General features: G+C 45.3%; 2 protein-coding genes across 6 annotated transcripts in view; both read right to left on the reverse strand.

Moving 5' to 3' along the window:
• Nucleotides 1-5,202: 5,202 nt before the first annotated feature.
• On the reverse strand, nt 5,203-34,398 carry HDHD5 (haloacid dehalogenase like hydrolase domain containing 5). 3 transcript variants are annotated; one of them, XR_004683393.1, is made up of 8 exons: nt 34,236-34,398; nt 24,700-24,903; nt 23,284-23,396; nt 21,357-21,450; nt 19,786-19,819; nt 17,672-17,846; nt 14,285-15,395; nt 5,203-5,220 (listed from the first exon to the last, which is right to left on the reverse strand). XR_004683393.1 is itself a non-coding variant. In XM_035028547.1 (7 exons), the coding sequence occupies exons 1-7, from the start codon at nt 34,359-34,361 to the stop codon at nt 15,203-15,205; spliced, it is 939 nt and encodes a 312-aa protein (XP_034884438.1). In that variant the 5' UTR covers nt 34,362-34,398; the 3' UTR covers nt 13,936-15,202. The 3 variants fall into 3 exon arrangements, 1 of the variants encoding a protein (XP_034884438.1); XR_004683392.1 differs by lacking the exon at nt 5,203-5,220 and adding an exon at nt 12,004-13,321; XM_035028547.1 differs by lacking the exon at nt 5,203-5,220 and having other exon boundaries at nt 13,936-15,395.
• A 22,955-nt stretch (nt 34,399-57,353) lies between these two features.
• ADA2 (adenosine deaminase 2) overlaps nt 57,354-71,317 on the reverse strand; it is a 27,750-nt gene continuing 13,786 nt past the window's right edge. For 2 of the 3 annotated variants that reach the window (XM_035028549.1, XM_035028550.1), the window contains exons 5-10: nt 66,956-67,083; nt 65,177-65,267; nt 63,930-64,038; nt 60,370-60,527; nt 59,187-59,389; nt 58,852-58,951 (exon numbers count right to left, since the gene is read on the reverse strand). In XM_035028549.1, the coding sequence (XP_034884440.1) occupies nt 58,852-58,951; nt 59,187-59,389; nt 60,370-60,527; nt 63,930-64,038; nt 65,177-65,267; nt 66,956-67,083 (789 nt within the window). Of the gene's footprint in view, nt 58,952-59,186; nt 59,390-60,369; nt 60,528-63,929; nt 64,039-65,176; nt 65,268-66,955; nt 67,084-71,317 lie in introns of all 3 variants that reach the window. The other variant, XM_035028548.1, reaches the window with a different exon arrangement.

Raw genomic sequence — 71,317 nt, forward strand, 5'->3', positions numbered from 1 at the left:
TCCCTGAAAGAAAGAAATGATAAGATAGACTTCATTAAAATTAAAAATTTCTGCTCTGCAAAAGACACTGTTGAGAGAATGAAAAAAACCACAGACTAGAATATTTGCAAAAGACATATTTGATAAAGGAATATTATCCAAAATACACCCAGAACTCTTAAAATTCAACAATAAGGAGACAACCCAATTAAAAAATGGGCCAAAGACCTTAACAGACATCTCACTAAAGAAGATAAACAGAGGGCAAATAAGCACATGGAAAGATCCTAAACATTACATATCAGGGAAATGCAAATTAAAACAACAATGAGGGGGCGCCTGGGTGGCTCAGGCGTTTTAAGCATCTGCCTTCGGCTCAGGTAGTCCTGGGATCAAGCCCGACATCGGGCTCCCTGCTCGGCAGGAAGCCTGCTTCTCCCTCTCCCACTCCCCCTGCTTGTGTTCCCTCTCTCGCTGTCTCTCTCTCTGTCAAATAAGTAAGTAATATCTTTTAAAAAATTAAGAATACAAGAAATGCAAAATGATACAGCCACTTTGGAACACACTTCGGCATTTCTATAAAAATAAACATACTCTTAGCATATGATCCAGCAATTGCACTTCTTGGTATTTATCCAAGGAGTTTAAAACTTATATCCACACAAAAACCTGCACATGGATATTTATAGCAGCTTTATTCCTGATTACCAAAACGTGGAACCAAGATGTCCTTCAATATGTGAATAAACTATACAAACAATGAAATATTATTCAGTGCTAAAAAGAAATGAGCTATCAAGCCATGAAAAGACATGGAAGGGGGCAACTGGGTGGCTCAGGTCATGATTCAGAGATTGAGCCCTGCATGGGGTTGGACACTCAGTGCAGAGACTGCTTAAGACTTTCTCTCCCTCTCCCTTTGCCCCTCCCCCAGCTCAGGTATGCAGGCTCTCTCTCTCTCTCTCAAATAAGTAAAATCTTAAAAAAAAAAAAAAAAAAAGACATGGAGGAATCTCCAATGCATATTACTAAGTTAAAAAAAAAAATAGCCAATCTCAAAAGCCCAAATACTATATGATTCCAACTATATGACATTCTGGAAAGGCAGAACTATGGAGAATATAAAAAGATCAGTGTTTGCCATGCATTAGGAGAAAGGGAGGAATAGGTGAACAAAGGGGGATTTTTAGGGCAGTGAAAATACTCTGCATGATCTTATAATGATGGATACAGGTCATTATACATTTGTCCAAACCTACAGAATATGTATCACAAAGAATGAACCTTAAGGTAAACCGTGGACTTTGGGTGATTATGATGTGTCAATATAGGTTCATCCTATCCTTATGAAAAAGATGTGCCACTCTAGTAAGTGAAGTTGATAATGGGGGGAGGCTATGCATTTGTGGGGACACAGAGTATATGAAATATCTCTGTACTATTCTCTCAATTTTGAGAACCTAAAACTATTAAAATTGTCTTTTTAAAAAATCCAATTGCAGGGGCGCCTGGGTGGCTCAGTTGGTTAAGCGACTGCCTTCGGCTCAGGTCGTGATCCTGGAGACCCAGGATCGAGTCCCGCATCGGGCTCCCCGCTCAGCGGGGAGTCTGCTTCTCCCTCTGACCCTCCCCCCTCTCATGTGCTCTCTCTCTCTCAAATAAATAAATAAAATTAAAAAAAAAAAAAAATCCAATTGCAGGGGCACCTGGCTGGCTCAGTTGGTAGAGCATGTGACTTTTGATCTCATGGTTGTGAGTTCAAGCACCAAGTTGGGCATAGAGATTACTTTAAAACACACACACACATAACTGCATATAATTGTAATTGTATTGTTGGGCCTTTAACACATAGAAATACAATATATTTGACAACAACAACACAAAGGAGGTGGTTGGGAGCAAAGCTGTATTAAAGGATCAAACATAGATGGTAACCTGAATTCTCAGAAATGAAGAGAACCAGAAATGACAAACTTTATAAATATATAGTTTCTCTCCCTTCTACTCTTTCTTTAGAAGACATAAAATTAGGGGTGCCTGGGTGACTCAACTGGTTAAATATCAGACTCTTGATTTCAGCTCAGCTCACGACCCCAAGGTACTGGGATTGAGCCCTGGGTCAGGTTCCATGCTGAGTGTGGAGCCTGCTTGAGAGTCTCTCCCTCTCCCCCTTCCCCCCACTCATGCTCGCTCTCAATCAATAAAAAACAAAATTATATAAAGTAATAATTATAACAAAGTATTGTTGGGTTTGTAACATATATAGATAGAGCATGTTTATCAGTAATAGGACTAAAAAGGGAAGGGAATAAAAAGACACAGAAGTATAGTTTCTAGGGTGCCTGGGTGGCTCAGTCGGTTAAGTGTCTGCCTTCAGCTCACCAGGGTCCTGGGATCGAGCCCCATGTCCAGCTCTCTGCTCAGCAGGGAGCCAGTTTCTCCCTCTCCCTCTCTCCCTCCCTGCTGCTTGTGCTCACTCTGTCAAATAAATAAAATCTTAAAAAAAAAAAAAAAGTATAGTTCCTGTATCTCACTGGAATTAAATTAGTATAAATCTGAAGTAGATTCTCATAAGCTAAGATGGTATAAGCTCTAAAGCAACCACTAAGAAAATAACTAAAAATTTAATTTGAAATTAAAGGAGTTAAATGTTATACAAGAAAAAAATCACTTAATACAAAAAATATTTCTTTAAAAATTAGAACATCAGATTTCAAATATATAGTCATTGAAAATAATTTAATAGATGAATTAAGCAGAAAATTACACAACTGAAGAGAGTTAGTAAATTTAATAATGTATCTGAGAATTTCTCTAGAATGCAGAACAGAGAGCTAGAGAGTGGAATATATAAAAGAGAGATCAAAAGACACGGTGGATGAGTTGGGAAGATCCAAAATATGCCTAAAGAAGTTCCAAAATATGCCTAAAGAAGTTCCAGAAGGAGAAAACAGAAACAATGGGAGAAAGACAATAAAGAAATTTTAGCTGAAAATTTTCCAAAATTGGTGAAAGAACTTCTCCAGTCTAGAGATTTAGAAATTGCAATGAGTCCTAAACAGGGTGAATAAAAATAAACATACTCCTAGATGCTTTGAAGTCAAACTACAAAATGTCTAAACAAGGAAAAGATCTTAAGAGAAACCAGACAGTAAAAACAACTTACTTACAAAGAACAAGTTAGATTGACAGCAGACTTTTCATCAGAAATAAGAGAAGCCAAAATGCAACTATGATTTAAAAAAATACAACTAGGGCACCTGGGTGGCTCAGTTGGTTAAGCAACTGCCTTCGGCTCAGGTCATGATCCTAGAGTCCCAGGATCGAGTCCCACATCGGGCTCCCTGCTCAGCAGGGAGTCTGCTTCTCCCCCTGACCCTCCCCACTCTAATGCTCTATCTCATTCTCTCTCTCAAATAAATTAAAAAAAAAAAAATCTTAAAAAAAATACAGCTAGAGGCATCTGGATGGCTCAGTTGGTTGGGTGTCCGACCCTTGGTTTCAGCTCAGGTCATGATTTCTGGGTCATGGAGTCGAACTCTGCAATTGGTGGGAAGTATGCTTGAGATTCTCTCCCACTGCCCCTCCCCCCACTCGTGCTCGCTTGCTGTCTCTAAAATAAATAAATCCTTAAAAAATACAGCCAAATATATCTGTAATCACAATAAATGTCCCACTAAATAACAGATTATCAGATTAGATTTTTTTTTTAACTTCTAGCTATATGCTTTTTATAAGAAATAGCCCTAAAACATAAAGACAAAGATTGAAAGTAAAAGGCTGAAGGGGTGCCTGGATGGCTCAGTTGATTATGTGTCTGCCTTGGGCTCAGATCATGATCTCAGGGTCCTGGGATCAAGCCCCATGTTGGGTTCCCTGCTCAGCAGGCAGTCTGCTTCTCCCTCTCCCTCTGCCCCTCCTCCCCACTCGTTCTCTCTCTCTCAAGTAAATAAAGTCTTTAAAAAAAAAAGGCTGAAATATATATATAATGTACTTATAGTACATTTACATAAATAAACCAGGCAAATATTAACTAAAAAAAAAGCTTTGGCTATATTACTAAAAATAAAATGTATGCCCCTCAATTATTAGGGGTAAAGGATTTCACCATATCATGATTAAAAAAAGACAATATAACACAGTAATTCCGGGCACACTCTAAAGCTAGATTCAAATCCTAATTCCACCACTTAGAATCTGGGTGACCTTTGGCAACTTACTTAATCTCTGTCATCAATTTTCTCATCTGTAAAATGGGGACAATAATAGTACTTACTTCACAGAGTTGTTATGAGGGAGGAAAAATTAATGTATAATTAATATATTGAAAGCACTTACAAAATCCTTGGAACATAGTGCTATATAAGTACTTGCTGGTACAAAAGGACCAAGTTCCAGAAAGACGTAATTCTGAACTTGTATGTACCAAATAACATAGCCTCAAACATATAAAGCAAAAATGGATAATTATGAGACATTGGCAAATATTTTTTTTTTAAGATTTTATTTATTTGACAGAGAGAGATAGTGAAAGCGGGAACATAAGCAAGGGGAGCAGGAGAGGGAGAAGAAGGCCCCACACCGAGCAGGGAGCCCGATGCAGGACTCGATCCCAGGACCCCGGGATCATGACCTGAGCCGAAGGCAGATGCTCAACAACTGAGCCACCCAGGCACCCTGCAAATATTTTATTATAGTGGGGGATATAAATACATCTCTTAGTAATGAATAGATCAAATAGTTGAAACACTGGTAAAGAAATATAGTTTTGGGCGCTTGGGTGGCTCAGTTGGTTAAGCGACTGCCTTCGGCTTAGGTCATCATCCTGGAGTCCTGGGATCGAGTCCTGCATCGGGCTCCCTGCTCAGCAGGGAGTCTGCTTCTCCCTCTGCCCCTCCCCCTTCTCATGTGCTCTCTCTCATTCTCTCTCTCTGAAATAAATAAATAAAATCTTAAAAAAAAAAAAGAAAGAAATATAGTTTTAACTGCATCATTAACAAGCTTGATATAATGGCTGAATATAGAACTGTGTATCCCCCAAATTAGATTACTACACATTGGCTACAAATACATGTGCAAGGGCTCCTGGGTGGCTCAGTCACTGAGCGTCTGCCTTCGGCTCTGGTCATGATCCTAGGGTCCTGGAATCGATCCCCGCAGCGGGCTCCCTGCTCCGTGGGAAGCATGCTTCTCCCTCTCCCACTCTCCCTGCTTGTGTTTCCTCTCTCGCTGTGTCACTCTCTGTCAAATAAATAAATAAAATCTTAAAAAAAAAAAATACATGTGCAACATTACAAAACCTACCGTGTACAGACTATATTCCTTGACCTCAAAGCAATTAGATTAGTAACACAGTAACAGAAAGATAACCAACCACTCCCCATACATTTGGAATATTTTATTATTTTTTTAAACAGGTATTTAGGAGTTTTTGTTTTATTTTGTTTTTAGAGTTAGAGATTTTATTTGAGAGAGAGCAAGAGAGCACAAACGGTGGGGAGAGGCAGAGGGAGAAAAGCAGACTCCCTGCTGAGCAGGGAGCCCAACACGGGGCTTGATCCCAGGACCCTCAGATCATGACTTGAGCCGAAGGCAGACACTTCACTGAGCCACCCAGGTACCCCCATTTGGAATATTTTAAAACATACTTTCCAATAATTCATGTAAAAATTGGAAAATATTTAGAGCTAAATGATTACGAAAATACTGTCAAAATTAATGTGATACAGCCAAAGCAAGATTTAGAGCAAAATTTATAGCCTTAAATGTTTGTTACAAAAGCAGGAAGACTAAAAATTAGTAGGTTAAGCATCCAAATAAGTGGGAGAAAGAACAGAGTAAATGCAATGAAAACATAAAGAAAATATTAAAGAACAGAAATAATTAAAATTGACATTTACATACACAAATATCTGGCATAATTTATTAAGTAAAAAGGGAGAAAGTATAAATAAAACAATATTAGGAATGAAAAAGGACATCTAAGTATAGAAACAATGGAGATTTATAATATTATGAACAATGTTATACCAATGTATTTGAAGATTTAGAGAAAAATGGTAAATGCCCTAGAAAAACTGTCATATATAGCAAAATCTGAATATATATTTAAATCTTAAAGAAATTGAATCAGTAATTAAAAGCATCCCCCACAAAATTTACCAGGTCCAGATAATTATGTGTTCCACCAACATTCAAGAAACTGACAATTCTATTTTATTTATTTTTTTTAAAGAGACAAGTATTTTTCTTTTTTTTAATTTTATTTATTTATTTATTTGAGAGACACAGTGAGAGAGGGAACACAAGCAGGGCGAGTGGGAGAGGGAGAAGCAGGCTTCCCACAGAGCAGGGAGCCCAATGCGGCTCGACCCCAGGGTCCTGGGATCATGACCTGAGCCAAAGGCAGACACTTAATGACTGAGCCACCCGGGTGCCCTGATAATCCTATTTTAAACAAGCTGCTACAGAAAATAGAAAAAGATAAAATGGATCACCATTTCTGAGGCTAATATAATCGATATCAAAACCAGACAAAGACAGCAGAAAATAATTAAAATATATAGGCCAATCTCATGTATGAACATAGACAAAGAGCTCCTAAACAAACGCTAGCTAGTAGCAGCCAGCAATATGCAACATAACCAATTAGGTTTTATCACAAGGATGCAAGGAAGATGAAGAGATGGAAAAAATAATCTATACTGTAACTTATCACATTAACAGATTAAAGGATAAAAGCATTTATAATATATACATATATTCAGTAAGTATAAACAACTTCCAACATTTATTAAACAAAAATTTAGCAAAACAGAATTTCTTTAGCCTAGTAAATAGTAATATGGCAACAAAGACAGGGTAGATGCTGATCATTTCTTTTTTCTAGGCACAAAGGAAGACATTTCCCATCCTCCTTGTAGTTGCATTGGAACCATGTGCCTGGCCAATGTATGTGGACAGAAGTGATGTGTACCACTCCCCGGTCTGGTCATAAATCCCTTCACAGTCATCCATTCTCTCTCCCTCCTCCATAGAGACCTTGGAAATCATGTGTTGAGGATGACAGCATAACAAAAATGGAAGGTGCCAGGATCCCTGAGTCACTATTTGGAGGGGAAAGGCCAAGAATAGCCACCTAGCCCACATCAGACTATGAAATGAGCAATACACAATTTTTTTTTTTTTTAAAGATTTTATTTATTTATTCATGAGAGACAGAGAGAGAGAGAGGCAGAGGGAGAAGCAGGCTCCCAAGGACCAGAGAGCCCGATGTGGGACTTGATCCCAGGACCCTGGGATCATGACCTGAGCCAAAGGCAGACGCTTAACCATCTGAGCCACCCAGGTGCCCCACAATTTTTTTAAGAGTTTATTTTTAAGTAATCTCTACACCCAACATGAGGCTCAAACACAACCCTGAGCTCAAGAGTCACATGCTACCAACTGAGCCAGCCAGGGACCCCAACATTTATTTAGTTAAGCCACATTATCATATATTTTCATATATTTCATATATTTATTTTTTCTTTTTTTTAGAAACCCTAAGTGGAAATCATAAATGATGGATCATTGTAGGCATGGCGTATGCAAGAAAGAAGATCCAAATTCAGAAGACCCATATCAAATATATGGCATTAACTATAAAGATTTGTGAATAAATGTGCATTTATGTGTTCAAGTTAAAATAAAATCTTTTTTTAAAATATTTTATTTATTTATTTGACAGAGAGAGAGACAGCGAGAGAGGGAACACAAGCAGGGGGAGTGGGAGAGGGAGAAGCAGGCTTCCCGCCGAGCAGGGAGCCCGATGCGGGGATTGATTCCAGGACCCTAGGATCATGACCTGAGCCGAAGGCAGACGCTTAACAACTGAGCCACCCAGGCGCCCCTAAAATAAAATCTTTAAGGATATGTGAGTAACACTTTTCACAATTACTGACTTTTTCATTTAATGGACCAACCATAGATTTCAATCTGATTTTACTATGTTCAGAGTTCTAGCTTGACTAAAAATATATCTTTGACCTCTGTAGCTCTTAATATCCAATGCATGCTTCTTGTGTATCTTTACCATGCTGTATTGCAATTGTTAAATTGAATGTTAGTTCCCATATTCTAAGTACCTTGAAAGCCATAGTTCTTTCTGCAACCTTTAATAGAGTTTTCAGGCTAGGGGGAAAAGCAAACATTAAATAAGTAATTTGAATGAGATTATGGAGTTATCTGAGCAAGTAATTTGTGATGCTGTATGATCATACAGCAAGGAAACATAGTACAGTTTTAATTTATCCCACTTCTTAAAAAAATGGAGGTATGGGGTGCCTGGGTGGCTCAGTCGTTAAGCGTCTGCCTTCGGCTCAGGTCATGATCCTAGGGTCCTGGGATCGAGCCTGTCGGGCTCCCTGTTCAGCAGGAAGCCTGCTTCTCCCTCTCCCACTCCCCCTGCTTGTGTTCCCTCTCTCACTGTGCCTCTCTCTGTAAATAAATAAATAAAATCTTTAAAAAAATAAAAATTAATAAAAGTTAAAAATAGAGGTATAATTTATATATAACATTATATATTTTTTAAAATTGAAGTATAACTGGGGCACCTGGCTGGCTCAGTTGGTGGAGCATACTCTTGATCTCAGGGTTGTATGTTCAAGCCCCACATTGAGTATAGAAATTACTTAAAAATAAATCATCTTTTTTTTAAATTGAGGTATAATTTACACATAACATATAGCTTCAGGTGTACAACATAATTATTTGATATTTGTATATATTGCAAAAATGATCAGAACAGCAAGTCTAGCTAATAGTTAACATCTATCTCCAGAGTTAACAAAATTTTTTTTCTTGCAAAGAATTTTTAAGTACTCTTAGCAACTTTCAAATATGTAATACAGTATTATTTATTTATTTATTTATTTTTAAAGATTTATTTATTTGAGAGAGCGAGAATGAGAGAGAGTACATGAGAGGGGGGAGGGTCAGAGGGAGAAGCAGACTCCCTGCCGAGCAGGAAGCCCGATGCGGGACTCGATCCCGGGACTCCAGGATCGTGACCTGAGCCGAAGGCAGTTGCTTAACCAACTGAACCACCCAGGCGCCCTACAGTATTATTTTTTTAAAGATTTATTTATTTTGATAAAGAGAGCATGAGCAGGAGGGAGCGAGCACAGAGCCCAATGTGGGGTTCGATCTCACGACCCTGAGATCATGACCCAAGCCAAAACCAAGAGTTGGCTGCCCAACAGACTGCACCACCTAGGTCCCCGTTTAATACAGTATTATTAAATACAGTCACTATGTTGTACATTATATCCTATGACTTACTAATTTTCTAACTGGAAGCTTGTATCTTTTGGTCCCCTTCACCCATTTTGTCTACTCCCAACCCCCACCTCTGACAACCACCAATCTCTTCTCTAGACTGTGAGCCCTGGGTGTTTGGTTTTTTGGTTTTTTTTTTTTTTTTTTTTGGTTGTTTAGATTCCACATACAAGTGAGATCAGACACTATCTTTCTATAACTTACTTCACTTAGCATAATGCCCTCAAGGCCCATCCATGTTACTGTAAATGCAAGATTTCCTTCTTTTTATAGCTGAATATTCCATTGTATATATGTAAATGTATACATTATGTGTGTGTATAGATACACAATTTATCGATTCATCCATTGATAGACACTTATCACATATGTGTTTCTGCATGCTATTCTGTCCCATTGGTTCATATCCCTCTGCCAACAGAATACTGTCTTAATAAGTTTATAAAAATGTCTGGAATTGGATAGGGGCCAAGTCAAGACAGTGAGCTCTTTCAAGACCAAGGCAGTTTCTCACTTCTTATCCTTGGGCTTAGTAGGTAGGTGCTCAACAATCATTTTTTAAGTAAATAAATGAAGCCAAAAGAGGAAGTGAGAAAGACCAAAGGAGAAAGCAGACAAGGGACATGCCCCTCCCCTCTCCAAAGAGAGGTCCCAGAAATGCTAAGGCTGATCTGGTAGGAGTGTAAGCCAGAATGCTCGAATCAGAGTGGGAGGAGGTGGAGAGAGTTTCAAGCTAGACCCCTCTTCTAAACCTCCCAAAAAATAGAAGATGACAGAAGGCTTTTGGAACCAAGAGCTAGAGGAGCCTGGAAGCAAAAGCTAAAGCTGTCAGCTTCCCAGCAGTTCACACCCTGAGACAATCCTCCCACCTCCAACCCCCGAAGCTGCCAAAAGCCCCAGGCAGAGAAACAGACGTCCCAAGATGGCCCCAGCCTCAGCAGCACCATGCAGCACTGGGGAAGTGACAGTGACTGGGGGGAAAAAACACTATTATAGCTGAGATATTTTAAAATTCCACCCTCAAGGCAGCATCCGGTTGCTATGGCAACCATAGCTCTGCTGGGAGTCCTGATTACCAACTTGGTAGATGCACCTGCCTCTGGCAGCCTAGAGGTGTCCTCAAGAGGCCGGGAGCTGCTGCCACCAAGGGGAACACCAAGGAAATGCCCCTAAGTTCTGGTTCCAAGGTAATGACTGAAGAGACCCAAGGTTCAATGTGAACACCCCATGGTATAGTTTTGTTCCATGTTAATAATTTTATTAAAAATATGGGCCTACTTACTGTTCAGATTGAATTACAAAGTCTTTTTTATTTTGTGTTCACTTGGCTCCATCAAAACACAAAAAGGTAACATTTTCATTTAGCTTGGGACTGAACAAATGAAGCAGTTGGTTGTGAGTTTTGGTTCCACAGTTTAGACCTAGCCCCTAAGGGACAAGATTGGCCCTGGAGCTGAGAGGCTGGCCCTGCCCTCCAATATAGATTTGCATAAGTACCACTGCAGACACTTGCTCTTCAGAACCCAGTCTGGAATGGCTTTTGGTATCTTTAGGAAACCCAAACAAGAGGCCACAGAGCCAGAATGACAGGCAGCCAGTGGGAAGAGCAAGAGGCAGATAGATGCTGCCATTCTGTCATTTCAATGTGGAGCGAAGGAATCTTGACTCTGGCAAGATTCCTCTCCACATAGTCATACTTGGTTTTATTTTCCAAATCATTTCTGCACTCACCTGTCATTCCATTTGGTAAGCTTGACCTATTTGGCCCAAGGAGAGCTCACACGGGCTGTACGCACAATAGCAGCTGCTCCGAGATATAAAGCAATGTTTGGAGGAGAAGGGCAGTGGGCTGACTAAGGGTGGGGAGAGTCTAGTGCATGTCTCAGGGAAAACACTGGGCTCAGTCAGGAGACTGAACTGCAAACCCAGCCCCTCCATTTGCTAACTGACTTTGGACACATCATCAGTGAAAGGTGAACTTCTTGAGGGCAGGTATTGTTGCCAATGACTGGTCATTGCTATGGCACCTAGAATGGTATCTGGCACCAAGCAGATCTTCAATAGATATTTCAGAAATGAAAGGATGAATAGTCTCCGCCGTAGTGCCTTCATTTATAAAACTGAGATAAGAATTCTCTCCCCATTAGGGGCTTTGGGAAGCTCTAACAAAACAGGATGAATGACGTCTAACTTAAAATGCTTCGGAAAAGGTTAAGTGATACACAAATGTAAGCTAGCAAGACTGTTACTCAACGCAACAGCTCAGATGACTATTAGACAAGATGCTTCAGAGGCCAGGGCTTACCCATTTCCTCAGAGCACTTGGAGGAAATACTCACAGTTAAATGCCTTCTGGGTCCCAGGCACTGGTGTTGTACTACTTACTTGCCTACCCATCATCCATTCTACTAGTCTTCCTTAAAAACAGACCCTTATTTTCTCTGAGCAAGAGTGCACCCTGTCCCTGCCTCCTTGTAGCTACCGGTGCCTGTATGATCCACCTGTAGTCAACCAGACAGAACCAAAGTCTGGAAAAGTTCTTTTAAAGGAATCCAGCTCAGGGAGCCTGAGTGGCTCTGTCAGTTAAACGCCTGCCTTAGGCTCAGGTCATGGTCTCAGGATCCTGGGATCAAGCCCGGCATCAGACTCCCTGCTTAGCAGGGAGTCTGCTTCTCCCTCTCCCCTGCACCCCTAAAAGTCTCTGGGCACCCTGCTCGTGCTCTTTTTGTCTCTTAAATAAATAAATCTTTTTTAAAAAATAAATAAAAGTAAATAAATAAGTAAATAAAGGAATCCTGCTCCACTTGCTTTGTCTTCACCTTTTCCTCCTTCCTCCTTGAAATGTGGATGAGAGGCCAAAGGGTAGAATGGTGCCATCTTGCAAGTGGACAAACACACATGCTGAGGATGGTAGGCCAAGCACCTGAGTCCTTGATGACACACCCTTGAGTTGCCTCCCCAGCCTGAAATGCCTACTCTGAATTTCCTATTGCTTAGAAAAATAACCACCTATTTGTTCAAGCCACTGTAGTCAGATTTCTGTAACAAGCAGCTGAACAAAATCCTAAATTATACAGTACTGTACTTAAAATAGTTCATTTATGAAATACGCATTGCCAATGCCAATTTTACAGATGAGAAAATGGAAGCCTGGCGAAGTGAAGGAAATTGCCCAAGGCCATATAGCTAGTGAGTGACAGCTAGGATTTGATTCCAGGTCTGACTGACTCCAAGACCCTCAGTCTTTTCACTTTTGCCATGATGCCCAAGGGAGAAGAAAAGAAAATCATGTTTGTCTCAAAGACACTATAGGAGGACTTCACAGGGTCTGCAAACTTACCAAGTGCCAGGCATATGGGTGTGGGAACACAAGAGTGAATCAATATGGACGAAGTCCACAGAGCTTGTATTTTAGTAGAAGACACAGAATAAAGATGTAAATATAGATCATGGGGTGATAAGGACTATGGAAAAAATTAAGCAGTAAGAGGGATGGAGTACTACTTGTTATAAGAAGTTGAGGGAGTCTCTTTGAGATGACATATCCACCAGCTATTTAAGAAGTGATAAGGGGAAAAAAAAAAAAGGGAAGGAGTGAGCCATGGATAGTGGAGGTAGGATAGAGGGAACTGCAAGTGCAGAGGTCCTGGGACAGGAATGGGTACGGTGGACTGGCAAGGGAGCCAGCGGGGCTGGGACGACATGAAGGGGAAAGTGGGAGAACAGGATGGAAAGGGATCTGTGCTGCAGTAAGGAATGTGGGCTCTTCTTCTGGGTAAGACCAGAAGTCACGGGAGGGTTTTGATCAGAGAACAGGTCAAACTTAGGATGTGGCTTCTGGGGCAGTGAGGGGAGAGCCACAGAGAGGGAGGAGGAGATGTGTCAGGGAGGTCAGACCGGAGGCTGCCACAACAATGCAGGCCAGAGAAGCCAGCAGCCTGGAGCAGGGCAGCACTGAAGCCTGGAAAGTGCTCACACTCGGTATATTCTGAAGGCAAAGCTGCAGGATATGCAGATGGACTGGCTGTAGGAGATTAAAGAGAAGACAAGGATGAGTCCAGTGTCTTCAGTGCTACTGTCTACAGTGGGGGGGGGGGGGGGGGGCAGTGTGTGTATGCAGCAGCAGGACCCAAGCCACCCAGGTGCTAGCAGTAGGGTTGGGCTATGTTTGGCTTTGGACACAGTCAAGCTCTGATAGAGAGTGAGCACAGCTCATCACTCCCTCCTTTGTGAAACATGTTCACTCAGCATACCAGACACCCACCCACTCGTGATTCCCCGCCTATTTCAGTGGCCACTCCTTCCCAATCTCCTATGTTCCCTCCCCTCTGAATGACTACTAGGCATGCATCCAAACAAAGGGGTCAAGAAGTCGGTGAGATAGAGCCAAGTAAAGAGTGTTTTGAGAAGAGGGGAGGGAGTCATCAGCTTGTGTCACATGCAAATGACTGCTAGAGTAACAAAGGGCAAGGACCAGGGGATTTGGCAAACATGGGGTCATGGACGACACAGACCATAGAAATGGGTCGCTCCTAGAGGGAGGAATATAAGAAACACACACTTTCCAGGATCACTATAGGAAAAGTGCCTTCCTTCAGAAGAAACCATAAACACGATCCTTTCTTTTCCACATCAGAGTTGTTGTCAAGTACATGCCAAAGCCTGGGCATAACTAATTCCCAGACAGACTCGGGCTTTGCAGGCCAGGGGTGGGTTGGTGGTGGGAAGGAGAAAAAAGGTAGGAAAGGAGACATCAATACATTATGGGAGCACAATGGCACCAATCTCTTTGCTTCAGGGTCACCCACATTGCTCACCCACTATCCTTCCCCCACAGGACTTTTTAGTACATTCCAGAAGCGCTTCACAATTGACAGCATAATGAATATTTATTACGATTATTTTAATTTAAAAAAATAAGCCTAAAACTCTCTGGGCAATAAGCTAAAATACAACAAAAAGCAGTATCATAGTGTTAGTGACGCACCTTGCTGGCATGCAGTGGTGCCCTCAGTTGCAGGCAAGGCTCTGCATTATTTCACACCACTTCCCCTTTTTCCAGAAGTCCCTACTGAAATGAGAGAAGAAACTGAGGCACAGAGGTAAAGGGACTGGCCCGCGGTCAGACTGCCAGGAGAAGCAGACAGGAACTGAGCCCAGAAAATCCTGATTGTTCTACCCCGGGGACAGTTCTGTGGCTACTGCCCAGCAGGAGAAAAAGCCAGTGTCTTCTTTTAAGTGACCAGTAATATCCACCATGGGGCCACAGAAAGTGTCACAGGAAGTGGCCCTGACTTGATGCCCAGTGATGTGGGCCAGAAGCCAGTCAACAGGACTCCCCGCTAGCTCCAGGGTCCCTCCTTCCCTTGTCTCCAACGAACAGCCCTCACTACAAAGCCCAACCCTCCTTGTGGAAAACCAGCTGTACAGCCTCGTTCACATCATTCACAATGTGGGACGCCTCCATGAGCCCTGGACTGAAGCTGAAGTCCCGGTGCCCATGGAATGGAGCCTCCACTGCATCCTGGGTGGGCCTAGTGGGCTCTGGGCCCTTGGGATTGTACACACCAGTGCACACCAGGATAGAGGCACAGCTCTGGGTTGCTGAGGGCCGCCGCTTCCACAAGCCATCGGCCCCCCGCTCCTCTGCCCCATCATGCTTCGCCATCTGCAGGTACTTGTGGAACAGGTTGGCACCGTAGACATCAGACATAGGGTTATCACTGGCAGGGGCAGCCATACCAGAAAAGGAAAGAACAGAAAACCCCAGTTCAGTGTTACAAAGCAAAGAGAGCAGAGGACAATTGTGGGACTAGTGTGTATTAGATACCGGGAAACAGGTGGGTGAGTAGGTAGGGAGGAAGGGCAGGGGAAGTCTGGAAGTGGTGAGGAGATGGAATAGCACTTACCCGATAGCATAGAGCTTCTGGATGGGGGCCGCCCAGCCCCGCCTCTCCGCCTGCTGCCGGATCAGGTCCTCTGCATACTGGTAAGTGAGGACGCTGGGTTTGCCCATCAAGCCCTCGTATCTCAGCTCTTTGCCTGTCACTTTCCGGTAAATGGTTTCCAGGCACAGCAAAAAGATGCCGTGGCCAAACCTGCCAGAGAAGAGAGCTCAGCAGCTCAGGCCTCCTTTCTCTGGCTCTAAGCAGGACCCTATACACCAACCTTTCCCTCCAACACCCTGTCAGTGACAGATAAAGTGAAATTACTTCTAGTAAGAATTACATCTATTACCTATCTTTATGACCTGCTGTTATCGACTAACATTTGTTGAACACTAGAGTGGCATATCACATTTAACTCTCAGAATAACCCCATGAGAGCTGTCATCATTTTCATTTACAAGTGAGGAAACTGAGGCATACAGAGATTAAGTAACTTGCCCAAGGTGGTAGAGCTAGGATTACAACCCAGGCAGTCAGACTCCACAAACCTAAGTTTAAATTTGGCTTTAAATCTGTGGCAGATTACCGGTTGCCCTTCTCCCCTTTTCTCAGTGCCAGTTTTCAGCTCACCATACTGCAACTGGGTGTACAAAAGTATTCCCTTCCCTTGTGCAGCCATGCGAGTAAGCTACAGCCAAAGAGTCCATGAGATCAGAAGTGCTGGGCTAAACCTCTAGGAAGTGTATAACTGGGGAGCAGGTACTCTTTTCGACCTTCCCCCACTCTTTGCTGCTATCTGGCGGCTGGAGCTTAGGCAGACATTTGGGACCATGCTGTGAAGGGCTAAGGATCACACAGCAGGAAGACAGGAGGAGCCTATGTCCCAGACAGGTGTGACATTCACACAAGCCCTGGACTGCCTACCTCATTCTTCTCTTACATGAGAAAGGAACTTCTATCTTGTTTAAGACACTTTCAGGGGCTGGGATGCCTGGGTGGCAGTCGGTTAAGCGTCTACCTTTGGCTCGGGTCATGATCCCAGGGTCCTGGGATCGAGTCCCGAATCAGGCTCCTTGCTCTGCAGGGAGCCTGCTTCTCCCTCTGCTGCTCCCCCTGCTTGTGCTCTCTCTCTGACAAATAAATAAATGAAGTCTTGAAGGAAAAAAAAAAGACACTTTCATTTTGGGTTTTCATCCCTGGCTGCTAAACCAAATCTTAACTGATACTGTCCAACATATTAAGGCTGTATTTCAGTGTCACTTATTTGTATGATGAATTCTATTTTCAATTTTTAAATTAGTAAATGAAAATTAATCTTAAATCTGATTTATAAATTGAAATTTGCACCTTGCTATTCCATTCCAGCCTACATAGCCAAACTCCCCTCCCCTAGTGTCGGCACACCCTAACTGTAGGAAGAATACTTCAGAGAAAATCTCTAACCTCAGGCTGCAGAAATATACGTTGTAAAGTAACAAGAGAACACCGTAACACCCATCTCTTTGGCGTTACTGAGTCTTGTGACCTGAGGCAGTGTTGGGCCTGCTGCCCTCTGTTGACGGATCACTCACACAGCCCACTGGGAATTAGTAGCGGGGAGAGAAAACTCTGGACCTTGGCCCTGCAGATAAGAGCAGCCAAACAGTACAGTAGCCACAGCTGCCCTTCCAGGAAGGCCCTCCACGGCTAGAGAGCCTACCTAACCATCAGAAAAACTATTGCTCCCCTGCCCCTACATCTTAAGGGCAGGAGGAGACAAAGAGGGAAGGAACCAGTGCCACAGGGAGGAGGCAAGAAGGAGCAGCTGTACTGCTAGGCCTCCGAAGTCATCCATTGTTTGGGCTCTATACACAAAAAATAACATATTCTGGGGGCACCCAGCAGGCTGAATGTGTGGAGCACGCAATGCCTGATCTCAGGGTTGTGAGTTTGAGCCCCATGTTGGGGGCAGAGATTACTTAAAAAAATTTTTTAAATCTTTAAAAAAATAAAATAAAATAACATGTTCTGTTAAGATTCTGGAGAGCAGGGGCACCTGGGCTCAGTTGGTTGAGCATCCAACTCTTGGTTTCAGCTCAGGTCATGATCTTGGGGTCACGGGATTGAACCCCAAGTCGGGTCAGCGCGGAGTCTGCTTGAGATTCTCTCCCTCTCCTTCTGCCTCTCTGCCCCTCCCACTCATGCTCTCTCTTTCTCTCTAAATAAATAAATAAAATCTTAAAAAAGATTCTGGAGGGCAAAGGTCCTATGTTAAAGATCATCTCAACATATTTTCAGTGATCAGTCAGCTATACTTTTCATTTACTAATTAGTATGCAAAATAATCCCTTGAAAATCCTCCCAGAAGGCCAAGTTTCTGTGGCAAATACGGGGCCCCTGTAACTGCCCAGAGTTCCAGAATGATGGGAAGAAACTGTCAGCAGGACTGCCCAGGCAGCAGCTGGCAGTGGCCATGACGGTCAAGGCCAGGGACTCTGTGTCCTTACCTGGGCATCTTGGCTTCAGCCATCCAAAGGAGATCCATGTTGCTGGCCAGGACAGGGAGATGGGGATAAGGGGCCGTCGCCAGACCAGTCCCAGGGTTCCCATTGCTGAGAAGGACATCCATGATCAGCTGCAGGTTTGTCTCCCAGCGGACTGGCTCCCCAAGGAGAAGCACTCCTTTAAAGAGCAAAGGCATGGAGGTGAGGTTACCGGGCACTCTGCCTGGCCTCTGTGGCAGAAAGGAGGAAGGTCCTCAGGAGGCCAGCTGATGCCAGCTGGTGCCACCCAACCACAGGCTCTTTCCCCACAGTACACACCCCTGGCAAGGGCACAGTTCCCAGAACCAGCCTTCAAAGATCCATTCACCCATTCACCCAGGGTAAACAAAGCCCAGGATGTGGGAAGGCACTTCCTAAAGGTTCCCATTTTCACTTGTATTCACCAGTAATTCACAGAAGAGGTTAAAACAAAGAAAACCAGCAGCCAAGTCTCAGGCCTGCTTCCTCCTGCCGACTAATGCTCTCCCAACCACCTCACCCACAAGTACCTGGCAAAGGGCTCGCCTTCCTCAGCCACTGCTCTCTCAGCCCCAGGGGCCAGTAAACCTAACAGCTAGGAGAGGAGGATCTAGAGTGACACAGACCTGCATTCCAAACCTGACTGTCCATTTTCCTTGTGATTGTGGGCAAATTACTTACCTTCTCTCTAAGCCTCAGCCTCAACTACATCATAACGATACCTACGATTGTTTAGGGTGAAAATGAGATATAATTAACCCATGTTGAACACCTAACACTCAACACATGGTAGTTGCCAATATCAGCTACAAGACCAGTGACTGGACCAAACCAGTGGTCTCAATGGGGGAGTACTGCCCCCTAGGGAGGTGTTCTAGAAACTGGAGGATGTATTTTAATTGTCACCATGACTGACAATTAGTGGCAAGGATCGTGGGAGGGGGCCACGAATGCTAGATGCTCAGGACAGTCCCGAACAATCAGAAACTGCCCCCTGTCTATTAACATTTGAGTACCCCATCTGACCTTCACATGGGTGAATAACCTGCTTATAAGTAATTGAGCCTAAGCCCTAATTTCATTCTACATGTAAACAAAAAGGTTTTAATAAACACCAATTTTCTAAAAATGCAACTATCATGTAAGTCAAGAGAAGACTGTACTTTATCTTTTCAAAAGTTTACCAATAGTTGTTCCTTATATTGGAAAATCACTTTACCAATGACAATGCAGCCCCTAATTTCTGAGTCACCAATAAATAAAATACACCTATATCACACCTATAAACACACTTACATCAGTCTGCATTTGTAGCTGTAACATTCACGGTGATTCCATGTTTGGTATAATCATTTTACTACTTCATTATATCTTCCTGAATAATTATTTACATATTGAAATACACATTACCTTACTAAAAATTTTCCTTTTATTTCTCCCTATTACAATTAGAGCTTTATACTGAACTAGTAAATTTTTAATATACATATACAGGACAGTTGTATTATCTATGAATTTCATTGCAGGGCAGTTAAGGGGACATTACGGTATTTTTGTTACACGAGGGGGAACTGGGTTTAATGGAGCTGAGAAATGCTGGCCTATATTACCTCTGGGAGCCTTTCCATGCTAAGATTTTCTATACTTAACAATTTTTCTGGGGATGCCTGGGTGGCTCAGTCATTAAGTGTCTGCCTTCAGCTCAGGTCTTGGGTCCTGGGATCGAGTCCTGCATCGGGCTCCCTGCTCAGCAGGGAGCCTGCTTTTCCCGCTCCCACTCCCCCCCCCTTGTGCTCTCTCTCTCTCTCTCTCTCTGAAATAAAATAAATAAAACCTTAAAAAAAAAATCATTAAAAAATAAATAAATAAAAACAATTTCTCTGGAATAACAGAGCAAGTGATACGGGGAAGGAAAGATTAAAAACCAATGTCTCAGAGGTAGTGAGGGGCAGATCTGAGACTGGAACCCAGGTGACCAGATATCCAATGCCTGCAGCCACCCTACCAGTCTACAGGCAAACAGCTGCAAGAGAACAGCCTGGAGGACCAAAAGGAGAACTGCCCAGAGCCACACCTATACCAGCAGAAGCCCTCATTACCTTCAATGGCAGGGAAGTCGTTCCTTGGAAGGGGCTGCCAAGAAACAAAGAAAAGGCCCGTCAATGCCACAGTCACTGTCCACTACCAGACAACCACACAACTACATCATAACAAGTGGCAATAGAAAAGACACATTCTAGAGAGATCAAAGACCACCCCCATGATCTAGCCCAAGCCAAGGAGAAGCTGGATAGGACTGAGGAAGAAAATTCACAAAGAAAAGTGAAGAGAGGGGCGCCTGGGTGGCTCAGCTGGTTGGACTTCTGCCTTTGGCTAGGGTCATGGTCCCAGGGTCCTGGGATCGAGCCTCATGTCAGGTTCCCTGCTCAGTGGGGAGCCTGCTTCTTCCTCTCCCTTTGCTGCTCCCCCTGCTTGTGCTCTCTCTCTCTCCATCAAATAAAGTCTTAAAAAAAAGGAAAGAAAAGTGAAGAGAGAATGAGCAGGACTCTCACAGAACACGCTGAGGGAAGCCACATATGGAGGTCAGCCAAGAGAAAGGTCTGGTCAGCTGTCCCTCTCCAGTGAAGACAGGATGTGAGATATGGAACAAGCAAGAGTCTAGAATCAGGTAGCTAAGATGAAGGTGAGCCTATGGAGAAAAGGGAGGTCACCAAGGCACGATGGACCATTTCTCTTGATACGATATGAAGAGGCAGGAGCCTCCACTTTACCAATCCTCTGGGGTCTGTTCCTTCCCTAAACCATTAGTCTTGGCTCTACCACTAACCAGCTATGTGACCTGCAGTAGGTCACATAGCTCTCTGAGCTGCCCTAAGAGCTGTTCCAACTCGGACATTCTGGTTCGCCACATAATTTGCATGGTCCTAGGAGGAGGCTTTTGAAGGCGAAGAAGTGCTCTGTTCAACTGGGAAGCTCTAGAGGAAGGAGGACTAAGGCTACATAAACAAACAAAGGTAAGCTTGTATGTTTATAACTGCATTTCCCTGCATTTTGACTGGTCTGACTTAGACTGCAGGCCATGGTGATAGAGAGTTCACATGAGGAAGAGGGGAGGCAAGGAAGGAGCCATCAAGAGCCAAGAAGTCATACTCTAAAGGATTAATGAGAGACCCTGTGACTAGTGATCAGAAGAGATAAGACATCAAACCAGTGGTTCAAATATGAGCCAAACCCAAAAGGAACATGGGCATACTCAAAATTGCCAGTTACTTTTATAAGCAAGCTGTTTCTCATAAGGACAGCTCTCCATAGCAAGCTTCAGGATAAAGGAGCAGCAATGATTAATTTCACTAAGGTTAATGATTTTCCCAAGCAACACTCAGAAAACCAGCTGGTAAAGGAGAAAACTCCTCATTGGAGATGCTAGGGCTTTGAAAGGAGTTCTCAGCTAATTACAAACAAGGCAAAAAGGAAAGCCCTCAGGAGCTTGTTGCTCCTCTGGCCATCCTTGTATATCTGGAGAACAAAATCCTTGGCCAGATGTGCCTCTCTAAGGTGGACAAGATGCAGCTCTCAGTGGGAGGGGTTGCAAGGCTAGTAAGAGGAACCCACATGGGAAACAAGAGGACAAAACTAAACATGAGACACCCAGGAGCATGAGCCTTATTACCGTGGTCTTCGGCCGCCGCTGGAGATCCACCATGTCAAGCACAGGAAAGGCCATCCGCAACTCATCCACAGTAACCACATTCTCGAAGCCCAGTCTACAGCAAGGTCAGGGAAGCAAAGTTGGACAGTTCTGGGGGAAGATGCCTTTAAGGTGAGGGGAACCAACACAGTCCCAACCAAACTAGTGCACCCAATCCCCGGACAGGAGTGAAGCAGTGAGAGCCCAGACACAGCCCGGAAGGCCGACACCAATCCTGAACGTGCTGGCAAAGGAGCCATGACAACACAGGCATAGTAGGGATGCACCCTGCCACAGTGACGCAGCAGCAGGGTGCCAGGTCCCACGCTGGGCACTACCAGGGCACAAAGGCACGCAAGAATGTCTGGCCTCAAGGAGCTCGCCACATGCCCAGGGCCCATCTAAACCAGCAATCTGTGAACAGTGCTGGTTTTGAGGAGTTGAAAAGAGGAGATTTGTCACTGGGCTGGTAGCTGGGCAGAGTCCAGGGAAGTCAGACTTGAGTTAACTCTTGAAGATGAGCCAGATTCAGACAGGATGGGGAGGCCATGAAGAGCAGAAAGCCAGTGCCAACCTTATCTCTCCAAGACCTGCCTCCATTTTTGTCCTCAATTCCCACTTAACAATCTTAACTGGACATGGTTTCAAATTACTTTCAAAATTAATCTCCTGAAAATGCTGCTTTTGTCAGATCACCCAATAGCAACAGAACCTGCAAAGATTCCCCGTGCCCTCATAAGTAAGCTCACTGGCCTCCTGCCCTCCCTTCCGAGGTGCCACTCCTCCTGTTCTCTTATTCCCCACCCTATCCCAATCCAAACTCCTGCTTCAGGGATCCTCACCTTCCCTTCTCTCTCCAGCCTCCTTAGCTCCTTCCCTGCACAGAAAACCTTAACCATAACCATCTCTGAGCCACACCACTCCATGACGCCACCAGTCACAGCCGCTCCCAGAGTGTTCCCTCCCCAATACCTGGGACTCTCAGAACCTATACTGTGCTTCTAAGTTTTCAGTCATATGCCATGTTTGTTTTTTTTTTAAATGCAGATCCCTGCTGGGCTTGATGTCTAGGCTTGGGAATCCGCTTTTTTCTTAGAGAGAGAGTGGAGGGGGTTGCAGAGGGACAGGGGAGAGAGAAACTCTTAAGCAGACTTTGTACCCAGCATGGAGCCCAATGCGAGGCTCAATCTCATGACCCTGAGATCCCGACCTGAGCCGAAATCAAGAGTCGGACCTTTATCGACTGCGCCATTCAGGCACCCCAATCATATGCCATCTTAAATACTCCTTTATCCTTTGTGGGTGTGTTACTCCTCCCTCTCATATGAACCCTTTGATGAAGACAGAGTCCCACGTGCTGTTCTTGGTCCCCATCGCCCCTAAAGAATGTGCAGCATGGGGCTGGTTCCCAGGAAGTGCTCAACACAGGTCTGCCAAATGAGCAAATGAATGTGCTACTTGAGAACAAGCAACAACTCTTCTGCCTCTTGAGTGTGCACAGACCCACAGGTTCACTGTGGATACTTAATATTAGCTGAGAAGTTGATTGAGCACGCTGAGCAACAGTGCTAGAGCAGTGGTTCCAAACCTAATTAGAGAATCCCCTAGTCTTCTAACATACAGACTGCTGATTTTTCTCTCAGACCTAGTGAACCAAGAATCTGTAATTTAAGCTCCCCAGGAGGTTCTGATTCAGTGGGCTGACTTTTTGGAAACTCTGGCACCAGGACTGGCCATACCTGGGAGCCAGTCCCTCCCTCGAGAGAGCCCACTATGTATCCCTTAAGCCCTGGCACTGTGCAGCCAGCACACTTCATTATGGCCCTGTCCACACACCCCCAGCCATGGGAGAAAAACTCCAGCCCTGCCCCCTCCTCTTCAGCCAGAACAAGCAGCACCGAAAGGATACACTCGGGCATTTTCCACCAGGGGCCCCTGCCCAGACACCAGCATCCGCTTGTTATGATATTGTGAGAAAAGCTTCATGGGACTGTGAGAAAGAATGACTTGGTCCGGCTCCACCTGTAGGGACGTCAAAAGACAGAAGAAAACAGAGGAGACACAAAGTTGATGGAAAATAATGGGGAGACGGGTGGCTTCTTTCACTTAGGAAGGGAAAAACTGCCCAGAAAAAAAAGTGGGGAGCCCTTTCTGGCACCCAACACTTCTAGACACTACCCAAACAGGTGTGAGAAGAACCTGTCTAATTTGGCTCTTGTCACAAAAAACGAACAAGCAGGAAATGCCATCAGTTGTGGGTTCTGACCATTCACCAATCCTATTCTGCTCAGTTCTTCTATCTGGAGACCTCAGGGTTTATGGGCATGTTCTTTGTCAGTCACAGAAATATGCCTCTGACTTTCTGTTTTCAATTCTACTTAAAGACTTAGCTTTTGGCTGGGGGGTGGGAGGGGTGCGCCTGGGTGGCTCAGTCGTTAAGGGTCTGCCTTCAGCTCAGGTCATGATCCCAGGGTCCTGGGATCAAGCCCCACATCGGGCTCCCTGCTCGGCAGGAAGCCTGCTTCTCCCTCTCCCACTCCCCCTGCTTGTGTTCCCTCTCTCACTGTGTCTCTCTCTCAAATAAATAAAATCTTTAAAAAAAAAAAAAAAAAAGACTTAGCTTTTTAACATTTATAGTACTAATTCCAACGATGCAGCCAATACTCAAAATGTTTTTGGAACCCTCTTCGGAAACCATAGAAAGGAACCAGTTGTACACCTTTGTTCTGCATTCACCCCCAAGCAGTGTTACCCAGTCAATCAGCTACTTTATTTACTCTTCTGGTTCCAAAGGGCTCTTTCGAAGAACTCAATCCCCCTTAATAAAGAAGGACGTGTCAACGCTGATATACCACATGGAACTGCAAGTGGGTGAAGAGGGACTGCTTTTCAGGGACAATGCTCATTCAGATATGTACCTCTTATTTATGAGAAACAAAGGCTATTATCTCAGAGTCCCACCAGGTATATAGATATAGAGAAAAATGTGACCCTCACTTTCCAGGGACCGACGATCCAAAAGAGACAACCCTGATGCCCAGAAAAGAAATGGATACAAAGAGAGCAGATTGATACTGCCAAATCCATGGGCAGAATTTTTGTGCTTGAGGTGAAGTGATACATAAAAAATGCTCCTGCTGTAAGACTCTACTCATGAGGCTAGGCTTGAGCTTTGAGTTATTTTCTACTACTGACCCAGCAGGCCATGCCCTAAGGCTTATCAACACTGTACCCCAACCCAGGAAAGGCAGCTTAGTCAGAGTTGGAATGGGCGTTCCACTGGCAACCAGCTCTTTGGGCTCCCATTTCTCTGGTGCCTCCTTACCTTGAACCCCAGCAGGGCTGACAGCTCCTGAGCTTTGCTGTGTTGTAAGATGTTCCCAGCATTCGTGACAAAGACCACAGGCACCCGCAGCTGCCCATGAGCATTCACCAGCCTGCGGAACGCTTCCAGAGCAGCAGGGATCACTCTGTGACCCCGCACCAGCACTCCATCAATGTCCAACAGGAACCCAAAAGTGGGTGGGCTCTGCACAGAAGGAAGAGAATCCCCACAGCCTGATTCAAGAGGCAAAGGGGAAGAAGGAAAAGACCCTCACAACAAGGGGTGCCACATTATCCCCAGGTCACCCAGAGCTTTGAACAGAAAATGAGGACATGGGATTTCTGATAGGGCAAATCCATCTATAACAAAGAATTAGTCCCTCTTCATGTATTTTTAAGCATGTAACTATTTGGTTAAAACTATCTTCACATAATTAATATAAAAGAATTTTTTAAATGGGAAGTAGAGAAATTCAGAAACATCCCAGGACGTTAACATGACTGATGTTGTTTCTTCTTTTTCTATTCTTTTGTCACGTAGACAACTACACCTTACATGTTCACTTTCTCATCTTGTTGTTTGACATTCATATATTTTTATGTTACAACAGCCTTCATAATCTTTCACAGTTTTATTCCAACAACACACATGGAGTTTTAAGAAAAAAACTCATTTGCTACAGATAATATTAAAAAAATTTAAATTTCTTGCCTCCTTCCACCCAGTGCTATTTCCTCTCTTATAGATCTCCAGAAACTGTGTGGATAGATAGTAATAATTTTTATCTGTTAACTAACACACAAACAGTATTATATTATACTTTCTTTTCCATCTGACCTTTTTTAAGATAGTATCTCTTAGTTATCTTTCCATATCAATATACAGAGCTCTTTCTAAACATCATTTCTGACTACATATTTCTGAGTGAATATTCCACTAACATTATATTTCCCCTATTTTGGACACTTACATTTTCCTACATTTTTACTACTATAAATAATGCTATAAGGAACTTCTTCATGCTTACTGATTTTTCCCTTAAGCTAGATTCTTAAAAGCAGGAGTAACAAGACAAGAGAGTGCAAACATTTTAATAATATAACACCTTTTGACAAACTGTTTTCCAAAAACATGTACCAATTTACACGGCCACTGTTAACACACTTTATCCTTGCCCATACTGATTTTCACATGTATCAAAGAGTTTGTTAATTATCAAACATCTTGTTAATTTAAAGGTTTAAAAAAATGGTATCTCAGGGCGCCTGGGTGGCTCAGTCATTGGGTGTCTGCCTTCGGCTCAGGTCATGATCCCAGGGTCCTGGAATGGAGCCCCCACATCGGGCTCCCTGCTCAGCAGGAAGCCTGCTTCTCCCTCTCCCACTCCCCCGCTTGTGTTCCCTCTGTCGCTGTGTCTCTCTCTGTCAAATAAATAAATAAAATCTTTAAAAAGAAAAAAAGTGGTATCTCATTTCACTCTGCATTTCTTGGGACTTATAAAGTTGAAAACTGTCCTTTTTTTTTAAGTTTTGTGGTTTTTTTTAGTAACCTCTTCCCCCAACATGGGGCTCAAACTCATGACCCCAAGATCAAGAATTGCATGCTCCACTAAGCCTGCCAGGCACTCTAAACACTGTCTTTTTTTTAAAAAAGATTTTATTTATTTATTTGTCAGAGAGAGCACAAGCAGGGGGAGTGGCAGGCAGAGGCAGAGGGAGAAGCAGGCTCCCTGCAGAGCAGGGGGAGCCCGATGTGGGACTCGATCCCAGGACCCCAGGATCATGACCCAAGCCGAAGGCAGTCACTTGACCAACTGAGCCACCCAGGTGCCTTTTTTTTTTTTTTAAAGATTTTATTATTTGACAGAGAGACACACAGAAAGAGAGGGAACACAAGCAGGGGATTGGGAGAGGGAGAAGCAGGCTTCCCGCAGAACTGGGAGCCCAACATGGGGCTTGATCCCAGGACCCTGGGATCATGACCTGAGCCAAAGGCAGATGCTTAACAACTGAGCCACCCAGGCATCCCTAAACACTGTCCTTTTTTTAAAAAAAAAAAAAGATTTTATTTATTTATTTGAGAGAGAGCAAGCAAGTACATGAGCGGGGGGAGGGGCAAAGGGAGAGGGAGAAGCAGGACTCCCAGGGAGCCTGATACAGGGCTCAATCCCAGGACCCTGAGATCATGACCTGAGCTGAAAGCAGACACTTAACGGACTGAGCCACCCAGATGCCCCTAAACACCGTCCTTTTTATAAAACAAATTCATTCCAGGGGCACATGGCCGGTTCAGTCTTACCCAGTCAAGAGCAAGCAACTCTTGATCTTGGGGTGGTGAGTTCAAGCCCCATGTTGGGGGAAGAGATTACTTAATTAATAAAAATTTGAAAAAAAAAGTTTAGGGTACCTGGGTGGCTCAGTCAGATAAGCATCTGGCTTTTGGTTTCACTCCGCAGTCAGTGGGGAGTCTGCTAGAGATTCTCTCTGTCCCTCTCCCTCCTTTCCCTCCCCCTGCCCTCACCCCCCCTCTCTCAAATAAAAGAAATCTTTAGAAAAAAAAGTTTAAAAATAAATACAAATAAAAGGGCGCCTGGGTGGCTCAGTTGGTTGAGCGACTGCCTTCGGCTCAGGTCATGATCCTGGAGTCCCGGGATCGAGTCCCGCATCGGGCTCCCTGCTCAGCGGGGGGTCTGCTTCTCCCTCTGACCCTCCTCCCTCTCGTGCTCTCTGTCTCTCATTCTCTCTCTCTCAAATAAATAAATAAAATCTTTAAAAAAAAAAAATACAATTAAAAAATTCATTCCAATTCTTACTAACATGTAAGATTTTTTTCAAATTTCAAAACAATTCAACCTAACCTGTTTGTTATTTTCCTTTTGTTGGTGCCCAATAGGTCAAGCCATTGTTACTGCATACACCTACTCTCTTCATAGGGCTCTGTCTGTGAGGAGCAAGTGCTCCAGGCCCTGCATTTTTCAGCTGGGGTCAAAGAAAAAGCAACCAGTCTAAGAAACAATTAGACCCACAAAACTGCAGCATTTTCACAAGTGCAAATCAATTTCTGAGTACTTGAACTCTCAGTAAATAAACAGAATTAAACAAAAGTAGTTTCTTAGAAGAGAATTTTGAGCTAGGCAATGGAAGAGTTAAATACATGCCTTCATTTAACAAGTATCTATTGCGAGCCTGATGAGCACCAGACCAGACAAGCAGCCAGAAGTAGCCTCCATCTACACAGATCAATGGGGAAGACAAATAAGCAGCCACAGGACAGTCTGCACTGAGTGCTACAGTAGGAGATGAGGGGAAGTAAGGCACCCTAAGAGCTTTAATGAGGGGTACCTAACCTGTAGGAGGTGGCGAAGACTAGCCATCCTAGGTCTCATAGGCCAATTTAAGGAGTTTGAAACAGGAAAGTGACATCATATCAGACCTGCACTGTAGAAAAATCTTGGCTGCAAAGTCAAGATTGAGTGAACTGAAGAGTCAAGTTGAAGACCAGTTGGGACCAACTACAATCTAAGACAGAGATGATGGTGGCTTTAACTAAGTCTTACTAGGTAATGGCAACAAGAATGGTAAGAAGGGGGCAGGTTATACACAGAAGCAGAACAGCCAGGACCTGGTAACAACAGGATGCAGGGCCGAGGGAGGGAGGGGCCACAGGGACCCCCATACCTTTTTTTTTTTTTTTTGGCTTGGGACCCTGGGAGGGTGGATGCTGGTATTACTCACTGACCCAAGAAACTCTAGAGGGGCAGCAGCTGGGAGGTCAGAGAGGGCAGAAGATATATCCCACTTTGGACCTGTCAGACACACAAGTGGAGACATCAGCACTGAACAGAAGGTCCTAGAGATGAAAATTCAGAAGCTCTCTGCTCTTAGAGAATAGCTGAAACTTGGGAAGGAAGAGAAGAGCCTGAGAAGCACAAGCAGAGTAAGAGCAGAAGCAAGAACTGGAAGAACATCACCATTTAAGGAACGGCCACCTAAGAGTCACCAGCAAAAGAACGAGGAGCAACAGTCAGTATGAGGAGGAAAATCAAGAGGGTGTGGGGTCAAGGAAGCTGAGGGATAAGTTTCTGGAACAAGTAAATTAGGAATGGAGTGACTGTAGAGTAATGATCCCATCTCCCCTCCGCTGACAGGGCCCTCCCCCCCAGGGAGGCAGTCTTCCAGCTCCTTCATGCTAGCTTGTGCACAGGACCTTTCAGCTTTCGACAATGGCAGCTTTGGCGCCAAGTCAGAGGTGGGAAGGGGCCCTGGAAAAATAGAAGGGAAAGCAACTCAAATCAGCAAGACAGAAATTCTGACCACCAGCAAACACAACTGCCAGGGAGAAACTTGTCAAATCCCACATGCTGAAGGGAAATAACTAAACAGTGTCTCTACTCTTGGCTCCAAAGGCTGATCCTGTTGCACTGGATCTGAGTAGATGGGTAGACTGTACTGAGCTCTGAGCTGGACATATAACAAAAGTATGCTTACTTAATCCTTGTACCAACCCTCTGGGGGTGGGTGTCATTATCTCCAACTGACATTACCTGGCAAAAGGGGCCTGGTTTATACATAATGTGCAATATGGATTCACTGGATAATCTGACTGGATGAATAAGAAACCAAATTCAGAGAGAAGAACTAGTCAAAGGTGATCTGTTCACAAGTGCTCCATCCAGATGTCAGCCTTAAACTGAGCTGTGGCAAAGTCAGAGCTCATTCAGTGGCCCCCCAGGGCAGCAAGCACCTCAGAGTAAGGAAGGGATTCAAGAGGTACCAAGAGATCTATGTTGGAACATGCTGTTGCCGCACCTCCTGCCAGGCCCCAGCCATGTGAGTTTGTGTTCTTCTCAGTGTGCTCATTCACCAGATGGTCCTCAAGGTTCTCTGGAGCCCCTCCCTCTTCCTCAACAAACCCCACTAGAATGGGGGTCCTAACCAGGGGCCCATGGATAGATTTCAGAGTGGCTATAAAACCCCTTAAAACTCTATGTGCATTTTTCCTGGGGAAAGGATCTATGGCTCTTTTCTGATTTTATCATTTTATTCTTCTCAAAGAGAATAACTGCACAGGTCCAGAGGGAGGAGGGGTATGATTTTCCCACCCCTGGCACAGTGCTTAAACTCCCGTAGGTACTCAACAAAGGTTGACTGAATGTTGAAGGACCCATAGGATGAAAGCTCAGCCCTCAGGTAAGGGCGACCTTTCCCCTCAGGCACTTCCTGACCACCAAATCCCTTCCCAAGGGAAAACAGTTGGTGACTCTTAGAAAACAGGTCCCTCTGAAGGTAAGGATTATGTTGTTCTAGAGCATGGTCTGCCTTCTTTCTTGTACTACACGAACACACAGCACACTGTTCTGAAAGCTTACATGTAAAACTCATATACCCATAATTTTGAGACACTCAGGGACATTTTAAGGACAGGATTTTAAGTTATATTAAGGGATTACTAATGTTAGGTATGACAACAGCATTGTAGTTATGTTTAAAATGTCATTTTTCTTAGAGGTACATATAGAAGAATTTAGGGGTTAAGTGACAAGAAATCTGCCATTCATTTTAAAATCTTACAGCTGGGAAAAAAAGGGGGGGGAGAGAGACAAGCAAAGCAAGTGTGGCAAAATGTCAATAACTGGTGAATCTGGATTCATAATATTATTCTGTTTTTGGATTTTTGAAAACTTAGCATAGTTTTAAAAAATAAGATGTCTCATTTGTGCTGATGGCTACAAAATTTAACCATACAGTTTTAATGGTCTTAGTGGCCATGTCCTAAATAGTCACAAAATTTGCTCTCTTAGAAATAAGAATCCACAGGGGTACCTGGGTGGCTCAGTTGGTTAAGCGACTGCCTTCGGCTCAGGTCATGATCCTGGAGTCCCGGGATCGAGTCCCGCATCGGGCTCCCTGCTCAGCAGGGGGTCTGCTTCTCCCTCTGCCCTCTTCCCTCTCGTGCTGTCTCTCATTCTCTCTCAAATAAATAAATAAAATCTTTAAAAAAAAAAAGAAAAGAAAAGAAATAAGAATCCACAGCCCCTGCTACTTAAAACATGAAGGTTTTCAGGACAACTTAGCAATAACCTTAAGGCTCCCTCATCTTTAACTATATAAATGAGTAATCATATACCTCCAATCCTCAGGTGAATGCATATAGAGAAATCAGGCACCCAGCAACAAGAAAGTAAAGATGCAAGTCAACTGTAATAAATGTGCCACACTACCACCAAGATATTAGTAATACAGGAAACTGGGGGGAGAGGGCGTATATATAGGATTTCTCTATACTTTCTCTTCAATCTGTCTTTAACAATGCTCTAAAAAATAAAGTTTATTAATTTTTTTAAGTGAAGGTATCTAGACAAAGAGAAAGAGTCTTTTTCTCTTCATTTTTTTTTCATTTTTCTTTTCATTCTCTTCTGTATCTGTATTCTGATTTTTCTTCATCACTTGGATTTTTAAAAACCTCATCCTGGGTATTAAGCCAGATCTTCTAAGTAAAGTTCCTATCAATGGCAGTGATAAAATGTGTGATTTTTTTTTTTTAATTCATTTAAGACACAGAGATACAAAGAGAGAGAGAGAGAGAGGGAGAGAGCATGAGCAGGGAGAGAGGCAGAGGGAGAGGGAGAAGCAGGCTCCCCGCTGAGCAGGAAGCCCGATGCGGGGCTCGATCCCAGGACGCTGGGATCATGACCTGAGCCGAAGGCAGACGTTTAACCATCTGAGCCACCCACGTGCCCCAAAATGTGTGATTTTAAGATTAGTTTGAAGTGGGGGCGCCTGGGTGGCTCAGTTGGTTAAGTGACTGCCTTCGGCTCAAGTCATGATCCCAGGATCCTGGGATCGAGTCCCACATCGGGCTCCCGGCTCAGTGGGGAGCCTGCTTCTCCCTCTGACCCTCTCCCCTCTCATGCTGTCTCTCTCTCTCTCTCTCTCTCTCTCTCAAATAAATAAAATTAAAAATTAAAAAAAAAAAAGATTAGTTTGAAGTGAAAGGACTACTAAGATGTTCCTTTGTGTTTTTGCTTCTTAATTGTAATTAGTTTGGTAGGTTTTCAACAACAGCATTAGAACTATTGTCTACTTTACTGTCTACTCCATCCACTTCCACATTTAAGAGAACTTACTATGTGCTAGTCACTGTGCAAAGTAGCCTACATATATCACAAAAAGTACCCTACAGATATTCTCACAAAAACACTGCACAGTAAGTAATATCCTCAATACATAGATGGAGAAATTGAAGCTTAGAAAGCGAAGTAATTTGCCTTAAGTCAAACAGGACAGGTAGGATTCAGTTCTAAAGCTAGTACTCTGGAGATGAACCATAAGAGACGATGGACTCTGAAAAACAAACTAAGGGTTCTAGAGGGGAAGGGAGTGGGAGTATGCGTTAGCCTGGTGATGGGTATTAAAGAGGGGCCATTCTGTATGGAGCACTGGGTGTTATACGCAAATAATGAATCATGGAACACTACATCAAAAACTAATGATGTAATGTATGGTGATTAACATAACAATAATAAAAAATAAAAAGCTAGTACTCTGAAATGCTGTGCTATGCTACATCCCTTTCTTCCCTTTTCCTATTCTATCAGAAAGTCACTTGGTGGGGCGCCTGCGTGGCTCAGTCGGTTAAGCATCTGCCTTTGGCTCAGGTCATGATCCCAGGGCCCTGGAATCGAGTCCCGCATCGGGCACCTTTCTCGCCAGGGAGCCTACTTCTCCCTCTGCCTGCCGCTCCCCCCCGCTTGTGCTCTCTCACTCTCTCTCTCTCTGTGACAAATAAATAAATAAAATCTTAAAAAAAAAAGTCACTTGGAAATATCTCAGGACCTGCAAAAATGCTAAAGTCAATACAATAGTTATAAATGACAGCAAAGTCCTTTCCACAACATATTTTCATTCCATGCTTCCAGTGTGGCCACTTTTAGCTCTGTGACACTGGTCAAGTCACTTAACTTCTTTGACTCTTAGCTGCTCCATATCCAAAATGGTAACAAGTGATAACAAAGCTGTTAAGAGCTAGAACTCCAGCACCAGACTGCCCTGGATTCCAGGATTCTACCACTGACCAGCTGTATGCCCTTGGGAAAGCTGCTTAACCTCTCTGTGCTTCAGTTCCTCCATCTGTAAAATGGAATAACAGTACCTACTTCATAGAGTTGTTATGAAAAGTGTACAAATTAATAATTGTGACGTGTCGGGGCGCCTGGGTGGCTCAGTTGTTAAGCATCTGCCTTCGGCTCAGGTCATGATCCCAGGGTCTGGGATGGAGCCCCGCATCAGGCTCCCTGCTCCGCAGGAAGCCTGCTTCTCCCTCTCCCACTCCCCCTGCTTGTATTCCCTCTCTCGCTGTGTCTCTCTCTGTCAAATAAATAAAAGATTTTAAAAATAATAATAATAATAATTGTGAAGTGTCTGGCACAAAGTAAGTGCTTATGTGTTTTTAAAAATAAGTATTTAAAGTTATCAAAGGGTTACTGTGAAAGCACTATAAAAATGTACTATTATTACATACAGAAATTGATTTTAGAAAAAAAAAAGACAAATGGCCCAGAGGAAAGTGAGGGTAACAGATTTGCCCACCTGGTTTAGAGTGCTGGCACAGTCGTCCCCCCACTGTTTGACCTTACAAAGAAAGTACTTAAAAACTTGACTCCAAGCTTCAGCTTCCTTACTACAGGGTTAAATCTACCTCCAAAGTTGCTGAGAGAATTATCATCACTTAAGTACCTCGCACAAATTAGGGACCCTGCGCCAGTTCTCTTCCTCTCGCCCCCCAGATCTTCCACGTAACAGCTGCTCATTATGAGTAAGGCTCACAAGCGAATGGGACCAAAATAAAAAGCCCGCACAAAACCCACTTTCATCTCTTTTATTTATAGGTGCAGTCCATCGCGAATCTCCAAATTTCTTTCAAATGTAGCTGAAAATCAGGGGCGCCTGGGTGGCTCAGTCGTTAAGCGTCTGCCTTTGGCTCAGCTCACGATCCCAGGGTCCTGGGATCGAGCCCCACATCGGGCTCCCTGCTCAGCGGGAAGCCTGCTTCTCCCTCTCCCACTCCCCCTGCTTGTGTTCCCTCTCTCGCTGTGTCTCTATTTGTCAAATAAATAAATAAAATCTGAAAAAAAAATGTAGTTGAAAATCAAAACCGAAAGACTCTCATCCTGAAAAATCACAGAGGAAGTGCAGGAATCATACCCTGACCGGGAAAATAGGAACTCAGAAACTGCGGAGTAACTTTGGAGACGAAAAACAGCGAGCGGCGAAGAAATCCTGGTGCGCGTTTTGGGCTTGTTTTGTTCATTCTCTAGCTGAAGTAACTTTTCATCCAGGCCGAAGGCATGACAAACTCCCTGACTGAGGGGGAGGCAGGGCGTGCTAGGGACACTCGTGCTCAGGGCAAGAACGAAGCGCACTTGAGATCAGTAGCCTGTTCCAGGAGCAACCCGGCCCGCGGCCCCTCCCTCCCCACGGCTCCGGCCCCACCCCCAGCCCTGAGGACCTGCTCGGCAGGAACTCCGGCGTTCTCACCTGTGCGGCGTCCACAGAGTAGCCTCTCCCAGGGCAAGGCCCCGGGAGCCCCAACGACGCGCGCGCTGCCCGCCACCAGAGCCCCCGCGCCGCACGGACCGCCGCGAGGTAGTGGAGAACAGCCATTCAGCCGCCCGTCGCGCGCACGTGCAGACAGCACCAGCCCGTGGCCCCGCCCTCGCCGCACAGCCAGTCAGCAGCCGGGGAGCGCTCGGGCCGGGCGGCGCCCGAGGCATTTCGGAAGTTGTAGTCCCACATCCGTGTCCCGGAGCCCTGCCGAGCGCAGGGCATGTTAGGCCCGGGGTCTAACAGGGCTCTGAGTCGAGCAGGGCGCGGGGTCAAGCAGGGCGCTGGGGGAGGCTGGGGCCGGGGCCGGGAACCGGCCGGATGCAGAAGGTTCTTGCCCCGCGAGCCAGGGATGAGGGGTGGAGGGTGGGGCGGGTGAGGTTCCTGTTGGAGGGGAGAGAGGCAGGCAAGGTCCCGCCTCTTAGTAGACGGAGACTTGAGGTACGCAGGCCGGTGTGCACGGACTCTGTACCTGCGGACTTCCTGGGACATGCGTTTCTGATTGAAGTCGCAGCTCCCTCAACCCTCAGCGACTGTCAGGGAGAAGAAACTAATATTTATTTGCGGGGGGGGGGGGGCGGAGGAGCAAAGCTTTCTTTTGATGTTTTAGTGCCCTGAACCCCAGTCAATCAAGGAATACTTACAGGATACCAATTAGTCATTCTTGTAGTCTTTCAGTAAATATTCTCTATGGTCCTCCTTCCTGCCCAGCTCTGTGCTAACTCCTGGGGAGACTATATACATAAATAATCCCGCAAACTCAGTTTGTAGGGAGGTTGAGACAGGACTATAATACAAGGTAGAAAATAATTGTCCCGAAAGAGGGAAAGCACAGTTGTTTCCACCGCTTGAAATGTTTAAGATGCCCCCTTTCAGACCCTTTGACCTGTCCCTGGATATAGTTATACTGAGAATGGCTGAGCCTACAATATATTTAGCACTAGGTGAGAAGAAGCAAGGTGGGGGTCAGGGATGGGCAGAGACCCTGCCAACTCAAAGATTAGTGAAACCCTTAGATCCTCAACGTTGAAGGCCAAGATCTTAATTTTGTCAGTTCACCTGCAACTGAGCAGGATCTGGCAGACTGATTCACATTAACCAGGCTACAGTAGCCCAACACCTCAACCCTGCCAGGGACATGTCTTTCCAAGACTGAAATGTTCTCAATCTCTTCCTGCTATCAAACTACCTGGAAATTGCTTTAGTAGGTAGAAGGTTTCTTGGTGTAGTGATTTTAAAATATATCCACAATTTATCTGACAATCCTCTACTAAAAAGGTAGAGTTAATTCCACTTCTGTTGAGTGTGGGCTGGACTTAATAACTCACTTTTTTTTTTTTTTAAGGAGGCTCCACACCCAGCATAGAGCCAACGTGGGGCCTGAACTCATCCCTGAGATCAAGACCTGAGCTGAGGGGCACCTGGGTGGCTCAGTTGTTGGGCGTCTGCTCTTGGCTCGGGTCATGATCCCAGGGTCCTGGGATTGAGCCCCACATCAGGCTCACTGCTCAGTGGGAAGCCTACTTCTCCCTCTCCCACTCCCCCTGCTTGTGTTCCCTCTCTTGCTCTCTCTCTGTCAAATAAATAAATAAAAATCTTTAAAAAAAAAAAAAAAAAGACCTGAGCTGAGATCAAGAGTCATACTCCCAACTGGCTGAGCCACCCAGGTGCCCCAATAACTCACTTTTAACAAATAAAATTAAGTAGAAGTGACACTGTGATTTCCAAGGCTACGCCATAAAAGATAATGTGGCTTCCACCTTGCCTTCATTTGTCTCACTCATTCTGAGAAAGTCAAATACCATGTTGTTAGGACACTCAAGCAACTCTCTGGAGAGACCCACGGGTTAAAGACCTGAAGCGTCCCGCCAACAGTCATGTGAGAGAACCATCTTGCAGGCAGATCCTCTAGCCCTCATACACATCTTGGCCAAAACCTCATGAACAACCTGAAGACAAAACTAACCAGCCGAGTCACTCTTGAATTTCTTTTTTTTTTTTTTAAGATTTTATTTATTTATTTGACAGAGAGAGACACAGCCAGAGAGGGAACACAAGCAGGGGGAGTGGGAGAGGGAGAAGCAGGCTTCCCGTTGAGCAAGGAGCCCGATGCGGGGCTCAATCCCAGGACCCTGGGACCATGACCTGAGCCAAAGGCAGACGCTTAACGACTGAGCCACCCAGGCGCCCCACACTCTTGAATTTCTAACCCTCAAAAACCAGGAGATAATAAATGTTTGTTGTTGTAAGCCAGTAAGTTTTGGGGTAATTTGTTGCACAGTAATAGATAACTAATACACTCAGTGATCAAAATTATATCATCATCATGGCTATTTCAGCTCCAGAGGTTCTCAGCCTAGGTCAGTGTATTCTGGATCTGGATCGGCCCTGCTTTCAATCTTCCTCAGCTGTGGGCTGAACTCCATAAAACAGCAGCTGTCCCTAGCAGGAATCAGAAGCAGGCTGGTTTGTTTCAGGAAAGTGATGGAACAGGTGTTTCTGGGAGGTTCCACTCTGGTTATTGTAGTTAATACTCTGTGTGTATGTGTGTACATGTGTGTATTTATTTTTGTTTTTGTGTGTGTGTGTGCCTGTGTGTTTAAATATTGATAAGTCCTCCTTAGATTCTCTGGGGCTTCTTTGTTTTGTTTTGTTGTAAAGATTTTATTTATTTATTAGAGAGAGAGAGAGACAGCACAAGCAGGGGGATCAGGAGAGGGAGAAGCAGGCTCCCCACTGAGCAGGGAGCCCAGTTCGAGGTTCGATCCCAGGACCCTAGGATCAATGACCCGAGCCAAAGACAGACGCTTAACTGAGCCACCCAGGCGCCCCCACTCTCTAGGGCTTTTTAAGCCAGAAAATATTAAGAACCATCTATAACTAGAAAAATCCTTGAGAGCAAGGTCCCTCTCTGATTTGTCTTCCTCATAGGTCCTATCATGGTGACTTGCACTTGATGAGTGCTCAATTAATATGAGTAGGCAAATGAATGAATACACATACACCTACTATCCCTCTAAACTTGCTCACCTCTGCTTGTATGTCCATGTGTGTGCATAAGCCTGCTCATCCCTACACACATACTTTGTGTTAGTTAGGACTATGACTGGCTCTAAGTAACAGAAACCTCCAAAGACTAGCGGCTTAAATAAGATCTAAATTTGTTTCTTTCACGTACACAAAGTTGGGAAAGAACAATAAGGCTTGGTATTGTGACTCCACCAACTTATTAGGTACCCAGGCTCCTGTTTTGCTCCTTGCCTGTCTTCACTGCACAGCTTCCACTTCGTGGTCCAAGATAATTGCTCAGGCTCAGACATTATGTTCACATTCCAGGTATCAGGAAAAAAGACAAAAAGGCTATGCCATCTCCCTATAGATACAATTTCCAGAAGTCTTACATGGGCATGCCTCTTTCTATTGCACTTCACAGATACTGCATTTTTTACAAATGGAAGATTTGTGGCAACCCCACATTGAGCAAGTCTCTTGGTGCTATTTTCCCCCAACATTATTTGCTCGTTTTATACCTCTATGTCACATTTTGGTATTTCTGGAAATATTTCACAATTTTTCATTATTATTATATTTGTTATGGTGATCTGTGATCAGTGATTAGGACTTGCTCAAAGCTCAGATGATGGTGAGCATTTTTAGCTATAAAGCATTTTTTAATTAAGGTATATTGGTTTTTTACACATAATGCTATTGCACACTTAATAGACTACAGCATAGTATAAACATAACTTTAAGTGCACTGGAAACCAAAAAATGTATTTGACTTGCTTTATTGTGATCATCCCTTGGTTTCCGTGGTCTGGAACTGACCTGGCTATGTCTCCCACGTGTGCCTGTACGCACCTACTTACGCCTCACTGGCCAAAACTTAATCACATGGCCACACGTAGTGGCAAAGCAGGTTGGAAAATGCAGCCTTGTGCCTGGTTAAAAATAGGGGTTTCCTTTTCCACATAAAAAGGGAACAAAGGGAATTGGCATTTTATGTCTCACACTAGGAGGCAGACAAAAGGAAAAAAAAACCAGAGTTCATGGGTCCCCAGAGGAAGGGCTGGAGTGCTGTGGCTGGGAGAAAGTGAGTCAGGGATGGGGAGCAGATGACAGGAAGGTGGGTGGACCTGGGCAGTGGTCAGTAAAGGGACGTGGACAGACGGGGACACACACACACACACACACACACACAGCTTTCCCCAGGCCTCACCCAGTTTTGCTGAGGGAGAATTTTTTTTATTTTATTTTATTATGTTATCTTAGTCACCATACAATACATCATTAGTTTTTGTTGTAGTGATCCATGATCCATTGTTTTCGTATAACACCCAGTGCTCCATGTAGTACGTTCCCTCCTTAATACCCATCACCGGGCTAACCCATCCCCCCTCCCCCCTCCCCTCTAAAACCCTGTTTGTTCCTCAGGTCCATAGTCTCTCATGGTTCATCTCTCCCTCCAATTCCCCCTGCCCATTTTTCCCTTCCTTCTCTTAATATACTCCATGTTATTCCTTATGTTCCACAAATAAGTGAAACCATATGATAATTGACTTTCTCTGCTTGACTTATTTCACTTAGCATAATCTCCTCCAGTCCCATCCATGTTGATGTAAAAGTTGGGTATTCATCTTTTCTGATGGCTGAGTAATATTCCATTGTATATATGGACCACATCTTTATCCATTCATCTGTTGAAGGGCATCTCGGCTCTTTTCACAGTTTGGCTATTGCGGACATTGCTGCTATGAACATTGGGGTGCATATGGCCCTTCTTTTCACTACATCTGTGTCTTTGGGGTAAATACCCAGTAGTGCAATTGCTGGGTCATAGGGTAGCTCTATTTTTAAATTTTTGAGGAACCTCCACACTGTTTTCCAAAGTGGCTGTACCAACTTGCATTCCCACCGACAGTGTAAGAGGGTTCCCCTTTCTGCTGAGGGAGAATTTTGAGAAGAGATTAGAGTTCATCTTTGTTGGGGAGTGATACTTATTCCCTTCTCCTCATGTTTTCCTGAAAATACAACTTTTTTCTTTTTTTAAAAATATTTTATTTATTTACTTATTTGAGAGAGACAGATAGCAAGAGAGAGCACGAGCAAGCGGGAAGGAGGGGGTGAAGCAGACACCCCCGCCGCTGACCATTGAGGCAGATGTGGGGCTCGATCCCAGGACCCCGGGATCATGACCTCAGCCAAAGGCAGGCGCTCAACCAACTGAGCCACCCAGGTGCCCCACAACTTTTTTTTTTCTTAGGGAGAGCAGGAGGGAGGGGCAGAGGGAGACGGGGAAAGAGAGAATCTTAAGGAGGCTCCGCACCCAGGGCGAAGCCCAAAGCGGGGCTCGATGTCACAACCCCTAGATCATGACCTGAGCTGAAATCAAGAGTCAGATGCTTGGGGCGCCTGGGTGGCTCAGTCGTTAAGCATCTGCCTTCGGCTCAGGTCGTGATCCCAGGGTCCTGAGATCAAGTCCCACATCGGGTTCCCTGCTCAGTGGGGAGTCTGCTTCTCCCTCTGCCGCTCCCGCTGCTTGAGCTCTCTCTCTCTCTCTGATTAAAAAAAATACTAATAAGCTGAAATAAAATCTGGTTCTTTAAAAAAGAAAAAAGAGTCCCTTATGGTGGGACACCTGGCTGTCTCAGTTGGTTGAGCATCTGCCTTCAATTCAGGTCATGATCCCAGAGTCCTGGGATCGAGTCCCGCATCAGGTTCCTTGCTCAGGCGGTAGCCTGCTTCTCCCTCTCCCTCTGCTGCTCCCCCTGCTTGTGCTCTCTCTCTGACAAATAAATAAAATCCTAAAAAAAAAAAAAGAGTCTCTTATGGTCTGCCTCCCCCCTCCTCTTTTTTTTTCCCTTCCCACATGTTCATCTGTTTTGTTTCCTAAATTCCACATATGAGTGAAATCATATGGTATTTGTCTTTCTCTGACTGACTTATTTCGCTTAGCATAATACCATCTAGCTCCATCCACGTCACTGCAAATGGCAAGATTTCACTCTTTTTGATGGCTGAGTAATATTCCATTTAAAAATAAATAAATATATATACATATATATGATACCTATACACACACACACACATATGTATACCGCACATCTTCTTTATCCATTCATCTGTCGGTGGACATTTGGGCTCTCTTCACAGTTTGGCTATTGTGGACATTGCTGATATAAACATTGAGGTGCATGTGCCCCTTCAAATCTGTATTTTTGTATCCTTTGGGTAAATACCTAGTAGTGCAATTGCCAGGTCATAGGGTAGCTCTATTTTTAACTTTTTGAGGAACCTCCATACTGTTTTCCAGAGTGGCTGCACCACCTTGCATTCCCACCAGCAGTGTAAAAGGGTTCCCCTTTCTCCGCATCCTCACTAACAACTGTCATTTCCTGTTACAAGCTTTTAACAGTAATAAATCTGATATTTATCCCATCTGTCCCATGTCTGTTTTTCAACGGAGTCATATTTAAGCAGGAAAGCAAGGAGCATTTATGGACTTATCCTTAGAGCCTCCGTCCCCACTGGTTCCAGACTAGCAACCCCTACTTGCCTTCCCAAACCCTAGCGATTAGCAGAATAACTGGCCCCCCGTGTGGTAGGGAGGCTGCAGCGGTCCCCGGCTAGCTCTTGGCTGCTCCAAACCTCTGAGGCAAAGAATGACATCTTTTACACCACAATTAGAGCTCTGACTTGAGACCTGGACAGCAGGGACACAGGAAGTTGAGACAGTTCACTGCATGCTATAAATAACTGATGCTCTCTCCTACCTTGAAAGCAAGTTTTTCGAGTGGGAAGAAAGGTCAGTGCTAAAGACACTAGATGACAATGACAGGAGCAAAGCAAAGGCTCAAAGAGGCGCCCACAGGCTTGAAGTTCAGCACCTCACAGGGCTTCCTGCTCAGATTCACTCCTTCATGTTCTCTAGCCCACCAGTCTCTCTTGCTTGGAAAAAATCAGACAGCGGGTATGGCAATGTCAATCATGGGCTAAGGGTGGCAGGACCTTCAGTATGGCTGAGCCTCTGGAAGAAGAGGCACTTTCGAGGACTTGTCTGAGCTTCCCCGGTACTGTGTTGCAGCTGGGGGTGGGAGTCCTGGTCAGCAGCTGGTAACCCAGTCCCATTTGGATTATGTGACCCTAATTTGTAAGCAGGTAACATTGACAGAAAAACTTTAAATCTCCCAGGCTAAGGTACTGTGTCATCGGTCCCAGGCTAAGGTACTGTGTCATTGAGTCCACCTCCAGATCTTTGCCCTCCTGACCCCTGGCTGCAGGGGTGGAAGGGCGACTTTCTGACATCTTGTCCCAGCCGTAGAAGAAAATAAAGAATGCAGGGAGCCACTGATGAGTTCTCCTCACAGCCCTGTGCTCCTGCTCAGACGCTCCTTCTCCCCAGAACTGCCAGTGTGTCATGCTTTGCTCTTGTTCCCTTCCTGTCCACCTCTCCCCCACTCCCTCACCACCTGCTCCAGGGAACTGCAGGCCATGTGTGAGGGTTTAGCTGTCCTGAATACCAAGCTGGGTCATGCTCCGAGACCAGGCAGTGAAGAAAGGGCTCCTTAAAGATGCAGGAAATGAGCTGGCAGCTCAGCCTGGCACACCCAGCCTGGTTCTCCCTGCCACACCTGTGCTCTGTCCAACATGTCCATGCAAAACACAGGTGGATTTCTGAATGCGGGGAAGGAGAAGGGCTGAATGAAAGAAAGGGGAAGCTGGAGAGGAAGAGAAGAGAGAAAAGAAACAGGCAAAAGAAGACTGATCAAGGAAATGCTGAAAACCCTACACAGAGACAAGTGAAGAAAAAGGAAGAAAACAACAGAACAGAGGCTCCTAAGTATCTTGGAAGCATGTGATGTCCAAATGAATCCCTGGGGGGCGCCTGGGGGGCTCAGTCGTTAAGCGTCTGCCTTTGGCTCAGGTCATGATCCCAGGATCAAGTCCCACATCGGGCTCCCTGCTCAGCGGGAAGCCTGCTTCTCCCTCTCCCACTCCCCCTGCTTCTGTTCCCTCTCTGGCTGTGTCTCTTTCTGTCAAATAAATAAATAAAATCTTAAAAAAACAAACAAACAAACAAATGAAACCCTGGGCTGGGTTCCTAACAGGCCCAGGGGTCCACCTCTCCCTGCTAAAAGCCTGTGGCCCCTCCTCTGCCCTGACTCCCTGCTACCTGCCCTTCCTGGGCTTTTTTTTTTTTTTCCCCTTTTTCTTTTTGCTAGTCAGGGGAAGCAGTGGGAGTAGAGAAGGAACAAAGAAATCTGTAACTGGCTGTGATCAATTAATAATGAAACCACTACACTCAGACCAGCCCCTCTTGGGCATTTTCAGCTCCTCAGACCTTCCCCAGACTGGGTGCCCAGGCTGCACTATACTTCTGGGTCAGGGCAGTGCCAGGATCCTCCAAATATGGCTCCTTGCCCATTCCCTCTCTTGCAGAGCCCTAAGGGGAACGTTGATCAACTGCAGCCCAGTCCTCACACCCTCCCGCCGCTGACTCCCAGGGAGCCTCTGAGGGGAATCAGTGGGGCCCCAGCCTTCCAGCTCCATCCCGGCTGCCTAGCACACAGGGATGGACCCCTGCTCCTGTGGAGGCCCCCCGAGCCCTCACAAGGAGGGAAGGGGATTCAGAGGCGATGAGGCGGGGAGGAGTCTGACTGCCCTCCGGAGTCCAGCCTCTAGGGTAGGCTGAGCAAATGAAGGAGCTGTCCCCCACAAGCCCTGACTCAGTGTGATCCCCATCTGATTGCTGCCCCCTGCATCTCCAGCCCTGCACAGGTCATGGACTGTCCGGACTGGTTGGTCCTCATTGGTAAAAGGTAGGAATGAAACAGTCCTATGGGAAGAATCACACTTAAATCATATTAAGACTCTAAGTCTGGGGTGCCTGGCTGGCTCAGTCAGTAGTGCATGTGACTCTTGATCTTGGGGTCATGAGTGTGAGCCCCACGTTGGGTTTAGAGATTACCTAAAAGAAAAAAAAAAACCCTCTAATTCCAACAACTAATTTACAGGAAATATGCAGGCCAGAGGAACATGTTAAAGAATAGTCATGGGCTCACTTCCTTCCATGGACATAACTAGATAACACCTGTATCAGCATAAATAACCCAGAAAGCAATACGAAGACTGGCAGAATATACTCCCCACAGCAGAGAAGGCACATCAAAGAGGTTTAGAAGGGTGGAGACAGGGTCAGAAGCTAAATGGACCCGGGGACCATCTGCAGGAGGGAAGAACACAACAGACACAGAAGGGAGAGGAGCAGATCCTCAAGGCAGGCATCCCAGGCACAGGGGACCTGCATGGGGAACAGGAATCTACATAACACTGGGCTTTGAAAACCAGCGAGGCCCAAACACTCAGGGGAGCTTAACACCTGAACACTAAAACTCAGTGGGTTTGGCTCTGGAAGAGCCAGAAGGGTAGAACCCTTGCCCTTAAGAGACAGTACAACAAACAGCTCCACCAAGAGGCAGCATAGAAGCAGCAGTTTGAAAAATGCCTGGTGTTTATGGGAAGATATATTTACTAATCTGAGTGTGTGCTAGAGGAGCATGGATCATTGGGAGACCTCTCCAAGAACAAAGGAGCGGGTGGGCACCATTTCCTTCCACTGCCTCAGCCTAGACACAGGCACTCCTGCGGGAACCAGTGCAGGACCAACATTCTCTACCTAACTTGCTAACCATGTGCCCTGCCCCTGTGCTCTTCTGCGGACCCACCCCCTCCAACCTAGCCTAGGCAGGAGTTTTCCTCAGCTGCAGGTCCCCTCAGCAGCTGACTGGCTAGGACCTCATTGACATCCCTGCATTCTCCTGCAGAATTGTCCCCTCTAGTATACCCTTGGCAGGAGTCCATCCAAAGCTGCACCATAAGCATGACAATGTGCAAGCAGCCCCGACAGGGGCCAGCACCACCCCAAAATGACCACTATCTGAGGGAAGGGGAAGAAAACCACACACATCAGTTTGCAGCCCCAGCAGGGGGCTAGGGGCAGACATCTGGTCTGACTGCAGGCCATGCTCACCAAGGAAAGCTTCTCAGAGGACAACACAGAGAGAATACCAGCAGCTCTGGGAAACACATGGTCTGACTCAACTCAGGCCCAAGGTGGCCCCAGACTGGCCCACTAACAACACAGGGACCAAACCCTGCCCACAACAGGCAAACAGAGCCATTGCAGATGACTGAATTGAAGGCAAAACTAGCTCAGCCACAACAGAAGGGTGCACGCAACACACATAGGAGACACCCCTGCAGTGCCAGGTTCTGAACAGGGGACACTGCACCACAGGGCACTATAGGACCTCTTCAAAGCCACTACTTCCCTTTTTTTTTTTAAGACTTTATTTATTTATTTGTCAGAGAGAGAGAGAGCACAGGCAGGGAGAGCAGCAGGCAGGGAGAAGCAGGCTTCCTGCTGAGCAGGGAGCCTGATGCAGGACTTGATCCCAGGATCCTGAGATCATGACCCGAGTGGAAGGCAGACACTTAACTGACTGAGCCACCCAGGCGTCCCAAGACCACTGCTTCCAAGAGCAGGAGACATAGCTGACTTCCCTAACACATACAAACAGAAAAAGAGTTAGATAAAATGAGGAAACAGAGGAATATGTCCCAAAGGAAAGAACAAGACAAAATCACAGCAAGAGAGCTAAATGAAACAGAGATAAGTAATATGCCTGATGGAGTATTTAAAGTAATGGTCATAAAGATATTCCCTAGGGCGCCTGGGTGGCTCAGTTGGTTAAGCGACTGCCTTCGGCTCAGGTCATGATCCTGGAGTCCCGGGATCGAGTCCCACATCGGGCTCCCTGCTCAGCGGGGGTCTGCTTCTCCCTCTGACCCTCTTCCCTCTCATGCTCTCTGTCTCTCATTCTCTCTCTCTCAAATAAATAAATAAAATCTTAAAAAAAAAAAAGATATTCCCTAGACTTCTCAAAATATTCCAAAAAATAGAAGAGGAAGGATAGCTTCCAAATTTATTCTATGATGCCAGCATTATCCTGATACCAAAATCAGGTAGAGACACTACAAAAAAAGAAAGAAAGAAAGAAAGAAAGAAAGAAAGGAAGGAAAGGAATGAACTACAAGCCAATATCCCTGATGAATATAGATGCAAAACTCCTCAACAAAATACTAGCAAATTGAATCCAACAATACATTAAAAAAGTCATTTACAACAATTGAGTGGGATTTGTTCTTGGGATATAAAGGTGGTTTGATGTTTGCAAATCCATCAATGTGATACATCATGTCAATAAGAGAAAGGATGAAAAAAAATATGACATTTCAAGAAATGCAGAAAAAGCATTTGACAAAGTACAACATCCATTCATGCTAAAAACCCTTAACAAAGTAGGCTTAGAGGGACCATATCTCAACATAATAAAAGCCATATATGAAAAGCCCACAGTGAACATCATTCTCAATGTGAAAAAATGAGAGATTTTCCCCTAAGATCAGGAACAAGACAAGGATGTCCACTTACCACTTTCATTCAACATAGTACTAGAAGTCTTAGCTACAGCAATCAGACAACAAAAAGAAATAAAAGGCATCCAAATTGTTAAGAAAAAAGTAAAACATTCACTATATGCAGATGATATGATACTATATATAGGAAGCACTAAAGACTCCACTAAGGGGAACCTGGGTGGCTCAGTCAGTTGAATGTCTACCTTTGGCTCAGGTCATGATCCCAGGGTCCTAGGATCAAGCCCCGCATCAGGCTCCTATCCCTTTCCCTCTGCCTGCCACTCCGCCTGCTTATGCTCTCTCTGTGTCAAATAAATAAACAAAATCTTTAAAAAAAAAAAAAAAGACTCCACCAAAAAATTACTAGCACTGAAAAATGAATTATGTAAAGTTTCAAGATACAAAATCAACATACAGAAATCTATTGCATTTTTTTAAAGATTTATCTATTTATTTTAGAGAAAGAGAGAGAGCACAAGGTTGGGGGGGTAGGGTAGAGGGAGAGGAGGGAGAAATAATCTTAAGCAGACTTGAAGCTGAGCACAGAGCCTGACACAAGGCCTGATCCATGACCCTAAGATCAAACCCTAAGCTGAAACCAAGGGTCAGTCACTCAACTGAGGGCGCCACCCACGTGCCACCAAGGCACCCCAACATTGCATTTCTATACACTAAAAATGAAGCAGCAGAAAGAGAAATTAACAAAACAATCCCATTTGCAATTGCACCAAAAATAATGAAATACCTAGGAATCAACTTAACCAAAGAGGTGAAAGATCTATACCCTGAAAAGTATAAAACATTGATGAAAGAAATTCAAGACAACATAAACAGAAAGATACTCCATGCTCATTGACTGGAAGAACAAATATTGTTAAAACGTCCATACTGCCTAAAGCAATCTACAGATTTAATGCAATCCCTATTAAACCACCAACATTGGGGCACCTGGGTGGCTCAGTTGTTAAGCGTCTGCCTTCGGCTCAGGTCATGATCCCAGGGTCCTGGGATCGAGCCCCGCATCCAGCTCCCTGCTCGGCAGAAAGCCTGCTTCTCCCTCTCCCATTCCCCCTGCTTGTGTTCCCTCTCTTGCTGTGTCTCTCTCTGTCAAATAAATAAATAAAATCTTAAAAAAAAAAAAACAACAACATCATTCTTCATACAACTAGAACAAATAAACCTAAAATTTGTATGGAGCCACAAGAGACCATGAATAGCTAAAGCAATCTTGAAAAAGAACAAAACTGGAAGTATCACAACCTCAGATTTCAAGATATACTACAAAGCTGTAGTAATCAAAACAGTATGGTACTTGCACAAAATTAGACACATAGATCAATGGAACAGAATAGAGAGCCCAGACATAAGCCCACAATTATATGGTCAATTAATCTTCGATAAAGCAAGAAAGAATATCCAATGGGAAAAAGAAAATCTCTCCTACAAATGGTGTTGGGGAAACTGGACATCAAAAAGCAAAAGAGGGGCGCCTGGGTGGCTCAGTTGGTTAAGTGACTGCCTTCGGCTCAGGTCATGATCCTGGAGTCCCGGGATTGAGTCCCACATCGGGCTCCCTGCTCGGCAGGGAGTCTGCTTCTCCCTCTGACCCTCCTCCCTCTCATGCTCTCTGTCTCTCATTCGCTCTGTCTCAAATAAATAAAAATTAAAAAAAAAAAAGGCAAAAGAATGAAACTGGACCATTTTCTTACACCATACACAAAAATCAACTCAAAGTGGATTAAAGACCTAAATGTGAGATCTGAAACCATAAAAATCCTAGAAGAAAGCACAGGCAGTCATTTCTTCGACATCAGCAGTAGCAACATTTTTCTAGATAGGTCTCCTGAGGCAAGAGAAACAAAAGCAAAAATAAACTATTGGGGGGCTCCTGGGTAGCTCAGTCATTAAGCATCTGCCTTCAGCTCAGGTCATGATCCCAGGGTCCTGGGATTGAGCCCCACATTGGGCTCCCTGCTCAGCGGGAAGCCTGCTTCTCCCTCTGCCTGCCGCTCCCCCTGCTTGTGCTCTCTCTCTCTCTCACTATCTCACTCTCTCTGTGTCAAATAAATAAAATCTTAAAAAAAAGAACAGATGGTCCCTTTAAGGATGCCTCCCACAAGTTATACACACTCCTACTCACAAACCATTGACCAGAACTTAGTCATATGACCACACACAGCTGCAAAGGAGGGTGGAAATGGTAATCTTCATTTCAGGCAGCCATGTGCCCAGCTAAATATCAGAAATCTTTACTTCTAAGGATAAAGGGGTAACAGAGACCATGGGATAACATCAGTCTCTGCCATATTACTCCTGAAGCAGAGCGTAAGAGAAGGAGTAGACCTTCATCTAGGATCACCAGGCTGTATGGCCTCCCAACTTGCCCTCACCAGAAGGTTTCCTTCCAAGATTAACTCAGGGTTTGATTTTTTTAAAGGATGATGTCTCCTTCCCCTTTACCCATTGTTCCTATTGCCTTCCTATAGACCATGGTTTCTTCCTATAGTGTTAACTCTTCCTTAAGAGCATTGAAGAATAGAATGTCAGAGCCAGAAAGATTCCTAAGAAAACACCCAGCCCAGCACCTCTAGTGACAAAAATGAGGCCTTTGAGTTTAGAGGCAGGGAGCCGGCTCGACAAGGTTCAATATACGCGCACACACACACACACACACACACATTAGGAGTAGCAGCAGAACTGGAGCTAGAGCTCAGACCCCAGCACTCTGTTCTTGGCCCAAGGTGAGTTATTCAAGGGTAAAGAAGGGCAGGCCTCTTCTGAACGAGGTCTGGGAACTTAGATGAGCTCCAAATATCAGGAGATGATTGAACCAAGTGAAGGTAGAGTTTCAGGAAAAGGCCATTACCAGAGCTCACAGTCTAGAAGGCCCTCCTCGGCCCTCCACCACCTTTCCAGAGCAGATAGTGTTGAAAATGTCCCTTATGTGCTACAGAAAACTGTGCCTGATAGAAAAGAAAATCGGGGGCACCTGGGTGGCACAGTCAGTTGAGCGTGGGACTCTTGGTTTTGGCTCAGGTCATGATCTCGGGTCCTGAGCTTGAGCCCCATGCCAGGCTCTGTGCTCAGCGAGGAGGCTGCTTCAGATTCTCTCTCCCTCTCCCTTTGCTCCTCCCCCCTCCACATTCTCTCTCAAATAAATAAATAAATCTTAAAAAAAAAGAAAAGAAAACCGATTCCTTATTTTTCCTTAAAAATCTCATTGGCACCTTTTTCTTTTTTCCATCTCTATTTCTAATCTGCCTGGACCAGGCCTGTGACCTATAAAGCAAGACGCTGCTTCCCATCAGCCAATGCGCAGGTGATGACTTAGCACCTTCTCTGGGCCTCGCCTGAACTGTTGTCATGAAAGAATCGGGGAGGGGGGAGCCTGGGTGGCTCAGTCGTTAAGCGTCTGCCTTCGGCTCAGGTCATGATCCCGGGGTCCTGGGATAGAGCCCCACATCGGGCTCCCTGCTCGGCGGGAAGCCTGCTTCTCCCTCTCCCTCTCCCACTCCCCCTGCTTGTGTTCCCTCTCTCGCTGTCTCTCTCTCTCTATGTCAAATAAATAAAATCTTAAAAAAAAAAAGAATCAGGGGAAAGACACAAGTTTATAAACCCAGGGAAGTGTCTGCAAGGCTCTTGTTAATTGGCCTCTTCTTCATTCATCAAATAAAGCAAGTACTTATTCTATTGCAACGGTGTTTATAATAAAGGATATTTGAAAACAATCCAGATGCCAACTTGTTGGGGCTTTGTTAATTGAACTATGGCATGTTCCCACAATGAAACACTGAGTTAGAAAAAGGAAGTACTCCCTATGACCCAAAATGGAAAGATCCCCAGGGCATATTGTTAAATAAAAAGAGCAAAGCCCATAACAGTGTGCATAATATGCTGCCTTTTGTATCAGAAAAAGGGAAAACAGAATATTCATATTTGCATTCATTTATTTTGCACAAAGAAACACAAGAAACTATTAAGTATGGTGGGAAAAAAATAGGTGGGGTGGGAAAAAGGATGGGGTGAAGTTGGGATGGGCATAAGACTTTCCAATCTATCCTTTTCACATTTTTTTTTTAGATTTTTAAAAATGTGATTGCATACCTATTCAAAATTTTTATTTTAAATATGTTAAAATTTAGCAGAAGACATGACAGACATTTCTGCAAAGAAGACATCCAAATGGCCATCGGACACATGAAAAAGTGCTCAACATCACTCTGCATCAGGGAAATATAAATCAAAACTTCAGTGAGATACCACCTCACTCACACCAGTCAGAATGGCTAAAATTAACAAGTCAGGAAACAACAGATGTTGGCGAGGATACGGAGAAAGGGGAACCCTCCTACACTGTTAGTGGGAATGCAAGCTGGTGCAGCCACTCTGGAAACAGCATGGTTTCCTCCAAAAGTTGAAAATAGAGCTACCCTAGGACCCAGCAATTGCACTACTGGGTATTTACCCCAAAGATACAAATGTAGGGATCCAAAGGGGTACATGCACCCTGATGTTTACAGCAGCAATGTCCACAATAGCCAAACTATGGAAAGAGCTAAGATGTCCATCAATAGATGAATGGATAAAGAAGATGTGGTATATATACACAATGGAATATTATGCAGCCATCAAAAAAATTGAAATCTTGCCATTTGCAACGATATGGATGGAACTAGAGGGTATTTTTTTGTAAGATTTTATTTATTTATTTGACAGAGAGAGACACAGCGAGAGAGGGAACACAAGCAGGGGGAGCAGGAGAGGGAGAAGCAGGCTTCCCGCGGAGCAGGGAGCCCAATGCGGGGCTCGATCCCAGGACTCTGGGATCATGACCTGAGCCTAAGGCAGACGCCTAACCGACTGAGCCAGCCAGGCACCCCGGAACTAGAGGGTATTATGCTAAGCAAAATAAGGCAATCAGAGAAGGACAATTATCATATGATCCCACTGATATGAGGAATTTGAGAAACAAGACAGAGGATCATAGGGGAAGGGAGGGGAAAATGAAACAACACGAAACCAAAGAGGGAGACAAACCATAAGGGGACTCTTAATCTCAGGAAACAAACTGAGGGTTGCTGGAGGGGTGGGGGGTGGGAGGGATGGGGTGGCTGGGTGATAGACATTGGGGAGGTATGTGCTATGGTGAGTGCTGTGAATTGTGCAAGACTGTTGAATCACAGACCGGTACCTCTGAAACAAATAATACATTATATGTTAAAAAAATTTTTTTTAAATAAGTAAATATATTAAAATTTAAAAATTATTATGCACTACCCCCTCATCCTATACTATGTGCTCTAAATTTGTACATATGAGGGAGGTAGTGGCAAGTGATAAGGCAGAAGCAGGGGGCTGGAAAGAGACCCTGAGGACTATTATACTGTGGGTAGGAAAGAGACCAAAATAGTAACAGTAATGTAAGTGCGGGTGATTTTTTTTAAGTTTTATTTATTTAAGTAAACTCTACACCCCACTTGGGGCTCAAACTCAGAACCCGGAAATCAAGAGTCACATGCTCCTCTGACTGAGCCAGCCAGGCTCCCCAATATGGGTGATTTTTGTTTCATCTATACTTTTTGGAGTTCACAAATTTGCTACCACAAGCATGTTTTACAATCATAAATTATTATTATTAAATGTTACTTATTACATTAAGTGTTACTCCCAGCAGTGACAGGAGGCGACAGCAGAGGATAAGACAACCGAAAGGAGCTCTGAGATGCTGGGGGCATTTCTGGGGTCCCATGAGTGGCCACCAGGGGTCAGCAGCACGCCGCAGTCCGCTCGTCCCTGGCCACAGGTGGAGAGGACGAGGCTCCCGCGGGGAAAGGTCCTTCTTGCCATCCTCAGTCTCACACTAATCGCCATTTGCTTTCTGCATGCTTCTGTCTTGGGCCATTTCCCACTAAATGGCAGTCACGGGGGTCTCGGAGGGCCACAGCTGTCTGCAAGCTGAGGGGCGGTGGGGGTGGGGGCTGGCGGAGATTCTCGGGACAGGCACTCTGCCTGCCCAGGGACCCTGGACAAAGAGAAGGCTGGGGCCCTCGGCTCCAAGGATCCATTCCTCCTGGTGGGGGACAGGAAACGGAGCCGGTTTCCCGGACTGGAACTCGGGCAAAGGAGAGCCAGGGGTCACAGGAGAGGTCAGCTTGTCCCAGAAGGAAGATCGCTGCTCCCAGTAGGACTAATGGTTCTGTCTTCATCAAGCAAGGGGACTGGTAGAGAGGTTGTCTCAGGATGAGTTAAGGGCTGCGGTTGCCCAAACTCCACCCTCTGAGCTGGAGAACTGATCTAGGCCCACCAGGAGTTTATGGAAACCTGTTACTGAGAGGTGCTTCAGACAGGAAGAGAAAACAGCCCCGTGTTGTAGTGTGAGGACGGACCTAAGACTCTGGAAACCTGCTGTTACCTACTGTGTGACCTCCAGAGAGTTGTTTAACCTCTCTGGGCCTTAACTGAGTCCTCTGTAACACAGAGTTAGATAAGATGATCTTTAGGCCTCTCCCAGCTCCAATATTCCATGAATCTAAAAATTCCAGTCTTCCTACCCTTCCCTGCCCCAGGAGGAGCTTAGCCCCAGGAAGGTCTGGATGGACCAGGACAGGTCTCATCCCCCTTATGTATGGTCTCTGGCCAGTCCCCGGGCAAAGTCCCTTTGGAAGATTGGATCCAGGTCACCCTGAAGGTAGAGGAGGAAGAGGCTTTTGGCTAACAGCTGGGATGAAATGAAACTCAGCAGCTCTGCCCCAGTGGCACCATTACATGTAAGCACTAAGTGATATGGATGTTGCTCCAGCAAAGCCAGTTGGAAATTGCTCCCTGTCCCCACCATGCTCCCGGACACCCCAACAGCTCTGCCAGCCCCCACAGGTTCTATTTACCCCCTTCCCAGACAGAGAAGAAAGGACCAAGAAGGTTAAGTTATTTTTAGGGCAAATGCTATATAAAGAACATATTACGTGTGTGTGAAAATAATATTTATAATCCAGCACGCTAACTTAATGTTGGTCTGTGGATAGTTATATATATCCAATCCTCCAGTGATCAATTCTTGTGAAAGGCAAGGATCCCAGCAGTCATTCAAAATCCTGATCTTGGATGCCTGGGTGGCTCAGTCAGTTAAGCATCTGCCTTCAGCTCAGGTCATGATCCCAGGGTCCTGGGATCAAGTCCTGCATCGGGCTCCCTGCTCGGCAGAGAGTCTGCTTCTCCCTCTCCCACTCCCCCTGCTTGTGCTGTCTCTCTCTCTGACAAATAAATAAATAAGTAAAATATTTTTTAAAAAGTCCTGATCTTGAGAAAAGGGACATTCTGGGATTCTGGACTGGGTGGCTGAGGCATGTTACAGAATCCTACTCTGGTGAGCTTTAAAAATTAAGCAGGCACAGCTTCCTGATTATTTGGGCTGCTCTTCCAGAAGCGGCGATGATTTACATAGCTTTCAGGATCCCTTTCAGGCTAAGACCCTATAATGTTTATCTGTTTTGCTAGTCTTTTCAGCCAACATACCTTCCCCTTGTTTTCCTCATTCCAAATGAAGAGCTGAGCTAGAGCAAGACCCAGACCCAGATTTTGTGGGACCCTGAGGCTTATACATATTTGAAGGACCCTCTTAAAGAAAAAGAATTTTATTATTTTTTTAATTTTATTTATTTATTTGACAGAGACACAGTGAGAGAGGGAGCTTCAGTAACACCAGTGAATCTGTTCCCTTTTAGAGATCTCTTCAAACTCTAAGAAGTCCACCTGTTCTCTCCTTCTTCCAAATCTTTTTCCCTTACCTTCCCTTCCCTTCCCTTTTGTTTATTGGTTCCCCTCCTTTCCCATGAGGCATCTGGGACCAGAGGGACCTGCAGGGCCACCTGAGGAGGCGGTAGTGGGGGGTGAAGAGGGACCACATACACAGGGAATCAGGAACTATGAAGATACATTGAGGGTAGTGGGAGCTGGGTTTCTCACTGTTGGGGAATAGAGTTAGATATGGGAAGGGCTGAGGCCAGAATAAACCCACGGTATGGAATGGAAGGAGAGATATGGGTGCAAACTCATGTTTGTTTGCTTTTTTTAAGTAAGGTCTAGGCCCAAGGTGGGGCTTGAATTCACAACCCCAAGATCAAGAGTCACAGGCTCCACCAACTGAGTCAACCAGGCACCCTGCAAACTCACGATTTTTTAATATACATAAATTTGGAAATAGATGTAAATGCTTATGTATAAATATATGTGTGTGTTTTAATATATACTGTTAATAAGCAAAAATTCAACTGAGTAAATATGAAGATCTAATTGGCTTTACTAAGTGATTCACAGAATCAGGCAGCATCCAATCTAGCAAGGAGAGGGGAACTCTGAGGAGCCATATAAAATGGAAGATTTTTATAAGAAAGACAGTGGGGCAAGAAGTTATTAGCAAAAGAAAAGATCGGTCCAGGCAAGGTCATCTCCCCTTACAGTGAAGGGCATGGGTTCTTATTAGGTGGATTACCTCATCTTTGGGGGATGGAGAGGGCCCATGTGGTAGATTATCTCATTGGTACTAATTAGAAAATTCCTGACTGACCAGTTAAGACTTACATTTCTGAAGGAAGTTGAAACTGCAGTTAGGTTAGGTATTAAGCCCCAGTTTGGTAACTTGGCCTAAGTGACACCATTTTGGGAGTGTGGATTTCTTTTTAACAATATAAATTATAGTTACATATGCACATATATAAATTATATTTATATTTATATACAGATATACAGAGAGAAGGGTATAGCAAATGTCCAGACTCCCAGAACGTCCTCTTTCCCAAGATCAGCACATCTAATGCTCAGGTCAAGGTTTCTAAATATTCTCTACTAAAAGGAGCCAAAGTTCTTTGGGAGAAGAGCTCATGTCCAGTATGAGACAAGGAAAGTACAAAATGAAGCTAGAATATTTAATTGTGTCAAAAAATAAGGAAGTTCTCAGGGGCGCCTGGGGGCTCAGTCGTTAAGCGTCTGCCTTCAGCTCAGGTCATGATCCCAGGGTCCAGGGATGGAGGCCCCCATCGGGCTCCCTGCTCAGCAGGAAGCCTGCTTCTCTCTCTCCCGCTCCCCCTGCTTGTGTTCCCTCTCAAGCCGTCTCTCTCTCTCTGTCAGATAAATAAATATATAAAATACTTTGGGCGCCTGGGTGGCTCAGTTGGTTAAGCGACTGCCTTCAGCTCAGGTCATGATCCTGGAGTCCCAGGATCGAGTCCCGCATCAGGCTCCCTGCTCAGCAGGGAGTCTGCTTCTCCCTCTGACCCTCTCCCCTCTCATGCTTTATCTCTTATTCTCTCTCTCAAATAAATAAATAAAATCTTAAAAAAAAAATAAGGAAGTTCTCAAAAAATTATAAGAATTTATCAGAGTCGGGGCGCCTGGGTGGCTCAGTCGTTGGGCGTCTGCCTTTGACTCAGGTCATGATCCCAGGGCCCTGGGATTGAGCCCCACATTGGGCTCCCTGCTCCATGGGAAGCCTGCTTCTTCCTCTCCCATTTCCCCTCTCTCGCTATGTCTCTCTCTGTCAAATAAATAAATAAAATCTTTAAAAAAAAGATTTTATCAGAGTCACAGGAGCCAGTTTAACAGAGTTCCCATGGCCAAATCTGGAACAGTGTGAGCATCTTAAAAGAAATAACGATAGTGTTCGAGTATAGTCCATTGAATAGAATCAGAATCCATGAACCCTAGTGATAGATAGAGCTTACATTTAAAAAAAAAGTTATAAAAAAAACTCCCACAAAGATCAGTTTCAGACCACTGTTGGTTTCACAACAGGCTGAAATTTCAGCAGCTGTTTGTTGTTTGCTGGTGCAGACCACCTCCACAGGCCCTGATCCATGTGCCCTCGGATGTGTTGCACTGAGAAGGACAAAGCATCACTTCTGAGGCCTTCCCCCTGAAAATGTATAAACTGGAATCTCTTCACAAGGAAACATTACACAGACTTGAAATGAGACATACTCCACCAAATAATTTTTTGTACTTTTCAAAAAGGTCAAGGTCACAAAAGACAAGGAAAGACTGAAGAACTGTTCCACAGTGAGACACAAGAGAGAGTATAACTAAGTGCAATATGTGATCCTGGGTTGGGTTCTGGGACAGAAAAGAAATATGCCTGGAAGGGCCAGGGCCAGATGGTAGTATCTTATCAATGTTAATTTCCTGCTTTGGGTGGTTATACTGTGATTACACAGGAGAATGACACTGTCGTTAGTAAATGTGCACTGCGGTGTTTACGAGCAATGGGTCATAATGGTATCTTAAGTCTCAATTGGTTAGAAAAAATAGGATCTATTACGCAGACACTGAAAGAGATACAGATATATATATACAGAGAGAAGGGTATAGCAAATGTTGTAAAATGTCAATAATTGGGGAACCTAGACAAGGAGTATGTTAGAGTTCTTTGTACTATTCTTGCAACTTTTCTGAAGGTTTCACATTATTTCGAGATAAAAAGAAATATGTTCCATGGTTTTCCCTAAGGCTGGGTCCCAAACTCTCACCTGCTGGGAAACAGGATGATTTGCATCTCCAACAACATTCCCTCAGTTTGAATTTTGAGAAGTCTCCCTGCCCTTCCCTGGGAGCTGTGCCAACTGATGAAAAGCTCCAGGACCCAGGAGGAGGGGGCTGGACCAGGGCATTCATCATGGGCCAGATAATGGGGACTTGTACAATAAGCCTGGCAAGTCAGGGACTCTTGGTGTCCCTGGCCATTAGGATTTTCCAGGCCAGACAATTCACCTGACAAAGAAGGAAAAAGCATTTAACCTTATTCCAATAAATAAATAAATATAGACTACATAATTCAAATTACAAAATATGTTTTAACAGAAGAGCTTTGCTTCAGATTTCCTTTAAATAAATAGCAAGGCCCCAGGTGCAGCATGATTTCATTTACAAAAATTCAATTAACACACAAGTTTTCCCAAAAAACATATGTCAGGGTACCTTCTGGGAAGTCCTACAGGAGGAATAAGTGAAATCAGATTTAATGACTCAACTCCTGGCAGAAATATTACTTAGTTCCAAGGGGGCTAGAACCTGTTTCCCAGATCTTCCTAACTTAACATCTGGTTCTGTTGATGTTTCTAGTTCTCTGCTAGGACTCAGCCTATTGAACCAGGCATGAAGACAAGACTAGTAGCTGGTTTAATTTGCCAAATCAGAGATCACACCAAGTCCAGGTCAGAGACCTTACACTCCTGGGAGACCCCTGTAGTCATGACAACTTGCTACAGAAGTCCATTCTGCTAAGTTCCATTTTCACCATTTATTAAATAAAAAGTCAGCTGAGTTGGGACCTATGTACTATCTCCTGGGATTGGCTAAGGCAATAAATCAAAGACCGTTCCATCTGGGTGCCAGCCTGTGGTTGAGGACCCCTAATCAGCAAGACTTTTTCCAGCGTCATGAACCAAACAGTGATAAACTACTAATGGAGAGAGTGTTGGCTGCTGCCTTTGAGCTCAGGTGCAGGTGATGGGTGATGGATGAGGACACTTGAATCCACCTGCAACTTCTAAGGAATTCTTTGACCCTCCTTCTCTTCCTTTAGTCAAGTAAAGACAGGGCTGGCTTCTTGCCTTCCTTTTCCTGAAGAACAGGCTAGGAGCCAGAATTGGATCACATGAGGTCTTTTCTTTGAGGAGACTCTGCTCTGTTCCCTCCTGCTTCAGCAACCAGCTCAATATTATATCCAATCATTTAACAAATCTTTTATTCAGTACTGACTAGGTTTGGGGCATGGAGCTAGGCTCTGGGTTCACAGTGTACAGGAAACAATCATTAGTACCTGCCCACATGGAGCTTACACTCTGGTGGAGGGAGACCATAAACAGAGAAATAAATATATAATTACAAATTATGATAAGAGTCATGAAGGAAAAAAGCAAGGTGCCATGAGAGATATTAACAGGTTAGGGGTCTAGGAAACTTCTGAGACAGTGACATTAAAGGTGAAACCTGAAGGGTAAACAGGAGTCAGTTAGATAAAAGTGGAAAGAAAGAATATCCCAGGCAGAGAGAATGAGAAAAGACTGATGAAGCATAGAGTTTGGGATATTTGAGAAACAAAGGACCAGTGTGGCCAGAATCTGGTACACTAGAGGAGACCGGGGTAGAATGATGCTGGAAGGGATCCAGGTTAAATAGGATGCTATATGCCCTGTTGAAACATTTGGGTTTTTCTAAGTGCACTGAGTTGTAAGCAATGGAGTAACCTGATTTAATTTTTGAAAAGTCATTGCTCTGTGAAAAATGAAATGAGGAAGGCAAAGAGAAGAAAGGAGAGATCAATTAAGAAGCTATTGTAACTCAGACAAGAAGTGATAGTGGCTTGAACTCAGCCAATAGCAATGTAGATAGAGAGGCATGGAGGATTCAAGATACATTTTGATGTAGGGAACAGGGGAGAGAGCAGTATCAAGAATTTCACTGAAAAATTCTACGTAGAGCAACTGGGTGGAATGGATGGAGATGCCATTTACCAAGATGAGAAAGATCAGGAAAAGGTTGAAAGGGAAGAGATTGAGTTCAGAATTGCACATAGTACGTTTTGAGATTCCTGTGAACCTTCCAAATGAATAAATAAATTGGTAATCATCAGCAAATAAATGGTATTTAAAAGCAAAGGAGTGGATGAGACTACCTAGGAAAAGACTATAGAGTGAGAGAGAAGAGGAGAGAAGCAGAGACATGAACAGAGGAGAGGCAAAACTAAGCCCTGAGGAAATGCAACACAGAGATCTGATAGAGAAGAGCATCTGGAAAAGGGACCCCGGAAGCAATGGCCAGAGAGAAAGGAGGAAACCAAAAGAGTTGATGTCACTGAGGTTGAGAGAAAAGGATATTTCAAAAAGATGAGTTTGGTAGACTGTTTAAGTGTTTCTGAGAGGTCAAGCAATGTGGAGGCCATTGATGACCTTCATGAGGTTAGTTCTGATGAAGAAATGGAGGTACCAACTACACTGGAGTGGGTTCAAGCATGATTGATGGAAGGTGAGAACAGCTTGCAGAGAGGAGCAGAGGACTAGGGTAATAAACGGCTAGCTTCTCACTTTGGCCTCCTTGCCAGGTCGGCTACAAACATATTCCATCTCTCCTCCCAGGTTTTCATGGCAGCCTTTTTATCAATATCCAACAAGGTGCTGAACCTGCAGGAGAAAAGGCACTCAGGTCAGGAGAAAGGGTTGGGGAACAGGTGAGGGGATCTCAGATGCTTGCAGGGCACATTGCTCCCCAGTCCAAGAGCAATAATGAAACCGAGGCGACGTGGAGAAAACACACAGAAACCTTCCAGGCTTCTGCCCCCAAACTCTAAGAGAGATAAACACAAGTTGTGGGATGGAAGAGGGAGTTGGGGATCTGGGAAGTACACAGGATACTCACTTGATAGAGTTCATGGCCAGCTGTTTGAGTGTCCTCAGATCGGCCGCCATTCCCCCAATGCCCATGAAGGCCTCATAGAAATCATAGGATAAACCTTTGGCACCAAAGACAGCTGGGTCATCAGAGCTGATCACCATGGGGTACCCAGTGGCCATCAGAACAGCGGCAGGGTGGTTTCTCAAGTCAGACACCAGTTTCAGAACCTGCCAATAAGAGGCAAAGGAGAAAGACAAACTCTGACCCATAAAAAGAGTTGTCACAAGAGAGGCAAGACCATGAGCATAACCAGTTCCTTTCTTTTTTTTTAAAGATTTTTTTTATTTTTATTTATCCATGAGAGACAGAGAGAGAGAGAGAGGCAGAGGGAGAAGCAGGCTCCCAAGGAGCAGGGAGCCCGATGCGGGACTCGATCCCAGGACCCTGGGATCATGACCTGAGCCGAAGGCAGATGCTTAACCATCTGAGCCACCCAGGCGCCCTAACGAGCTCCTTTCTTATCTTCATCACCACTGAACATTAGGATGACTTCTGGGTACAACACAGGAATAGAGCCAGTCCTGTACTCTTCCTAATTTTCTCCAAGTTTCTTCACAAGCACAAACATTTGGTCTCTCTTGGTCCGGCTCAGAGCAGCTCTCCTGAACAGAGCAAGACAGGCAGGTGCACAAAGAACCCCAAGCATCTGTGGGAACAGCAGTATCCAATGGCCCCTCCCACTCCACTGGTCTTCCTTACTGTCCCTTTAGCTTTGTCTATCGCTTTGCCCCAAATTCTACCCCACTGGGGACCCTCACTGCTGCCTCATTGTTATGAATGTGTTAGGCAAGGGGTCATTCCTAAATAATTATTAATGGGAGTGAGACAGTGGAGGAATATAGAAAATAAGTGAGCTAAGGAGCAAGAAATTATACAGTAGGGTGCCTGGGTGGCTCAGTCGTTAAGCGTCTGCCTTCGGCTCAGGTCATGATCCCAGGGTCCTATGATTGAGCCCCGCATCGGGCTCCCTGCTCGGAGGGAAGCCTGCTTCTCCCCCTCCCACTCCCCTTGCTTGTGTTCCCTCTCTCACTGTGTCTCTCTCTGTCAAATAAATAAAAAATATTAAAAAAGAAATTATACAGGAAAAAGTTTGGGAAATCAGAACAGAGGCTGAGATTGGAGGGTTGGTTGCATGGATCACGCATACCTGGTTGGAGATGGGACAGACTTCTATGGGGATGTTCTTCTTCCAGGAGTCAGCCCAGACTGCTGGGTGTTTGGTCAAAGCAAATCCATGGCCAATCCTGGTAGAGTTCAGTAGTAGAGCATCCAGAAGGTTTCTGTCTATGGAAGTACCCTGCCAGTCTGGGGAAAAAGGGATAGTCTTCACTCAGATGGATCTGGCCCAAAGACCATCCTCAGATAAAGGCTCCAGATCAAAGAACATTCACACACAAACATTCACACACATACGCATTTTCCTTGTAACAATGCTAACGAAAGGTATGGCAAGCCTTTATTTTATGTATGTATGTATGTAACAGATGAAGAAGTTGAAACTTATACAGGCTTTATAAATTGAAGGAACATATTCAGTTAAGTAGTAAGACTGGGTTTCAAACCTTGGTCTATCTGACTCCACAGTCTATATTCTTTCTTTCCATTTTTTGTTTGTTTCCAGAGCTATTTTCTGGGAATTTTATTATTTTTACAACAGTGTGTTGCAAACTCTCTCAATATAATTACTTGTGTGTACTTACTCAATTTATATCTTCAACAATATCAACTGCAACATCAATTGCAAGATCACAATGACCAGCACAAAATGGTGGCAGATACTGTTGCCTGCCTATTTACCAGCCACCCCCACTGTATCTTCCTTGCTGGCAGGACGTTCTTTGGAGGGTGAAAATAAAAGGTCCTGACTCTCCCAGCTTCCCTTGCAGCTAGGATGGTCCTAATGCTGGTCTGGAAGGTTATTTGTGGGGAGCTCTTTGGCTTCCTTCCTGATAAAAGGAGATGCCCTGGAGGAAATATCTTGTCTTTTGCTTCATTGAATTGGTTACACCTGAATGTAATTTGACTACCTGACAACCAAATAAGGTGAAACTCTGGACTTGATGAGGACAGCAGAGGTCACTTATTATGTAAAATAATAGATGATCTTGGGGCACCTGGGTGGCTCAGTCACTTAAGCATCTGCCTTCTGCTCAGGTTATGATCTCAGGGTCCTGGGATCAAGCCCTGCATTGGGCTCCCTGCTCCGCAGGAAGCCTGCTTCTCCCTCTCCCACTCCCCCTGCTTGTATTCCCTCTCTCGCTGTCTTCCTGTCAAATAAATAAAATCTTAAAAAAAATAACAACCTATTAAATGTGTGTATTCCATCCCTGGCAGCCAAAAGCATCCTAACTGATCTATATTTAAAGTATGAAAATTCCCCTTTTCTGTTAGGAATAAAACCCCAGAATTCCCACTGCTGGTTAGGGTATGTGTTTCAGGTGGATTTTCACTGGTTTCCAATCTAGAACTTTCTTTTCAAAGATCGCTCCCTATTTATTTATTTAATATTTTATTTATTTATATGAGAGAGAGAGTGAGCATGAGCAGGGGGAGGAACAGAGGGAGAGGGAGAAGCAGACTCCCTGCCCACTGAGCAGGGAGCCCGAGGCAGGACTCGATCCTGGGACTCCAGGATCATGACCTGAGCCAAAGGCAGACGCTTAACTGACTGAGCCACCCAGGCACCCCAGATCTCTTCCTTTTCATTTCATTTAAAGATTTTATTTATTTGAGAGAGAGAGAGAGAACACACGAGCAGGGGGAGTGGCAGAGGGAGAGCGAGAAGCAGGCTCCCGCTGAGCGGGGAGCCCAACGTGGGGCTTGATCCCAGGACCCTGGGATCATGACCTGAGCTGAAGGCAGACACTTAACCGCTTGAGGCACCCAGGCACCCCTCTTCCTTTTTAAAAATAAGAACATGACTCGGGCGCCTGGATGGCTCAGTCGTTAGGCGCCTGCCTTCGGCTCAGGTCATGATCCCAGAGTCCTGGGATCGAGCCCCACATCAGGCTCCCTGCTCCACAGGGAGTCTGCTTCTCCCTCTCCCACTCCCCCTGCTTGTGTTCCCTCTTTCGCTGTGTTTCTCTCTGTCAAATAAGTGGATGAAGTCTTAAAAAAAAAAAAAAAAAAGAACATGACTCTTGGGTATTAAATACCCAGCTCCTGGCAAAATCCTCTCCTAGGGCCATGCATCTTAGAATGTGGTTAGATCCTGTTACGGTGTTTCATACTGTTGAAATGATTTCACACAGGTAAGTATGATTTTCCCAACTAGACCACAAGTTCTTCAAGGTTAACAACCCCTCCCCCTTAATCCCATCCCCCCAAAACAATTCTTCAAATCTCCTAGAACAACTTTGATCTAAATTGGACTCAAAATGACTTGAAATGTCAGGAAAAAAGAGATTAATGTACATGGACCCTTCCTCTGAGAGTTGGTTTGAACTTGGTTGTGAAATTCAAGCCCCCACTGCTCTTCACTTATCTCCTTGGTCTTCTAAGGATGACAGGTGCCTAAGGTACTCAGGGACACCCGGTGGGATGCAGCAGCAAGCTTTCCTCCTGGTATCTTCATTTTGACCTGAAATTGCAGCCATGATCTGGGACTCCTTTTGCTTAAGGTTTACACATTTTAAGGACTGTAATATGAGAAGGTCTGAGAGATGACCTATGAGCCTGTGGAGTGAGCTTAGGGGAACAAAGATGTGGCTAGGCTAATGGCATTTCAGAAACAATAGCAGCAGGCCTGCTTGAGCTGGGTGGGGTCTCCTCTTCAGCACCTGGTGAGTGTGGACAGAGCCTCCTAGCTGTTAGAGCAGTCCTGGTTCTAGTCCCTCTTCTATCACTTAACCCGTGTATGACTTTGGACAGGTGAATTAATCTCTTTAAGCATAATTTGTGCATTATAAAATGGAGATCATCAGAAAGGGCTCAAATTCAAGCTTCACTAATGACTAGCTCCTTGCCCTTGGACTAACCACTCTATGTTTGGAGACTTGGGCTCTTCAACTATAAAATGGGAAGAAGGGTGCCTGGGTGGCTCAGTTGGGTAAGCATCCAACTCTTGATTTCAGCTCAGGTCATGATCTCAGGGTCTTGAGATTGAGCCTGGTGTCCAGCTCCACATTTAACGGGGAGTCAGCTTGAGATTCTCTCTCCCTCTGCCCCTCCCCCCAAATAAATAAAAAAATCTTTTAAATAAAATAAAATAGGGATAAAAACACCTTCCTAGCAGGACTGGGGTGAGAATTAGAAATAATATATGTGGGGCGCCTGGATGGCTCAGTAGGTTAAGCGTCTGCCTTTGGCTCAGGTCATGATCCCAGGTTCCTGGGATGGAGTCCCGTGTCAGGCTCCCTGCTCTGCAGGGGGTCTGCTTTTCCCTCTCCCTCACCCTCTCCCTCTGCCTGCTGCTCTCCCTGCTTGTGCTCTCTCTCTGTCAAACAGATAAATAAAATCTTTAAAAAAAAAAAAAAAGAAAGAAAAGAAATATGTAAAGTGCCAGATACTGTTATTATCATTGCTATTCCTTCTCCAAGGGTTGCCATCAGGATTAAGCGAAATAATGCATATGAAATGGACAAGTGTCATAAAAGGACTATCAACAGTTTTAATACTGCCCCAGGATCCTATCAGTTCTCTTGAATGATGATGAGGAGCCCTCCTATTGATCACCTCCTTTGTCCTGCTTGTCTCCATATGGCTCACCTGTCTCTCCAGCATGGAAAAAGTAAGGCAGTTTAACGCCATGCAAGGTGGGAATCATCAAAGCCTCCCTGTAGTCATACAAGGAGTGGCCAGTGTCCTCACGCCCCACCTGCAGAACACAGAGGAGAGGACATGGAGCCATCTGCTTGGTCCATGCCTCAGCTGTCACTACAACAAAATTATGCTTTTCAAACTAAACCACACATACCCCCAGGGTTTTGTAGCTGTGTGCCAAGAGTAAGGGTGCCTTAGGATAAAAAGGTACCTCCTTCAGGACGCCTATTTTAATTTGTTGGGGGTGGGGGACAATCAATGACACATTTTTATAATAAGCCAAATACGGATATTCAATGTAGTAGAATGGAGTGCAGGCTTGAAAGAGAGTTGGAGCTTGTGAGTAGATCCCTTTGAACAACTGCCTATCCCCCTTCCAACCCCAATTTCCCTCGGGACTTGTCCATTACAGTCCTTGTAGGGACTGTTCTGGAAGCTCTATACTAGAGGTGCTCCTTCTCAGCCCCCTTTTCAGTGCTGCACACAGATGGAAAAGGTGGGATGAGGGGGCCTTCTGCCCCTTTCAGGAGAGGCCAGACCCTTTGAGCAACCCCCAGGGATCCTAGGAGGCCATCCCAGGTCCAAACAAAATGAGCCTTTGAAATCTACCCCTTTGAGCTCTGGATGGTCTGAAAATAAGAGCTTAAGCACAGACTCAGGTAAAATGTACAGATTCTATAAAAGGGAGTCAGGAGTGCCTTTCAGCCAGTTAGTTCAAATTAATTTAGCTTCCTTAATGCGATTGATGAGCTGTCATCTGGGAAGTGTGCCCTGGCTGGCTTTGATTTGGTGGAGGGGCAGGGGACAGTTTTGCCCAGGATTAGCCCCATCTCTGCTTCCAGGACACACATACCCCCCCCCCAATGTGCTACAGTTTTAAGAGCCAGCTGTGGGTGGGCAACGTGGGCTAGAAAGAGGGCGGAGGGCAGGGGAATGGGAGTAAGCCCACCATTACTGCCCAACCTCCTTGAATTCTCCTTATTCTGGAACTCCCCCTTTCAGCCTTCTGGCCCTTATTGCACCCCTTTCTCTTGTGACTGCCATCCTCCTGCAGGCCCCCAGAGAAGGCCAGCGCTAAACTCTGGCCAGGCCTGCGCCTCTGCGGAGGATTTCCGTGGGAGCCGCCAAGGCCTTCAGGAGGAGCTGCCTGTGGGACCCCACTCTCAGACAGCTTCGTCGTGCACAGTCGTTACCAGGTCAAACCCTGACACCATCCTGGGGAACATGGCTCGAAGCATCACGGCTGTTTGGACGGATTTCACGATGAAGGACACATTTTTTATTCTGTGAGAGAGACAGAGAGAAGCAGGGGCGACAGCGTGACTTGGCGTTGGTGGTGCTGTGTACCCTGGAGTGGCTCCGCCAGCACCTGGGGGGTCCTCAGCAGCCCCTCCCCACTGCCCACATGACCCCGGCCTGCTCTTGTGATCCCTACCAGTGGCTACATCTGTGAGCTGTTTCGCCCAAATCCAACCCTATCGAGGACTCTGGCTGGCTCCAGAAAGACCCACAGTGTCTGAAAACAAGTGAGGAAGGGAGACCCATGGGATACGCATCATTTATCTACATTTGGATGAAGCAAAGAGGCCTCGTCCAAAACTTGCCCTGCATCCGTGAGAAGGTGGCTCCCAGAAGTGGGTGCAGTACAGAGCCCAGCTCTCTGGTCACTGGGCACCTAGGGAATGCAGCAGATCACTCAGGTCCCTGTCCGGTCAGCTGGGCCTGGCAACGCTATGTCCTCTGCCCCCCGTTCAATCAGCAAGGCCCTGGGCACTCCAGAAACCATATAAGCGAACTGTCTTCTCTCCACACCCTCTCTGTTCAAGTCCGAGATAGGGATGAGGCAAACAGCATGACAACAGAAGCACCGAAGGGAAAAGTCTGCTACAACTCTGTGACAGGACAAAGGTCTTTGCACAGCAGCTGGCTCACTGTTCCTCAGTTCTGGGGGCCTAAATTTCTCCTGCCACCTTCCCCCATAGTGCTCACTCCCTCTCCTACAGAGCTCCAAGGGAACACGGAGCACTGACCAACTGCAGCCCAGCCCTCACACCCTCCCACCGCTGACTCCCAGGGAGCCTCTGAGGGGAACCAGTGGGGCCCCAGCGTTCCAGCTCCATCCCAGCTGCCTAGCACACAGGGATGGACCCCTGCTCCTGTGGGGTCCCCCCAAGCCCTCACAAGGAGGGAAGGGGATTCAGCAGTGATGAGGCGGGGCGGAGTCTGACTGCCCTCCGGAGTCCAGCTTCTAGGGTAGGCTGAGCAAATGAAGGAGCTGCCCCCCCACCCTCCAAGCCCTGACTCAGTGTGATCCCCATCTGATTGCTGCCCCCGCATCTCCAGCCCTGTGGATGGGTCACAGGCTTTAGACTGGCTGCCCTTTGACAGGAGGAGAGAGCTGTCCTTCCGTACAATCAGAAGGAAAATTAAGCTATAAAGCTTTCTGTGCTTGTTTGAGGGAAGAGTGGGTCCTTGTTCACACTACCAGGTCCCACATACATCATCCTGTGGGGTGTCCACACACGGACTCTGAGATAGCTGTCACTCAGGGCCGGGTCACCAGGCAAGGCCTTGCACACAGCCACCCACAGCACACATCAGGCAGAACCCCAGGGCCCAATTCAAACAAGGAAATGAGCCAGTTACCTGAACATACAGGCAAAAACATATCCATAACTGAGTCACCCAGGCCAACATGGGCCAGGGCCTAGAATTATCTGGAAATTTGCTACAGTTCTTCATTTCAACTTAGTTGCAAAGATTCAAACTAGAAGTGACTTTAGAGGTAGATGTTTGCACCCATTTGCGAATGTACCCGCTGAGCCCATGGCTCTTTGGCCCTGGGGGTAGGTCTCTGATGCCAGCCTCTCAGCCTCCCTCTTTCTCCCTCTCCTCCCCTCCCTTCCTAGTGGCTCTGCCCGCAGCCCACCCATTCTCCCAAGTCCTGCAGCTTCAGCCATATTCTCTCTCACCTGTGATCCGAATAAATGAGTTTGATTCCAATAAACCCAGGATGCTCTTTCGCAAACAAAGAAGCCACTTCTCTGTAAGTCCTCACTGACCACTCTTGGCTATGGATGGTCCCATTCAGTTCATACACCTGAGAAGGAAGCATGGTCATGATCAGACATCAGAGGTGAGTGAAACTTCATTCCCGTTGCCAATAATCTCTAAAACCATGTTAGACTTTGCAATTTCCTTGCCCAATGCCTTCAACAGCCTCTGACATTTATCAGAAGTTCTAGTCCTATCTGGGATAATGCTCTTGAACACCACAAAGCTGGCTGTCTGCCTGTCTCATTCATTGCTGGGTCCCTGTACCTAGAACAGTGCCTGGCACATGGTAGATGCTCAATAGGCCTTTGTGTAATGAATGAAGAACAGTCAGCGGGGGAGAGGACCCACTTCAACGCCCCGCTTTCCCACCCCTAGGTGGGATGTCCCCTGAGGTGGACATGGTTAGGGGCAGTGACAAGAGCCAGCAACGGACAGTGGCTAAGGCAAAGGAGAAGGAATGGGTATAAAGAGGTCCCCTCTTTGCAGGTTGGGCCACACCAAGCCTGCCGTGAGAGGCCAGAGGGTTGGAGTGGGCACATCCTCTGCAGCAACCTCTGCCCTCTCCTATCACTGGGTCAGCTCTCAGCTCTGCAAAAAGTGGCAGCTCAGGCTCAGGACCGGATGTAGGAGTTTCCAAAGAGATTGTGGGGCAAGGAAGGATGGAAAGAAATGATATGCATAAGTTATTTCCATGAACATCATTTAAAAACCTGCCGTGTGCAAGGAACCAGGCTAGGCCCTGGAAGGGGTAGACAAATGCTGGTAAGACAAGATGCCTGCCCTTAAGGAGTTCCCGATTTAGTGGAGACAGGCTCTATTCATGTTTATGATATAAAGCAGGAAGAATTAAGTGCTAAACAGAGGTTTACAGGACCTCCAAGGAAAAGAGGGTTCCTTTTAACTGGATAGGGTCAGAGAAGCTTTCGGGGGGGGTGGGGGGCATGGCATTGAAACTGGGCCCAAGGAGGCTGCTCTGTGCCGGCCCCCCTGGCTAAAGCATTGCTAGTCCTGTGTAGGGAGCAGCAGCGCCACACAGAGCCAGAGCTGCAGGGTCAGGGAGTGGAGGCTGAAGGGCAGAGGCAGAATGGGAGCCGCGAGCTCGGTCACCACCTGAAGGAGAGAAATCCTTTTCCCTCCCTCGGGTCAGCTCTTATATCCTGGAGCTGGTCGTGTGCAGGAAGCTCTTCTCATTTCCCCGCCAGTCACTTGCGTGCTCTCACCGGCCCAGGGGGCCTACCCTGTCCCTCCTAGCTGCACCCCGGAGATATTGCCTTCGGTCCCGGGGCAGCCTCCCCAGCACCCTCTTCTCCTCAGTCCCACAGAGCAGCCTCGTGGCTCTTTCACCTCCGGAGGTCCTGTTCTGCAGCCTGGGTTGGGGGAAGTGGGGTGAATAGGCAGCTCTTTCTGGCCCCTTCTCTTGGGCCCATTGGCCTTGGCTCTTCAGTTTCCTTTGCTGCTGCCCCATTGAAGCCTGGCCTCTCATGCGATCCCCCATAAGGCTGCCTCAGCCAACGGGGCTCAGCACTGGCAGGTGAGTCTTCTCTGACTGCTTGGCCCAGGATTGGACATGCTCAGGCTTACTGAACTTTAAAGCTGCCAGAACTTTCCAGAGGAGACAATCTTAGAAACTGCTAACTCAGTATCTAGTATAGCCGGTTACTACTATTATTTTTACTGAAGGGGATTAGAACATGCCACCCTAAAATATGCTACTTTTGCATAACGATTATTTTGAGTGGAAGGCAATTAAGCAGCAAACACCAGACAGAGCTCTTTGCCCTCTTCCTATCTGCCTACAAGCAGGACATAAACTGTCGGTGAAGGTGCTCCCCCTTCCATCTCCCACACCAGGAGAACAAGGCTTATCACTGGAGACAGAAGGTCAGCACTGCCACGGGTCTGCACAAGCAAACCTTAGTAACGTAACCCTTATCTTTTATGAGTTTCCCCCATATATTTCCCTCCCCACAATTTACTGCCCCAGAAACCTAAACCCCTTTTCCTTTGTATCATCATTTCTCCATAATTTATCATCACTGGTTAGAACAGTATATAAGCACCTGGCCTACCCACTTCTCTGGGTCTTCACTTTTTTCTACAAAGGCCTCCATGCACCCAAAAATTAAATATTAACATCAAATACAATGTGTATGCCTTTTCTCCTGTTAATGGGTCTTTTGTCAGTTTAATTTGCAGGCTCCCAAAACCGAACCTTAAGAGGGTAAAGGAAAGTTACTTTCATCCTCTCCTACTTTACCAAGGATTTTTTTTTTTTTAAGATTTTTTATTTTATTTATTTGAGAGAGAGAATGAGAGAGAGAGCACATGAGAGGGGGGAGGGTCAGAGGGAGAAGCAGACCCCCTGCCGAGCAAGGAGCCCGATATGGGACTCGATCCCAGGACTCCAGGATCATGACCTGAGCCGAAGGCAGTCGCTTAACCAACTGAGCCACCCAGGCGCCCCTTTACCAAGGATTTTTTTAAAGGAGAATTCCTGTCATTGATCAAGGCTTCAACAGACTTCCAGGTGCTCTGTTAGAATCTTCACAACTTTGATGCCAAAAGAACCAATATCCTGTACCCCAGCAGTACTCAACCTGTGGTAAGGGAACCCCTATGGATCCCCTAGACTTTTCCAGGCAGTCTGCAAAATCAAAAACTCTCCTCATAAAAATTTTAAGACGTTATTTGTCTTTTTCATTCTCATTCTCTCATGAGTATACAGAATTTTCCAGAAGTTGCATCATGTGTGACAAATATTGCTCTAACAAATAATGGATTGTGTGCTTGTGCAGTCTTGTGTTTTGAAATTTTCTGTTTTAATTTCTAATACAGGCTGGATTATACAGGATATAGTAGATATAATCCATATAAACAAAAGTTCTTTGGGATCCTCCAAAATTTTTGAGTGTCCAAGTTTGAGAACAATGCATTAAGCCAACCCAGAATTGATACTTGAAGTTGTCTCGGCATTCCGCAGCTGATTTGCAGAAGGGAAGAACAGAATTCTTCCCCAGGCCTTGACTGCTGTGTCATTACTGAGTCCCCCGCCCAGACACACCAACCGGATTCTAAACCACCAACGGTAGGGTCCAGCTCCTTTGGATCTTCCCACCTCCCCTCCTATAGCAGCAGAGTAGGAGCTCCACAAATAAGCGTTAACTTAAAAAAAAAAAAAAAAAAAGCGTTAACTTAAGAAGAGCATTGTCCACTAGCAGTTTCAAAAGTACTAAGCCCCAGGCGGCATGTTTTAGAGAAGGGACGGATAGTCGGACACTGGGAGGGGTGGTCAGTAGAGCAGTGCCAGCGGAACAGAAGGGAAACAAAAGAACCTTAAAAAAAAACAAAAAACAAATGACAATTCTGCCTCAAAGATCATCCTTGGCATATTAAGCAAGTATGTACAGATATGCAAATGACACAGAGGCATGATGGGGGCTTGCATATGGTCGGAGTTCCATCAATTCTATCACTCCAGTACTTACTGTGGGAGAATCTGGGACTCCTGCCTTGCAGGGTTCCAATCCCACTGCCAGTTCCCATAGCGTGGAGAGCCACAAAGATGGAATCTGGTCCCTGGGGCTGCAGATGTCAGAGCCCTGTCTCTTGGTGCCTCAGTAAATCACCACCGGGGCTGCCCCTGTCTTGTGCTCCTGGGCCTCTGGCCCCTGGCCAAGAAACTGCAGGCTTTATGGAAGCACCTAGGATAGGATCTGAACGCTCAAGAGCACCCCCATTTCAAGGAGCAAGAGACCCTTTTCACGGGGAGACCTGCAACTCCTCACAGCCTCACAGCCATTCCACTACTGGTTAGAACACTGCTGTGAAGCCAAGCATTTAAGGAAAGTTCTCAGCTGGTTAGGGGGTTCTGGGCAGCCTTCTGGGTTCCGGCTCCCAGGGGAGGTATGTTCTGCCCCAGTCAATCACACCTCCCAGGGTCACTGCAAGGATCAAATGAGTTAATATTTGTAAAGCACTCAGAAATGATAACTGTTAGGGCGCCTGGCTGGTGCAGCCGGAAGAGCCTGTGACTCTTGATCTCGGGGTCATGAGTTCGAGCCCCCCGATGGGTGTAGAGATTACTTTAAAAGATAAATGAAAACATAAAAAAAAGAAATGATAAATATTAATAACAATGTTATTATTACCAATCTTATTACCGGATGTAGAAAAATGACTCAAAGTTCTGCAGTTATCCTAGGAAGATGAGTTAATATCTAAGAATTTAACAATTATTAAGTACAAGTAGGTGGTGTCAGTCATTTATCTAAGACTAT

The sequence above is a fragment of the Mirounga leonina genome, unplaced genomic scaffold (genome assembly GCF_011800145.1).
Source record: "Mirounga leonina isolate KUSES-001 unplaced genomic scaffold, KU_Mleo_1.0 Mir_201, whole genome shotgun sequence".
In the NCBI taxonomy this organism is placed as follows: Eukaryota; Metazoa; Chordata; class Mammalia; order Carnivora; family Phocidae; genus Mirounga; species Mirounga leonina.

What these genes read in the sequence shown, in the direction of transcription:
- HDHD5 (XM_035028547.1), bottom strand. Translation starts at nt 34,361, where the DNA reads ATGGCTGTTCTCCACTACCTCGCGGCGGTCCGTGCGGCGCGGGGGCTC. An exon ending in AGCGGCGGCCGAAGACCACG is followed by an intron (nt 19,820 to 21,356) that starts GTAATAAGGCTC and finishes GTTTCTTGGCAG; the next exon opens with CCCCTTCCAAGGAACGACTT. An exon ending in GCTGAAGCCAAGATGCCCAG is followed by an intron (nt 15,396 to 17,671) that starts GTAAGGACACAG and finishes CTTCTCTGGCAG; the next exon opens with GTTTGGCCACGGCATCTTTT.